Here is a 72,089-nt window from a genome sequence, read left to right on the forward strand (position 1 = left end):
AGACCACATCTTTCAAAAATACCGATTCGATGCTTAAATATGTAGCAACGTGTTGCCCTTATTTATTGTAAGTGTTTTATCAGTACAACATATAAAAGAATAAGCCGAATTGTCTTCTATTGTAAATTGGGTCTGACATCCTCATGCTTATTTCGTACAGTCCGTGATCGTCCTTTGGTCGCTATATCTTTTGACAAATCGATAAATGGGGCGTGTATAATTCAGTCTGGGTGTTTCTATAGAGCTAAAAATAGAGGGAATCACACTCGGTAGATGTAAATATATTACACCATTGAATTCATTCCGTGTTATCATAGTCACTATACTATATCTCTGAGTATGACTATTCATGTTGGGTTTTTTTTACATGCTAACAACATTTTTTTAATTATATATATATATTGTACATGTATTCCATTTTGAGCATACGAAATTAAAAAAAATATTCGTTCATTATAAGGAGGATTTTTTCTTACGACTTATGACTAAAGATAGCACTTATTCTTTTCAATGCATATGGTTCATCCAGTGACCTCTTGTGTTTTTTCAAACCGTAAATAAATAGGTAAAATAACTCCAAAAAATCATACCCCTCTCAAAATTTTGTTTTGAAATATATTACAACCTTCTATTTAGGATTCAAGATATTTCAGACAAAATGTTCGTGAGTTTTTTTTAATGCGTGTGTTGATGAGGCTTATACTTATAAAATGCACGTCCTGTTAATGTTTTCAAATTTAAAGCAACACCGTGTCTATGTGGGTTTCTTTATTAAAAAAAACTCTTAAAGAGGGCGAATTACACGTTGCTCAAAAGTGTACTAGAATATCGATCAATGGTTATTTTAACTACACAATAAATAAAACACTTTGTTTTATATTCAGTGGGTCATAAAGAAACATTTATCAAAGACGAAAATGACTTACATAGATATCAAGAGACAAAAAAAATACACACGAAAAATACTATATGTGAGTTTTATGAAGTTATTGGCGATAATGGTTACAGCTGCTTGATATTAAAATGAAAACAGAATACAAGGTTAACCCAGGGACCAGCTGCTTTCGTAAACAATTATAACATATTAATCAATTCTTAAACATTTTATATAAACCCATAATAATTTCATGTGGTTTTTTTTTATTCATTTTAGAAGGAATAAATAAGAAACACATGTGTTTGTTAGTTATGTGTTTGGATTTTGTACATGTTTTGAGATTTAAGAGGCTCTCGAAATAGACCCTTGAAAATGTTCAAGGGTCTGCAATTATTTATCTTGTTAAACTTGGTATGGTTTTTATCTGGTTGTAAGTGTGCTTCATAAAATTAATCTAATTTGTTTTAAAAAAGTACTTGACTTAAACAATGTATCATATTTTGCTATATTTTGGGGGAAATGCCAATTAATTTCAAACTTTGACTCATTAAACAATTGTTTTAAGGAAATGAGCATTTATTTTTAATATGTAGGTTTAAGTTTGTAAATAAACTCCTCTAAATGTTTTTTGAAGTGTCCTCGAACTTTGAGTCTTAATTAAGGTTTGGTGCAATTTGTTTAAAAGACGCACATAAAAAAATTGGCACTAATAAATAACGAAGTAAACCTAGTGATTACATGTATATCGTATTAAAGGTATGAAATGGGTATATTCAAGAGTACCATCATCCACAAACCACATTAAATATCGAACAACCTTGGAACTGCAAAAAAGCATGTCCGATAACTTCATTTCATTTTATTTAAAAAAAGAAAGAAAGAAAAAAAAGAAGAAAAAAAAACTTGTAAAATACGTTACTCTATAATTAGCATCTAGTTATAAAAGTAATCTTTACATATTAAAGTTGTTCATCGACTGTTTGTTATCCTGTCAAATCCAGTCATAAACACATTGTCACAATTTTGTTTCCATCGTTTCTTTTAAAATCAAAGTTTTTTTTAGCTTCTAATAAAAAAAAATGTCAACTCATCGTAAGAGCCTCGACCTTATCATTTTCTTATTAACGAGGCCGAGTACAGAACGAGTACGCACGCTTTCGCGCAGGGTTTCATTTGTATTGTGACGTCATCTTTTTTGCTTTGTTGACGCCATGGCGTGATAGTTTGAACTGCAGATATTCAGCGAAATTTGTTGAAAATAGCTCGTTTGATGCGTAAAATTGATATTATATTGTGGAATACACATAAATGTCTCGAAGTATAAGCTATATTTAGGCTCGGGTCGAAAATGTGAAGAGGGTTCAGCAAGCCTAGCCCTCTGTCACGTTTTCTCAACCCGCCTATATATCGCTTAATTCATTTATTTAAGACATTAGCCATGTATTTTATATTCAATGACCCTAAATTTGTGAAGTTATATATTTATTTATTACTTAAATATGTCTTAATGTTTTAATAATACAATAAAGATCACAATGTCCGTCTTTGTCGAATAAAAAATAGTCATTATCTGACAAACTGGGAAATTGAGCATACAAAAAATAACTTTGATAAGACCCCTGGAACAAACCAGGGGGTAAAAGGTTTTTTTTTATTTGACCATTTGATGCCTCTCAGCAATAACTTTAATATGTAGAACAGAAAAAGAAATCCCTAGGGCAGAAGTTTAAAAAATGTGCAAAATTGGTACATTTCAAGCAATTTCCCATATGGTCCTATGTTAAAAATTAACAAACTTTGAGATGGCCCCTTAAACAAACGGTGTGGTAAATGTCTTATTTTTTTTATCTTAAAATAATAATTATATCAGTAGAAATTCTTGTCAAAAATTTCATTTAAAAATCTAGGGTAGAAAAAATTAGACCCGGCCTCGTTAATTAATCTTTATCCGAAATGTGTTTCCCAGTGTTGTACATCTAACAAGACTGAAGTTGTTTCTTATCAAAGTTTTAACTTGTTGAGCCTGTAGATCTCTTTCACAATAATAAGCCAGCTGATAATATACTCAACATTGCCTGACTGTATTTAAATTAACATATTTTGGATGAGGTTTATAATCCATTCATTTAGTAAGAGTTTTTTTTAAACATGAATAAAACTTACCAAAAATGAATTGCATTAAATAAACTCATTGATTAGCAATAACGAGATACGATGCAGTAAAATGTAACATGAATAGAATAAACCTATGTCATGGTGTTGTCGTTTAACTTTTACACCTTATATAAACAAATCGACATATATGTATATATGTACATTCATTATCAAAAAATAAAACAACAATCACAGAGACAATGAAAATACAATGTAATATTATGACATATCACACTAATGTATATCATAAACAATATTAATTTTATATCCACAATTTAATTATTAATATGTACAATATCCACCTATTTTATTTTTTTAAGGAAGGAGCATGTTTCTGCAAGTCCACTAGACTGATTGTGAATTTCGATTTATTGACATCTACAAGTATTTAAGCAAATCATCTTAAGGTTTTGAAAATAAAAACAACATTCTTAAATTTGTTTTTTTTTAAATACATGCAAACGCTTTCATAATTGTTTCCCTGTTAGATCCACTGTCTAAATATCTTTATATTTCACATATTTTTTAATTCAATCAAAAAAATGTTTTTTTTTCTATAAAGATAAAGATGTAGAATAGATAATGTGTGGATTTAAAAAAAAATGTGGAACACCATCCATCAATTGTTCCTAGGAGTAAGCATTCGTAAAACCATGCAGCTGCTTGATCAAGCCTTGTTGAATTTCAGAAGAGATCACAGATCATTTTTAATACATGCATAGTGTGTTAATTGCGTGGACCCTGAGGTCCACGCAAAAAATATATAAGCGATGTTAAACCGGATGCTATGGAGAAAATTTAGCCTGCGCATGAGTTAGCCTGGTTCCTGTGCGTAATGGGTAGCTCAGGGAACCAGGTTAGCACACGTTTATCTGAATCGGGATCGGGATTCCGTGCCATATGCATACATAAGTTCAAAGGCACTGTGATTGTAAAGTTGTCAGTAAACAGTACAGAAACAAAGTATTCCTTTAAAAAAATGATTGGCATGTGATATGAATTATCAGTATTATGAAATAAGTTAATGTTATGCCGAAACTACAACATGCATCAAATAGCATAATTTGCAATGTTTTGTTGTTTTCTGAATACACATGTAGCTTAACTTTACTTTAATAGTAGGCGGGGACTATAGAGAACTTCCCGATTAATGTTTCTTAAGCATTTAAGATTGAATAATTATGTCACTGTATAAAAGTTTAAATCTCAAGAAAAATGCAACAAAATATGAAAGTTTTAATTTACAAAAAGCTGTCACTGCATAGAGTTAACAAAGTAGTGAGAATCGTAATGTGTGCGTAAATAGTAGAATTCACCGAATGCCTGATACTATACATGCAAATTTCATTCATAGATAGATTATAATTATTTGAGAAGTATGAAGCCTTTAAATTCTGAGATAAAAAGTCAGGGTTATACATACATGTATACATAATACAACGCTCAAATTTAGTGGTTTAAAGCAGAGGGCTAGAGTCGGTGGAATCTCTGATAATCTTAAGGCTTTCACGTTTTCGTTGGAAATACATGCAAATGGTCCATGTATTGTAGTCCTTTTTTAAAGGACAGCAACTTGTTGTTTCCTTAAATGTCCCTAGATCAACGCAGTATTTGGATATATCGTCAGTATGATTCTTTCTGCTTGGAGGATTTTTAATCCAGTCTTCCTCGGGTTTCGTTGAGGAATTGTGACTCTGGTCTTTCTATCTGCTTTGGACCTTTGTAAAAAAAATATCATTAGAATAGTACTAATCGTACACTAATTAAACAAGAGAACAAAATACCCACATATACATTTAAAAACTACACAATTTACATGTATATCAATTTCAACACAAAAGTTCCATATCATTTGCTATTTGCATTGCTTTTTTTCTATGTATATTAGGTATAATTTTCAGTTTTTAAGGAACTTACTATGAAATTCCTCTCGTTTTCTTTAAATTGTAAGTTCTTCTGAGCATTCCTTTAAGCAACGTTTACATATTCTAATATTTATAAGACACATGGTCTCCCTGTAAGCAAATTGCAAATTGTAAGTGAGGTAAGGAATACGAAATGATTGCTGTTCATATAACTATGTTAGATTAAATCGTGATAATTGTTTTTAATTCATGTTCATAATATATTACTATTAATAATAAAATCAGATGATTTCATTTTTTAACATAGGCAATTACCATCCGAATACAAGACTTTTTAGACCTATCCAATTGTTCAATTTGTTTTAATATCGATGCAGATATTTTCTTCATGTTCAGCTCACCAAGCGTATTTGAGAACATACATACTTTTTTTTCAATTTTCAAGAGAGGAAACAAAACCTGGCAAAAGAAATTGATTAATATAAATGTAGAAAGCTATTTTTTATAAGTGCCACATTAAATCATTCAAATGCCTACCATTGTCAGCAACGTCATCAGAAAAAAATAGATAACACTAATTTTAAGAATATATCGTTTTCGTTAAAATAATAATACAGTTGTATTCAAACATTATATTACAAACATCAATACTTTACTTTGATGAATACACATGCAAATATTTATAAAAACTTAAATTTGTTACTATGAACTTCTGCATCTAAAATTGATTTAATTTTTCTTTAAAAGTTAATTTCGACAAACCTTCCGGGCGTTGCGTTTATCTGAAACAAGATATATCATTTAAGTCATTGTAAATAATACTGGTAAATTGAAGTAAAAACAAAATGATATCAACGTCAAGGAAAGATATTCTTAAACATCAACAAGTCACACTTGATATCATATTATATATATAATCTAACTCTCCATTATATACAAAACATATCAACTTTGGTTTCGTTTTCTTACTTTTGACAACATACGTTTCAGTCGTAGACAGTACAGTGCTCAAAATGGTATTAGTTTACGTGTACCATTCATAATCCTCTTTAATCATCAATATATTATATCTTTGCTTCCCAAGTATCACTTTTTATCTGATCATACTGAGGAAAACATCACTTACCATACCTTTCCACTAACTGCCATCATTCAAATGGTATCAGCTTATCTGTTGTGAATTGTTACATTGCGCATTACATGCACCATTCGCGGTCTTCTTCTCTTTTTTATATTTGAATTGTACACGAAATACATGTATACAGTACGGTTAGCAAAAAGAATAAAATCTTAAAATATTAAATACCGTAAGTTAAATTGATTGGTATATCAGCGATATATAGTAACATCGGATTAAAGATTGTGAACATGCATGTATATTATATACGCACTTACCTGCTTTGAGGACGATAGCAAGTTTATATTTCCCGAAAACAGAAACTATTTCACCTGGCGACGTCGTGAAAAATAACTGCTATCGATGGGAACATAAACTTTCTATTGTCCGGATAGTCAAAAAATATATAGTTTTTTTTATTAGGATGAAAACTTTATTGTCATCGATTAATGTTTTTATATTTTACAAATACGATTATCGAACACTGAATTTAATTTAGCAATTTGAATTACACCATGCGTTTTCCTATATTGAAATCGAAAGAAATCAATTCTATAGGCGTAAAGTTTCGATTATTAAACACCATGGATATGGAAACTTTTTCATGAATATATCAAGTAGCAGTTTTTTCCCTCGTAATTTTACATAAAGAACATTCACAAAAAATGAATTTAATATTAATAAGTCAAATTACTAAACCCTGTAATACAAGTAGTATTGATAAATTGTTGAAATTTAACATAACAAACACACAGTATAAGTCGTTATAATAAAAATACGATAAAACAAATTGTGTGCAACTTACGTTGTTTGAATTTATTTTGTTTTAGTGACCTTAATAATGGTATATTATTCAAAACAAACACTGTAAATATCTGGTAAATTTCCGTTTTATTGGACTTACCTTAAGTTCTTTTTACTTTCTCTTCATTTTTTATTGACAATTTCAAATTTACATCAGTATTAACAATGTAGTGTAAAACATATGAATAATCTATTTATATATCCATCTAGTATGCATAATTTCAGAGATGGTCTATGTACTCACGTACGTTACACATTTCTCCTTGATACATATAACATTTTATAACATTCAGTTAAGCATGCTCCATTGATATGGAAATACTGACTTATTACGTTACTTCAATGTATGTTTGCCACAAATAACACGTAAATATGTTTATGTTATTACTACTTCATTTGTAATCGCATCGTGTAATTAAAAAAAATGTTTTTACAATATGTTTTTTCAGTATCACTTTTTAAGATATTCTTTTTATAATAATAAGTTGCTAGTTTCATCTGTACTTGGTGTTTGTCTACTCACGTGATTTACATAAGTCCCCTTCATAACCAGCATCACACCCAGTCAAGCAAGAGCCATTGACATTGGAGCAATGATTTACATCACGACAGTGTCCGCATGTTTCATTACATTCAATACCATACGATCCTCTGTCACATTCTGGAATGATTAGAAGAAATAGGTTGTATTTTCATATATGCATAATGATGCACGTGTAAAAACATATGAATTATCTATCATATATCTATCTATACATAAATTTAGAGATGTTCTGTGTTCCAACGTATGTTACACAATTTTCCTTGATAACCTTTATATCACATTCAGTTTGGTATGTTCAATTAATACGAAAGTACTGACTTACGCTACTAATATGTACAATGTATGTTTGCCACGAGTAAAACATAAATATGTTCATGTTACTACTAATACATCTGTAATCGCATTGCGTAATTAAAAAAAAGGTTTTACCATATTTTTTTCAGTATGATTTTTTTAAAAATATGTGTATAATAATAAGTAGCTATTTTCGTCTGTACCTTGGTGTTTGTATACTCACGTGATTTACACAAGTCCCCTTCATATCCATCATCACACCCAGTTAAGCAAGAGCCATTGACATTGGAGCATTGTTTTACATCACGACAGTGTCCGCATGTTTCATTACATTCAATACCATACCATCCTGTGTCACATTCTTAAACAGTAAAAAGGAATATAAAGATATTACTGTAATATTGTTTGTACACTGCATGATGACGCACAAACAGTATATTGGATTTAATGTTATATAATGCATGCAATGGTTATGATGTGCTATGTGATGTGTTTGCTAAGAAATTATAATAATGAAAATATATGATGAAAAAAAATTAAGGTCAACGGACCCTATTCATTTCTACAATAGTGATTAAAAAAAAAATTGTGTAAGAGATACAAAAAATATATGAAAATAAATAAAAAAAAAAATTACAATTCTCTTTTTCATTTGAACATAATGTTTTGTTTTTATTGAAATCAACTTCCAGACCAAGAACTCAGGTTGACTAAAAAACATAATGGCGGAGAGCATAGGGCGAGTTCATCCTGCCTCGGGGAAATACTTTGGCTGGTACAAATTTGGTTCAAAAATATTCAAAAATACGCATACCCTTGCGTTCTTATTTTTTTTGCATACAACTGACAACTTGTAGTTTTATATATTAATTTGTGAACCATCATCAGATTTGTTGTCAACTATACTGTGAAAATAAAACCAATTTGGATATGTAACGTAAGCATAAAACGGTGACCTTGCTTCCAAAAGAGGGATGGGGGCTTTTATCTAATCTTAACATATAGACACCATACTTTGGACAGTGGTTAATATTATTGAGAAATTTAACTTAAGAATCAATTTTAGATAAACAGTTACAATGGAATGCATCTACTTCCCCGTTTTGAAATAAGATTTGTTGGGCATGTATATGGGATTGAGTGTTGACATATATAACAAAGAAATAATGCAGAACAAATATATAGTTCAAATTGTAACCATTAACTGTATATTGAAAAAAAAGAGTCAAAAGCCCAACAAGTTTATTTTTTCCAGTCAGCTGTATTACCTACGTTTTAGGCCTCATATAATCAATTTCTTTTAAGCATTTCATTCTGTCCACTCCTTTAAATATCCAGACTGTTGCATTATAATTTCAAATTTCAAAAATAGGTTTAATAACAATTATGAAAGAAATCGAACAGATTATACTGAAAAAGACAAACAAAAACAAAGAAGAAAAAAACTGGAAAACTCATTACCGTGAAAAATCTTACTTTCCAAGCGCATGCGCTTTTTATCAGTTCGTTTTTTTTAATACCAACAACTATTTTGTGGGATTTGGTTAACTATTGAATCATTTATTATCATAAAATTTAAAAATAGACATTCAAAACTAAGCTTGAATTTTATTGGATGTTTTGCTTTGCTATGGTATGCTTTCCTACATGTATAACGAATAAAAATAAAATATGTTAGGAAGTTACGATGCTATCTAATCAGATTCTGTTGTTTATAAATATATGCTACAAGATCTAAATGTCAAGTCCAGCCAGTTAATGGTGCATATATACATGTACTTGAATTGAATTTATAAACAAACAAATACAAAAAAACAAAAATGTTCATAGTATTGAATACGTTTTTATGATTTACAGAATATAATGATTTCAATAAGCATCATTGTCAACATTATAACGATCTGTCTAAAATAAATATTATACAGTGGGTATAGAGCGAGAGTGGATAGAGTAGGATATGTTGCAGGATATAGAATCTAGAAAAGGATAGGGTTTTTTTCAATTGTTGATATATGAGCATTGTATTAGTTGTGGATTTCTTTTCGATTCCCATTGTGATTTGTGATTGCAGTTAGCCCCTGTTTTAGTAATTTGCCCAATGGCATGCATTATTCTGATCAATACCTTTATTGCAGAAATATCCTATCCAGCCAGGTATACAACCATAGTCACACAGTCCATTCACATCATTACATCCATTGCATGTGTCGATGCATTTCTCAGAGCAGTCTCGTCCAAAATAGCCAGGTTGGCAACCTGGAGAACACGAATAAAAACCTATTTGTTTGACAGTAATTACATACTAATTACATTTGATCTTTTTATGTATCCTGTTTTTTTACTTGTTGATTTACACATTAATATATATGATTGATTTATGGTTACATTTGTACTCACGTGTTTGACACATATCCCCCATATAACCAGACACACATCCAGTTAAGCATGTACCATTAGTGTGGTCACATTGTTTTAAATCATGACAGTTTCCACATGTCTTTTTGCATGAGACGCCATAAAATCCTGCATGGCACTCTGAAATGAGTAATACGTTTTAAAATGTACATGAGTTGTTTATGTGAAGGTTTTTTTTTTCAAATTGTTTATAAATTCGTTAAACGATCGAAAAAAAAACCATCACTCGTATTCTAAATAAGACACATGTAAATCTACCAACAGCAAATCGTAAAAAACACATATGTAATAAAAAAAAAAGGTTTACTTTATGATTTTCAAAACTTTAGTGAACAGAAACAAATGGTGCTTAAAAAAAATTGTTATGTATAAGAAGGGAATAAACACAGTTTTGTATACGTCATTGTGACTTGTGTGCTACAGTGTAAAAAATGTTTCAACTATAATTGAATAAAAAAAAAAAAAAAAAAAAAAAAACTTTTATATTTAGTAGCATTTATTTTAAAAGTTTGTACATTAAGAAATAAATAACGATTGCTGAAATTAATTTAAGCAACTGACAATATGCAGCTATCGGAAATATTTTACATGCATAGTTGTATTTAGCTTAAGCGAAACAAATATTGAAGACAGCGAAAAATAAAATCAACAGTTAGAAAATGCAAAAAATGTACCTTTATCGCAAAAGTTTCCTATCCAGCCCGGAAGACACCCAGCAGCACATAAACCATTGACATTAATACACCCTAGACACGTTTCCGTGCATTTCTTAACGCAGTCTTTTCCAAAGAACCCAAGTGGGCAAGCTGGTGTTAGAAAAAAAAAACAAATCAGTAATTGATCATACCTATAATTGTTCATTGAAATGTTCACCAACTTTTTTATGTCAACGTTACTAGTTATCATCTATAAACGTTGTTTGGTTTCATATTGATTTATGCATACATGTACTTATACTTACGTGTTTTACACAAGTCCCCCTGGTAACCATCAGCACATCCAGTTAAGCATGTTCCGTTTCTATGAAAGCATTGGTCAATATCACGACAGTTTCCACAAATTTCTTTGCAGTCAACGCCGTATAAACCGCTGGCACATCCTTTTTTAATAACATTAATGAATTGTTTTATAAAAATTGATGATAACGTATAAAACTTTTACATGTATATTATATATCATAAGAAACACGCAAATGCATTTATCATTTACCAGATCGTGTAATTCAAACTAAGAAGTGTTCTTCAGCTACTTCAGTGTTTACTTTGACATTGGATGCTTACTTGTTCTACATACGTTTCCTTCAAAACCAGCATCACATCCGGTCAAACAAGTTCCATTGAAATTTGAACACTCGTTTACATCGCGGCAGTTTCCACATGTTTCATTACAGCGAGTGCCATACGATCCTTTTACACATTCTGAAACGGTTGAAAAGCATGTGATGCAAATTCGTTGACATCTCATAATTTGCGTTTAGTTGAACTGGCACAGTTTTTTTTACCAATAGCTTGCCTGAGATACGATTTTTATACAGTATATATTCCTATTTGATAGAAACATGAAATATCGCTAAAATGAATGTTGTAATAGTAGAGAAAAAGGTTGATAAAAACATAAAATTTCCAGGGACAAACAATAGCAAAAAAAGATCCGGACTCTTTTTTTGACTATTATGTTTGTTTTTCAATAATTGGTGTCAAGTTTTATTCAGGAAACCCGATATAACTATTCATGTATGATAAAGTCAAAATTCACCCAAGTTAAAATTTCATAGAACATAAAAATGCAGAGAAAATGCTTTGTTTTACAAACATTGCTTAAATCATACTTTTAATCCTGATTTTAATTAAACAGTCTTTATTGATGCCTTAAAGTTGATTTGTTTGGAGCATATTTGGCATTGAAAGTTTTATGATTAATCAAAATACGCCTCCAATTTAAAAGACTTGTACAGGCATTACCAAAATGCTAACAGGCAAAAAAATAAAAATTTGAGATTATTAGAGCAAAAGCATGGACACATTCATATGTTGAAATAGTTGTTAATCATGTAATTAAAATACTTATAGCTAACTTGTTCTACATTTCAGTTTCTGTATACGCATTTTTTTTCTTCATCACTGCGAAGCATCCCCTCCATTGATGTATGTAAGCCCCGCACATTAGATTCAGAATAGCATGTGCATGAAATTCACAAAAGCACGTGCAATTATTTACGTAAACCCATTAAACTGGTCCCCTTATCATTTTAGAAGATGTATATTTCTGCTCATAGGCAACAGTTTTTCGATGCATCGGAAAAGAAAGTATAACAAAAAAAAAAGCGCTGAGCTATCCTTAGCGCTTTAAATAGCATGTGCATGAAATTCACAAAAGCACGTGCAATTATTTGCGTAAACCCATTAAACTGTTCCCCTTATCATTTTAGAAGATGTATATTTCTGCTCAGATGGGGCAGTTATTCAATGCATCCGAAGAGAAAGTTTAACGACAAAAAACGCTAGCTATCCTTAGCGCTTTAAAAAGCATGTGCAAAAAATGAAACCAGTTGGTTCTTTAGACAAAATGATATACTAAGACGTTCACACAATGTAAATTATCTCATATCTCCATAGTTCTATCTTTCTCTTTAATGTATCTTTATTTTTGTTAATACAGCACCGATCTTTTATTCTTTATACCCATTTTTAAATGAAAAAAAAACCCTGATAAAATTTGGAGATTAAATAGCCTACATTTAATATTGAAAAGAAAAATGAAAAAAAAACTTAAACTAAGAAAAAGCATCACAAAAACTTAGTTGCATTCTTTAAACACATGTTTTGAAGAAATTGAAACCCGTAAGTAAGCTGCTATGAGAACTATCAGCTGAAATGAATGTACTCGAAAATCAGTATGCTCAAAACAAAATCTAATATTTTGATAGAATTGGCTTTTAAAAAGAAATATGTATATGCAAACTTTAACAATGAAATTTATGAGAAATCATGATAATAATAAAGAACTCATATATCAGTATCAATATTTCTGTATGCCTTGAATTTTGTTCTTTTACTAATTACATGTTGGTATCAATAAAATGATCATGCTTCATGGCAGGCTGATATATAACCAAAACAAAAGGAGCAATAGTTAAGGTTGAGATGGAAGAAGACGTAACCTTTTTGAACAATTTCCACTGCTTAAATCGCCCATACCTTTATTACAGAGGTCACCCATCCAACCAGGGATACATCCAGAGTCACACAAACCATTGAAATTATTACATCCTGAACAGGTGTCTTTGCATATCTCCGAACAGTTTTGCCCAAAGAATCCAGAAGGACAAGCTGGATTTTGAAAAGAAACAAAGTTACTGTGTTTATCTTAATGTTCTTTTATTATATACTTTTAAAAAATCATCAATTGTGTCGTTATCAATATCTTTAATCCTATACCAATGTAAACGTGCATATACATGTGTATGTTATAACTATCTGGTGACATATCTACGTACGTGTTTTACATAAATCCCCCATATAACCAGCACTACATCCAGTTAAACATGCTCCAGTAACATGGTCACACTGGTTTACGTCACGACAGTTTCCACACGTAAAATTGCATGCAGCGCCATAGGATCCTGATGGACACACTGAAATACATATAAAAATAAGGAATACCACAGGATGAATCTTTGCCATTTGTCAACTAAATGATAACTGAATGGTCTGTAAAGTTGACTGAATGGCGCACATATGCCATTCAGTCACATTTTAGTAACGTTTCAGTCACCATTCAAATGACCTGATGGCAGAGATTCATCCTGTGTATATGGATGTTTTTTAAGAGAAGCATGTAACCTGATATGCCAGTTTCAACAGCATGGTTTAATGAGTGTCTTGAAACGGCCATGAAACAATGCATGCTGTAGATCATAAAGACGGTCACACAATGTAAAATACTGATGAAAATTGTAGATTAGAAAGTGAAAATTTTCAGATATTTTGAAAGAAAAAAAGACCGACATCCCCCCCCCCCCCAAAAAAAAAAGAGAGAGAAAAGACTCAACAGATGCAAAACATACTCAGTGTTATACTTCATACACATTTTTTTTTTAAAGAAATGGAAACCAGTATGCAATGTGCCATAAGTTATGTCAGCAGGAATGGATGTACTCAACAATGAGTATGCTGAATACAACATCTAATATTGTGTTAACATTGGCTTCTAGTTGCAAAGGAAAATATATTAGAAAATCCATTTTATAATTTATAAAAAAAATAATATGCAAAAATTGATAATGAAATTAACTAAAAAATATCGAAAAAAATAAGAACGCATAAATCAATATTATTATGTCTGTGTAGCTTAAATTTTGTATTTAGTTTACTTCCCAATGTTGATATTGATAAGTGATCATCCTTCATTACATGCGGATATATCACAAACAAAACAAAAAACTATAGTTACATTTATTGTTGAGGTTGAATAATACATAACATTATTTAACAATTTCCACTGCTAAATATCACAAATACCTTTATTGCAGAGGTCACCCGTCCAACCAGGGATACATCCAAAGTCACACAAACCATTGACATTATTACATCCTGTACAGGTGTCCGTGCATATATCCGAACAGTTTTGCCCAAAGAACCCAGAAGGACAAGCTGGATTTTAAAAAAGAAACAAATTTTCTCTACTTTTCTTGAAAATCTTTAATTTTATTCTTTTCAAGAAATCACCCAAGGTGTTAGTATAAATTTCTTTAACCGTATGCCTATGTATACGTTCATGTGCATGTTTATGATGTAAATTATATGGTTACATATTTACGTACGTGTTTTACATAAATCCCCCATATAACCAACACTGCATCCAGTTAAACATGCCCCAGTAACATGGTCACACTGGTTTACGTCACGACAGTTTCCACATGTCGCATTGCATGCAGCACCATAGGATCCTGAGGAACACACTGAAACAAATATAATTATAAAGAATATATGGCTGATATTTAAGAAAGACATGGTACTTGATTTGCCAATTTCCACTGCATGGTTCAATGACTGTAGTGCAACGGTCCTTAACCAATGCATGATGTAGATGTATATTTATGAGATACACCAACCCCCCGTTCACAATACCCACTCCCCCCCCCCAAAAAAAAAAACAAACATACAAACAAACAAACAAACAAACAAAAAATAAAAATAAAAAACAAACAAACAATAGAAAAATAACAAAACAAAAACGAAATCAATTTCAATGTGCACTCACAAGAAGTTTCTATTACATTATAAAATTATTATTGATATTATAGTGATTTTTATATGGCAGTAATCTTACATTGTTTGGATCTAAATAGTGTAAATGTTTTCAGATTCGCAACATAAACATATTTTTGGCAGCTGTATTAGATTTGATATGCCAAAAGTCATCAAGACCTCTAAGTTGTAATCAAATGTCGGTCGGTCATACGTACACATGAAACATATACAAATCCTTCCCGACCCAACAAACTATATTGATTCAACATTCACGCTTCAACGGCAACAACAGTCACAGTATCACGATTGATTGATATAGGTTTTATAGATGTTCCGTGCGATTTGATATTTCGGACTAAAATGTTTGCGGCGACCAACTGGGGTTTTGGTAAATGAAAACAATGGTAATAGTACAGATAATGTATTGATCATTTAAACACAATCTTGGTTAATAAATTTCACTACTCGTTTATACGTATTCTATAAATGATGCATCGAGGTATAGCAACTTGGCAATTGTTAATTACAAGAAATTCTGAGTATATCTTGATTCGTACGTATTCTGTATCAAATTTTACAATCACTAGATTAATCCTGAAGATCTGTTAACACTATTGCAGGTTTATCATGATCATCATTTATCCTTTCGTGTCGTGTAATGTGATATCGAAACATGCATGGATACTGTTCTTTCGTGTGTTAATCCTATTCTATCATATTCTCCTTTTTGTATTTTTTTTGTTAATGCATCTCCCAAATCTACTATTCCATATAAACTTTTTTTTTATATCCAAAAATGATGTTCGAAAATCCAATACCATAACATTGTAGACATTTTATTTCAAAAAATGTGCACAAACAATATTATTCTGTGCAAACATTAAAAAATGTAATGTCAGCAGAAATGTATGAACGCTTAATTGAAGTCTAAGAGTTTTATATCATTAACTTCTAGTCGTCAAAAGAAAAGATAAAATCGAAAAAATAATGTCCTTTTAATAAAAAAAAATAATGTTTATGCAAACTTTAAAAAGAAATGATTTTATGACAAATTATCGAAGTAATAAAAAACAAATATATCAATATTAATAATCCTGTAAAGCCTGATTTTTTCTTAGTGTATATATCAATTACATTTTGATATTGATGTAATTAAAAGGTTCCATTGCTTGTAGATCTTTACAAATACCAAAAAATGAGCAATAGTTAAAATTGAAGTTGAAGTACAGGTTGTCTGTTTATCAATGTTTATATCCATATTGTTAGATTTCATTCAATTCTAGATGTTAATATCTATTTCTGATATCATTTATACATGCATTGAACGATTACAAATGCAACAGTTATTTTCAAATTAAATCAGAATTTTGGAATCCCGAGCCTGTTATAAAATTCCGAGCCCAATCAATTAAACTGGTTTACTGGTATTTAAAAAAATGTATCGCGCTACGATATTTTTTATCCAAGCACTGCAAAAAAAAAAGAATATCGGTATTCTGTTTTGCAGTCTCAACGTTTTTACTTCGTTAATTTTTTTTCTTCAAAATCTGAATGTATTTTTTTTTTCATGTTATGTATGCACTTCATTTTATAAACATTAGAACAGTTGACAAGTCGTTTAATTACGTGCACTTTAATGGAATTTTAAATGTGTAATAATTGTTTCAGAAATTATTTTTGGGAGTTGATTTTAATCAACTCTTCTATGCACTTACTCGGGCAAACCAAAAGTGAAACAGTGTTTGGACCTAAGCACAAATCAATACCGCTGACAACACTTAGTTCCTAAAAATAATCGATAAATTCGATGCAATGTATTCTGAAGCATTGTTTTTCAAGAAAACCTATATATTAATACCATGAAAATAGTAAGATTTTAAATGGTACAAACAGTTTAAATATTTTTGAAGTCGTATGCATGTATTCATACGCTATACTTCAATGTACTAATTTCGTTCAACCAGACGCCCGGCTGTCTCCGTTAATATTCGACAAAACAGTGAATCTCTCTTGCTAGTCGGAGATAAACGGAGACAATCGAGCGTTTGGTTGAACAAAACTAGAGTTTAATCTTGCCTGGATCCATAATATTTCTCAGAAATATTTCGATTACTGATACTACTTGCCATGCAAAATCACATATCGCTGATTTTTAAATAAATGATAATCGATAAAATCAACTCCCGTCAGTACTTCAGCACTTTGATTAAAAAATGAGTTAAGATATTACCAGCGAGGTTGTACATTTATTTCTTTACAGCCGTATATGCGTAATACTGTGTTCATTAAAAACGACAATTTGTTTATAGTTTTATATAGGAACTTTACTGGGACATTTATAGAATTATTTATAGCCGTAAATTTGCTTAAGCCTGTCCGGGATATTTGCCTTTTGCTGTAGCAAACAAATTCACTAACTACACACCTTAAGTACTTGTTTTAACAGTGGTAAAACGTTAAAAAGTCAATACCGAAACTAATCAGCAAACAAATTATTTAATTTAAAAAAAAAATGAATATTTTGGGGTTTATTTTTATCATAAAGATATAGATGTATGCCTAGTATATGTTTTTATCATATATAATTTCATTTTACAAAGTGATACAGGTTGATACATGCACATTGCATATTTCGCATTACTACTTTAGGATACTAATACATATCCTACTGTTTGAAAAGTTCTATTAATGCTTTGTAATTGTAGTCAATACATAACGAAGCAAGACACACGCATGCAAACTTATAGTTAATAATGTTGGTCTATTGAAATGATTGCTTACCTAATTCACATCGCTGACCTTGGTACCCAGGTTTACAACACTGGCTATAGCCCGTCTCTATGTGACAGTACTGACAGTTGACATCCGGACAGGGAGTGGAACAGTTCGATCCGTAAAACCCTGTTGCTGGACATCCTGTACATTATAAGTTATTTATTACACAATTCTTGTTTTAATTATTTTGAATCTATTCTTAAAGAAATATGATGCAAGAGGCGTTAATTTACGCGACTGTGTTTATTGGTATGCAGGCAAGTCCATCAAGAAAATTTCTAATTAAACCAGGAACATATTGCAATATTGCAACATTTAGAACAAAACAGTCTGACATGTATACTCATGTTGCTGGTCATCCTTTTTGCTAATGTTTACTATTATAAAATGTATCCATCGCAATGATCTCAAATATTAAGTGAGCACCATGTCTTACATTTACATGACAAGGGAGTATAGGACCAAACCAATTCAATAGCAACACATTTGGCAACAGGTAAATTGTAACACAACGAATTGTTCCATGCATGTAAAAAATGCACATACAGTTCGTCGTAGAATCTACGCTATTTCTATATAAAGGCAGTGAACTTTTCTATAACATTAAGACATTCAGTATAATAAAATAAATAATGCCTGTTTAGAAGGCTAATAATGGTTTTCTCGGGGTGTCAATTTCAACTGTTACCATCGCAAACAGGCACTATTTTATAATGGTATATGCCGTCTTTTCAGTTATACTATCTGGCCATTTTATCTCTGCCATAATATAAATGTAACATCAATGACCCTTACAAAAAGAGAATTCAGTTATTTTGATGCTAAATAAAATGTTTGGAATGCCTTATTTCTGTCCTTTGTCATCTTTATATTAATTAAATAACAAACGTTTCTTTGTGCCTAGTTTTATTAATTCACATCGATAAAAAAATGTTTAGACATAACTTCTTACAATGTACCATTTTTTGTTTTATTTTTGTTAAGGGGGGGGGGGGCAATTCTGAGAAACAATAGACACTTTAAATGATTGAAAAAGATTTGATAGTTTTACTGAAATTGACAGCACGTTGTCACATTACTGATTAAATCCACAGGGTCTACACACTAGTTTATTGTATTATGATTTGACAATAAAAGGTAAATATGTGACCAATTATAAAATATATTTAAACATTTTCAAAGACTGTTAAAATTATAAAGAACACTAACCATACACCTCTACTTCACAGAGGTCAATCTTTACTAAACTACCATAACCGTCAGGGTAGACAACTCCTAGTAGTCTCTCGTTGTAGTAGATGACATATTGTCCATGGACAGCACAGTTTGTTGTGAAGACAGGAGGCATTGTGTTTGTTGTGAAGTTGTCGTCCTTGAAACACAACGTTCCCTGTGATATATCCGTGGTATTGGAGATATACACAGAGAATCCAAGTAAATTGTTTGTTCTGTACGTCCGATACACGTAATCTGTATAAGATGTTATCGATCATGTTTATATAATATTTATTTTACATTGATAACTATACAATACCTAAATATCAATTACATCCTAGGCAATTTACGTTACGCATTTTTCATGCACCCATCAGTTAAAATATATAAATGGTTTCACACTCGTTGAAACGGAAATAATATACAAGTTTCATATATTTATCTTTTAAAGTAATGCCAACTTATCATAACATCTAATATAACCGTGGGGGCTTAACCCTGAGAATTTTCTGAGAAAAAAAAGTTGCGTATTATCAAACCATTTCAATATATAAACAAAATAATGATATGTATATCAATTATTTTAATAAATTTTATTAACACCACTGGTTGTACTCTCTTGTGAATTAAAAATAAAATATAAAGAGTAATATAAAGAGTAATATAAATTGTTCAGCAGATATCATATGTGGTTGTCGTTAGGAAGAAATGTTGGTGAACACATATATTTAAATAATTAGTCAGTGTCATGTTATGAATGAGAGAGTGTGTGGCGCTCAGGGCTGTCTGAACCTTCTTTTAAAAACTAAGCACGCTTAATCCAAACAGTAACGAACCTGAGAAGGGCACCTTCTTGTTTAACAAAATATCACTTGAACCTTAAGGTACACCAGTATATACATGTATAATATTATTGATAACCATGGTGGGTAGATAACATAAAACATTTCTCAAGTTCATCAACAATTCCTATTCCCATTTATATCTGACCCTTAAAAAATTTCATATGATTTAGAGGAGCTATACATACGAAGGTTTCTTTATCGTGCTAGCGCCTTCTTTACCACAATATCTTATATTGGAAATCATTGGTCTGTTTAAAAAAAAAAAAAAACCAGGATATTTGAGATAGAGACCATTTTTAGGAATAACAAATCTGACGAAGTGTCACTCTAAAACACACCAAGAAGTATATCGTGATTGTAAGAATCATCTCTTTACACACAGTAATTGTATCTGGTCACCATGTTAGTCATGAATAGATGTTGGAAACTGTTTGTTTTAATCTGCATGTAGGGGTTTAAAGTATACTAAAGTACACTCTGGAAAAAAAAATAATAACAACAAGCTTATCGTTTGATTTCTATGTTGTTTACCTGAAATGATTCGATAAATTGCGGTTTTGGATGAAAGACAAGTCTGCTTTGCTATAACTGTTGTTGTATAATTTTGATAGCATTGGACATGTTTGTTATTATACAATCTTTATTGATGAGAATGCCATGCCGTTCCTACCATTACTTTTCACTTTAGGTCATGCGTTGATGTATTTTCAATAATGGAGGTTTGACAACATCGTCAATTGAGATTCAGAAGCTTAAGGTCAGGTTTTCGGCTAGCAGTTTTAAGGTACTTTACTAAAGCTACATATTGTTCTGTTCAGTATACTTAGGTCTGTTATAAACTTTAAATGAATTTGTCAGACGGGTTTTATAACTACAGAAGGACAAAGTGTATGATGACCAAACTGTCGTTTTAAGGAAATATAAAAAAAGTTCGTGAAAAATATGTATATTTTGTATGTGGCTATTTTAAGTATTATTTATACCTTAAATATTGGAGAATAATGTCATTATTTTTGTCATGATTTGTTACTTAATAAATTAAATATTTAGAAATAAAATGCAACAATAGGGAACAAAATAGACTATTATAATGGAACGAAAACACTTTTATCAAAACCTTTCAAAATCCTCAGACTTCAGAAAAAAATTTTTACATAGTATATGTGCAATTTGGTGTTTCTATTTTATTTTCAAATCACGTCAAAATCACGTGGGTATTCTCCATGTAACCGCAAAACTTAACTTAAAAGACCCCTGGCATATCATTTCATTTTAAAACATGGACTAACATATCTATAGAGTGAGTTAACCAAACTCTTGAATTCAATGTCTAATTTTCTATTTAATTTGTAATTGTAATTTAAAAATTGTAAATATGTTTGATCATTTGTTTCAGTTACTGTTCATGTTCATTGCAGCCCTTTAATTTTCTCCAGTTTCTATTTCACTAAAACCAACAACATTTTTTTTTCGGTATTGCATTTTTCAAACTAAAAGGGAACATCATTTGAAGATTAAGTCATCTGATAAAACCCAAATGTTAACATGTAAATAAAAAAACGTTTAAGCGTGATGACAGTTTACACTACAGAGGCTATCATTTCCAAGATACATAATGACTGTGACTATACCAGAGTTCTCCGTCCTGAATGAGATAGTGATGTGATGGATACTGTGGATGCTGCTTAGGTTCACCCACCAGGTGGCGGTTCGTCCTTGATATGATACAGCACATTGACCACCCGACATTCTCAGGTTAGATTTACGTCCGTCCACAGCGTTACTGGCGTCATACGTGTCTTTACTTTGTCTGAGTGGGTACTGTTGGTATGCTGGTTTGTTGACGGCAACGTTAACTGTCAACAAACACACAACCCCATATAAACAACATTTAAACATTTAAACATTTACTTATGAACAATCTTTATAAAGAAAAACAATAAAGGTGGAATTTTGTTTGATTTGTCCGAACAGTTGTTGTCATTTCATGTTTTAAAAAATCTAGTTTTACATTTTTTTTAAAAATAAAAACCTGAATCATAAATTTACCAAACCATATTTAATGATGTTATTTTTTATCATAATATGTTTATCTAAAATAGTTTTTTAAAGCAATATATTTCGGTAATAAAATGTAAATATGGTTTGTGAAAATACCAAACAAATAGTATTTAGGTAATAAGTGAACTAATAATGCCACTTATATAACATACAGGTAGATAACCGCCTCAATTAGAATATTGTTTATGTTAAAGGATATATTATATTATATACTAGGTCTTTAATTCAATTTCAAATGACAATTGCATTTTATGCATGTAAACTCACCATAAGCCTGTGAAATTGCAAACACTATTATATCAATGAGAACATGAACAGCATATCTATAGGTAAATACATCTAGTGAAGTTTAATTATACTCTACAACGTATATGATTATGCCGGAATATATTTCACAGTTACTCTTTTATGCGGAAATTAATGAAAACACATGTTTGAAGAGATTAGCCAACACCACTTATCTCCGGTGATTTAAACTCAAACGTTATACACATGAACCCTTGAATATGAAAACAGTACTTGCGACGCTTGTTAGCCAAACAGGTTCATATAATCTCTCAAAAGCGTAATTCGACGTGATTTTTTATTCACGTTCTTAATGCACCCCTTTTACGTTAATATGCCTATAGGAACATAATAACGCAACCTACTCCTTAGTGCTCATTACACACCTTTGATTTGTTTGCGTTTAATATACGACATTACGATAAAACTGGCAGTAAATCAAAATTATCTAAATGGCTTAATATATGTTTTACCAATTTCTTTCGCAATTTCATAATATTTACAATCAAAATATCTGATTCAACAATGTATGTTTGGACACCTGAAAAATTCCGAGAGGGGACGATACGATACAATTTCTTATACAATAATACGTCCAGCTACAGTCGGTTCAAGCTATCTTTTACAGCATACACCATAGCATAGCATAGCATTGAAATTTCATAGCATAGCATTGAAATTTCATACCATAGCATTGAAATCTCATACCATAGCATACAATCTCATAGAGTGGCATTCGTCATATCATACCATAGCATACCATGGCATAGCATACGACATCATTTTAACTCGGTTTTAAATGCTTCTATTTGAAAAAAAAATTGTTCACGTAATAGATTTGTAATAAACTTTGGCTTCTTGTTATTTAGCTTCGAAATTTGTGGAACCGTTTTGTTGTATGTAGGCGTTTTTGTTCAAATCTCATAGCACATTATAGCATAGCAAACCATACCATATCATTAAGCACTTCAATTCAATTTATCATAGCATAGCATACAAATCACAAAGCATTGCATACAAATCTCATAGCATATGATTAAAATCGCATTCCATAGCATAGCATAAAATTGTAAAAGATATGCATGAAATGACTGTAACACCCTTTACTCTCTTTCTTCACTTAGGATAAACATAATATGTTTATCTAAAATAGTTTTTTAAAGCAATATATTTCGGTAATAGAATGTAAATATGGTTTGTGAAAATACCAAACAAATAGTATTTAGGAAATAAGTGAACTAATAATGCCACTTATATAACATACAGGTAGATAACCGCCTCAATTAGAATATTGTTTATGTTAAAGGATATATTATATTATATACTAGGTTTTTAATTCAATTTCAAATGACAATTGCATTTTATGCATGTAAACTCACCATAAGCCTGTGAAATTGCAAACACTATTATATCAATGAGAACATGAACAGCATATCTATAGGTAAATACATCTAGTGAAGTTTAATTATACTCTATAACGTATATGATTATGCCGGAATATATTTCACAGTTACTCTTTTATGCGGAAATTAATGAAAACACATGTTTGAAGAGATTAGCCAACACCACTTATCTCCGGTGATTTAAACTCAAACGTTATACACATGAACCCTTGAATATGAAAACAGTACTTGCGACGCTTGTTAGCCAAACAGGTTCATATAATCTCCCAAAAGCGTAATTCGACGTGATTTTTTATTCACGTTCTAAATGCACCCCTTTTACGTTAATATGCCTATAGGAACATAATAACGCAACCTACTCCTTATTGCTCATTACACACCTTTGATTTGTTTGCGTTTAATATACGACATTACGATAAAACTGGCAGTAAATCAAAATTATCTAAATGGCTTAATTTATGTTTTACCAATTTTTTTCGCAATTTCATAATATTTACAATCAAAATATCTGATTCAACAATGTATGTTTGGACACCTGAAAAATTCCGAGAGGGGACGATACGATACAATTTCTTATACAATAATACGTCCAGCTACAGTCGGTTCAAGCTATCTTTTACAGCATACACCATAGAATATCATAGCATTGAAATCTCATAGCATAGCATTGAAATTTCATACCATAGCATTGAAATCTCATACCATAGCATACAATCTCATTGAGTGGCATTCGTCATATCATACCATAGCATACCATGGCATAGCATACGACATTATTTTAACTCGGTTTTAAATGATTCTTGAAAAAAAAATGTTCACATAATAGATTTGTAATCAACTTTGGCTTCTTATTATTTTACTTCGAAATGTGTGGAACTCTTTTGTGTATGGAGGCGTTTTTGTGGAAATCTCATAGCATATTATAGCAAAGCATTGCATACCATATCATTAAGCACTTCAATTCAATTTATCATTGCATAGCATACAAATCTCATAGCATTGCGTACAAATCTCATAGCATATGATTAAAATCGCATACCATAGCATAGCATAAAATTGTAAAAGATATGCATGAAATAACTGTAACACCGTTTCTTCTCTTTCTTCACTTAGGATAAACAATCAGAGTATCACAAATATTTTCTACTTGTGAAGTGTTTGCAGAATGGAGCAACAATTTAACATGTCACCTGTGATATTTGTAATCGGGGCTACACAACCATCACTTCAATTTTCAATTGATGTGATGGCTACGAAACACCTATTTGTGATACAGAGAAAGAAAAAAAAAACAGTTTGTAGGGTTTTGTTTGATGAAGCTCAGCGCATGCCATTTATATACAGGTAATAACTGGGCCCATCACAATTAGCAGCTACAAAATAGTGTTGTACAGAAAGCTGCACTAATCCCATCGGCTGAAATGTTTGTTAAACACAATAACTTTGGAAAGAAGGATGCCTTTTGCAGACGTATTTACAACCAACATTTCAGCATTAGAACCAAAAAACCTTCAAATGGAACTGGTATGGCCTACATAATCCTTTATAAAAGAAGCAAAATACTGTTTTGGAAGTTGTTTTTTTTAACTGGGTTCACTAAGTGTAATTGATATAAAAATCAGTATGTATGAATCTTATTTGCTGATTAGCAAAACTCGATTTCTACTAAAGCCGTGATTTATTATATATTAATAGCAAGTTGACAGTACTTTAAACTGTCGTAAGTTTTATATTCGATTTAATCATCAGTTGCAATTTCAAATATAACTATTTTTGGGACTTGATATTATGGAAAGGGATTTTGTGATATGAATATATTTCGATATTGTAAAATGCATTACGGTATGTTTTGCAATATTTTTTTAAATCAAAATTTGATTTCATTTTTGTTTAATGTTACATATAATGGACTGACTATGACTTGATTATTTTTTTATAGGATTCATTTGCACTAAAAGTCTTTAGAAAATAAATAAATAAAACATTATTGTTGTAAAATTATGAAATGTTCCAATAAAAACAAATCTTGAAAAAATAAATGAGTTATCATCTATCAAAACTAGACCAAGATACTGAATTAGGTACATTTGGTGCAATACATTTTAGGCAGTCCACTGATCTGATGGAAAAAAAGAAAGCGTGCAGCAATCAATGAAGATACATTTACCATATAAAATTAATTTGTTGACTGATAGAGTAATCCGGCAGGGAGGTATAATTACAACTACGACAATGCCTTCTTCAAATTCGTTATTAAGAATATCAGCATGTCAACATGTTTTGGCTTTAGGAAAGCTCTTTGACCAGACACAATATCAACATCTCTGCCTTTCTTTTCGTGTTTGGAACTATTACAATTGCAACAGTCATTTTCAAATTCAATCAGAATTTTGGAATCCCGAGCCTGTAATAAAATTCCAAGCCCGATCAATTAAACTGGTTAACCGGTATTCAAAAAATGTATCGCACTACAATATGTTTTTGTCCAAGCACTGCAAAACACAGAATACCTGTTTTGTTTACAGTCCTAATTTTGTTTTACTTCGTTGCATTTTTCTCAGAATCTGAATGATATATTTTATATGTTATGTATGCACTCCATTTTATAAACATTAGAGGAGTTGACAAGTCGTTAAATTTCGTGCACTTTTAATGACATTTTTCAATGTGCAAAATTCGTTAAAAAAGTAATTTTAAAAAAATACGTTAAGATATCATCAGCGAGGTCGTACGTTTATTTCGTTACAGCCGTACATTAGTAATACTGTGTTCGATTAAAACGACAATTTTCTTTATTTTTATATAAGGACTTTACTTGGACATTTATAGAATTCACTACAGCCGTAAATTTGCAAAAGCCTGTTTCGGATAATTGCCTTTTGCTGTAGAAAAAAACATTACTTACTACATACTTGTAATATTTGTTATAACAGTTGTAATACGTTAAAAAGTCAATACAGAAACTAATCAGCACATACATGATTTAATTTGAATCGAATTGAATCTTTTGGAGTTTATTTTAGCCATAAAGATAAAGATTTATACTTAGTATATATTTTCTATCATACATAATTTCTTTTTTTTTCAAAGTAATACACATTGATACATGCACATTGCATATTTTGCATTACTACTTTTTGATCCTTATAAGTATCATAATCTTAGAGAAGTTCTATTTATGCGTTATAATTGTAGTCAATACGTAACGAAGCAAGATACACACATGCAAACGTATAGTTAGTAATGTTGGTCTATTGAAATAATTCCTTACCTAATTCACATCGCTGACCTTGGTAACCAGGTTTACAACACTTGCTATAGCCCGTCTCTATGTGACAGTACTGACAGTTGACATCTGGACAGGGAATGGAGCAGTTAGATCCGTAAAACCTTGTTTCTGGACATCCTGTACATTTAAAGTTATTTATTACACAATTCTTGTTTTAATTATTTTTAATCTATTCTTTAAAAAATAAGATGCAAGAGGCGTTAATTTATGCGACTGTGTTTATTGGTATGCAGTCATCTTTATATTGATTAAATAGCAAACGTTTCTTTGTGCCTAGTTTTAATAATTCACATCGATAAACAAAAATTGTTTAACATAACATCTTACAATGTACTATTTTTTTTCTTTTTTAGTGTGGGGGGGGGGGGGGGAATCCGAGAAAAAAATACACACTTTTAATGATTGAACAAGATTTGATAGTTTTACTGAAATTGACAACACGCTGTCACATTACTGATTAAATCCACAGGGTATTCACACTAGTTTATTGTATTATGTTTTAATCAACAGGTAAATATGTGACCAATTCTGAAATATATTAAAACATTTTCAAAGGTCATTGAAATTATAAAGAACACTAACCATATACCTCTACTTCACAAAGCTCAATAGCTACAGAACTATTATAACCGTCAGGGTAGGCGACTCCTCTTAGTCTCTCGTTGTAGTAGATGACATATTGCCCATGAACAAAACAATTTGTTGTGAAGACAGGAGGCAATGTGCTTTTTGTAAAGTTGTTGTCCTTGAAACACAACGTCCCCTGTAATCTATCCGTCGTATTGGAGACATACATGGAGAATCCAAGAATATAGCCTGATGACATCCTCAGAAACCAAGAATCTGTAAGTGATGTTATCGATCCAATAAAAAACAAGATTATACGATTTTTCTACACTGATAACTACCAAATCGGTAAATACCAACTACATTTTATGCGATACAAATTACACATTCCTCATGCACCTATCGATTAAGATATATAAGTGGTTTAACACTCACTTACATGGGAAATATATGCAAGTTTCATATATTTGTCGTTTAATATAATGCCAGCTTATCATAACATCGAATATACCCGTGAAGATTAACCCCTGAGAAATCTTTGAGAAAAAATTACGTATTATTAAACCACTTCAATATATGAAAAAAGTTATGATATGTATATTAACCATTTTAACAGGTTTTTATATCAACACTGGTTGCGCTCTGTTGAAAATTAAAAATTTTATATAAAGAGAAATATAAATTGTTCAGCAGGTATCATGTATCATATATGGTTGTTGTTAGAGAAATTTTTCAGCAGGTATAATATGTGATTGTCGTTAGGAAGAAATGTTGGTGAAAAAAATATATTTAAACAATTGCATGAGAGAGTGTATGGCGATCAGGGCTGTCTGAGCCTGCTTTTAAAAACTAAGCACGCTTAATCCAAACAGGAAATAACATAAAAAGGCACATAACACCTTCTTTTTAACAACATATCACTTGAACCTTAAGGTACACAAGTAAAGATAATATTATTAATAACCGTAGTTGGTAGATAACATTGAACATTTCTCAAGTTAATCTAAAATCCCTAATCCCTTTAATATCTGACCCTGAAAAAACTTTATATGATTTAGAGGAGCTCACATACGAAGGTTTCTTTATCGAGCTAGCGCCTTCTTTAACATAATATATAATATTGAAAATCAATTGGTTTGTTTTAATAAACACCAAAATGTTTGTGCTATAAAGATTATTTTCAAGAATAACATATACCTAATTGTTGCTCATAATTCGAAAAAATGTTATTAACAGAAGGTAAAACTCAATATATAATATTGGAAATCAGTTGGCTTGTTTTAATAAACACCAAAAATTTTGTGCTATAAAGATTATTTTCAAGAATAACATATACCTAATTGTCGCTCATAATTCGAAAAAATATTATTAACAGAAGGTAAAACTCAAATCTGGCCATTCAAGTGTCACTCTAAAACACACCAAGAAGTATATAGCGATTGTAAGAATAATCTCTTTACATACAGTAATTTTATCTGGTCGCCATGTTAGTCATGCATATATGTTAGAGATTGTTTGTGTTAATCTGCATCTAAGGGTTTAAAGTATGCTTGAGTACAATCTGAAAAAAAGGTTAACAACAACGTTATCGTTTGATTTTTATGTTGTCTACTTGCTATGATTTGATAAATTGCGGTTTTAGATGAGACACAAGTCTGCTTTGTTAAAACTTTGCGCGAACTGTTGTTGTATAATTTTGATAGCACTGGACATTTTCGTTATTAGACAATCTGTATTAATGAAAACTCCATGTCGTTCATACCGTTACCTTTTTACTTTAGGTCATGCATTGATGCATTTTCATTAATAGAGGATTGACAAAAATCGTCAATTAAGACTCAGAACCTTAAGGTCAGGTTTTCGGCTTGCAGTTTTAAGGTATTTTACTAAAGCTAAATATTATTCTGTTCAATATACTTAAGTCTGTTATAAACTTGAAATGAATTTGTCAGACGGGTTTTATAACTACAGAAGGAAAAAGTGTATGATGATCAAACTTTCTTTTTAAGGAAATATGAAAAAGTTCGTGAAAAATATGTATATTTTCTGTGTGGTTATTTTAAGTGTTATTTATACCTAACATTTTCGAAAGTAAAGTCATAACCTTTCTCATGATTTGTTACTATTAATTGCTAATAAACTATTTTAAATAAATTGCAATAATAGGGAAAAATGGACTATTATAATGCAACAAAACACTTTTATCAAAACCTTTAAAATCCACAGGAAAAAATTAACCAATTAGATGTGTAATCTGGTGTTTCTACATTATTATTTTAATCCATTTCACGATGCAAATATGTAAGTAATCTCCGTGTAACCGCAAATCTTACCTCAAATGACTCCTGACATATTATCTCATTTTAAAACATGAATAAATATATCTATAAAGTGAATAAAGCAAACTTTTGAACTCAATGTCTTATTTTCTTTTTAATTTGTAATTTTAATTTAAAAATTTTAAATATGTTTGATCATTTGTTTCAGTTACTGTTCATATTCGTTGCAGCCTTTAAAACAGATTAATTTTCTCCAGTTTCTATTACACTAAAACCAACAACATGTTTTTCGCTATAACATCTGTTAAACTAACAGGGAAATCATACGCAGATTTAGTAATATGATAAAACCCAAATGTTATCATGTAAATAAAAAACGTATATGCATGATGACACCACAGAGTATACCAGAGTTTTCCGTCCTGAATGAGATAGTGATGTGATGAATCCTGTGGATGCTGCCCAGGTTCACCCACCAGGTGGCGGTTGTTGATAAGAATGATATCGCACATTGCCCAGCGTGCTTTCTCATGTCAGATTTACGTCCGTCCACAGCGTTACTGGCGTCATACGTGTCGTCACGTGGTAGGAATGGATCGAGCTGGTATGATGGTTTATTGAGGGCAACGTTAACTGGCAACAAACACGGAAGTCCATATAAACAACATTATTTACATTTACAACATTGAGTAGGTTCATTTAAACTAACATTTACTTATGAACATTCCTTATAAACAAAAACAATTAAAGTGGGATTTTGTTTGATTTGCCCGAGCAGTTGTTGTCATTTCATGTTATAAAAAGTCAAATCTTCTTAATGATTTTTTTTTTATAAAAACCTGAATGTATCAAATGCATTATTCTATATGAATAACTACTGAACGTTTATTAATTATGTTATTTTTTATCCTATTGTTTTTTTTTTATCTAAAATAGTGTTTTAAAGCAATATATTTCGGTAGTAAAATGTAAATATGGTTTGTGAAAATACCAAACAATCAGCATTTACGAAATAAGTGAACTAATAATGCAACTTACATAACATTATAATGATGAAAAATACAGGTAGATAACTGCCTCAATAATAATTTTGTTTATGTAAAAGGAAAAATTACATTACATACTAGCTGTTTAATTAAATTTCTAATGACAATTCGTTATATGCATGTAAACTCTACATAAGCCTGTGAAATCGCAAACACTTCTATCAATAAAAACATGGGTAACATCTCTATAGGTAAATTCATCTAGTGAAGTTTAATTATACTCTACAACGTATATGAATACGGCGGAATATTTTTCACAGTTACTCTGTTATGCATAAATTAATGAAAACAAATACCGGATACAAAAACTTCAGATAGTATACAATTAGCATTATAAAAGGATTGGCGAGGGAACATGAATGTTTGCAGAGATTGGCCAAGTCACCACTGGCCTCCGATGACTTAAACTCAAACATTATGTAAAAGCACCCTTTAATATGAAAACAGTATTTGCGACGCTTGTTAGCGACACACGTTCATAGAATCTCTCAAAATGATTATTTCGATGTGATTTTTTTTTAAGTTTTGATTTACGTTCTGTAAAAATAATAAAGGTTCATCATTCCTAGCACATGATCTATGGCCATCATTGACCATTGTCCAAGCCCAGGTCAGATTTACGTCCGTCAACAGCGTTGCCGTCATATATGTCGTCACCTGGTGACAGAGGACACTGCTGGTATGCTGGTTTGTTAACGGCAACGTTAACTGTCAACAAACACACATCCAGCACATATTTTACACATATAATACCATCAGATGTGGTATAAAAACAGGTAAATTTTGATATTATTTCTCAAGCAGAGGAATTATGGGTTTTTTTCATTTATGTATTGGTCCTTTTTTAGATTATATAAAATGCAATTCAGTAAAAGAGATTTACAGAAAATTATAAAGCCGTATTACAGATAACAATCACGATTATATAAATAACATGTGACAATTAAATTGTTTACACGGTATACATTTATCCATATTGAGTGTTACACATGTAAATCATGCACATGTATTACGGTTGTAAAATATATTAATATACTTTAATGTTAAATACAGAAATCTGATCGGTTTAGATGCAGTTGATAATCCGTTCTATTACCTCTCTGATAGCGACACACTTGGCAACGGATAATAAAAGGAATTGTTACATGCCTGTAAATGATGAACGTACGGTTTGTATTAGAAGTCAAGTCATTTCTATAGAAAACGGTAAATTTTTCTTTAAAATTATGACATTTTAGTATACATGTAATAAAATGAGTAGTGCCTGTTGGGGAGGATACGCGTCGGTTGACAATGGTTTTCTCATGGTGTTGATTTTATCTGTCACCCTCCAAAACAGGCACTATTTTTATATTATTGATAAGCAGTATATGTACATATTCGTCTTGATTAGAATGCTCTACACCGTACGTTAATAAAAATATTGAAATTAATGAAAACTATTATTCAATACTATAGCAAAGTAAGATGCCATCATGAAAATGTAATCTTACCATAAGCCTTTGAAATCGCCAAAAGTCCCATGTAAAAAATCACAAAAAACATAGTTAAAAGCGAATGCATAGCGTGAAATTAAAATTCAACTACATCATGTAGTAACTGACCGGGAGTTATATTCCATAAACACGATGATACAGGAAATAATAGCAGGAAACAACAGTTTAGTACGAAATATATGGAGCCGAAACATACTATCAGGATTAAATTAACTTAAAGATGTCTTTCAAATTTATTAACCTTAAACAGAAATTAACATTTTTTTTTTATAGAAATCCAATATATTTATTTTTAACTTAAAGTAGCTAAAAATTGGAAAATGTCTTCGTAAGAAATGCACATCTACATAGTGCAAAATAAAAAAATAATCTGTCGTCGTAGAATTCTAGAAGAAAAGTAATATTGAACATGTTTAACGTTAATGAAAAATTATTGAACAATTCGAGATAGATAGAGAGAGAGAGAGAGAGAGAGAGAGAGAGAGAGAGAGAGAGAGAGAGAGAGAGAGAGAGAGAGATCTGTGAATATTGATAATTACTATTGATAATTACTTTATAAGTAATATGGACTTAAACATATAGGTATTATTTGCAGTAGCTAGTTAATCGTTCTGAATGAAAAAAAGCTGGATTGCTTTAATTTTACAATTTTACAATTTCGAGGGGACGTTATTTCGTGTATTTCGTGTATTTTCGTATACATGCAAAAGAATTATGACTTGATAGCACTAGTTTATTACTTCGTGGGGGTGTATATTTGTAAATGAGAGGTAGCCACGAATTCCACGAAAATTGTGCCACCGCAAAATCTAATGATTCCACAGTACTTTACTTTTACAACCTGCAATATGATTTTCTTAAATTAGAAATATGTATAATGAATAATTCGATATCAATATTGTTTATCTCATTCTTTTTTTGACAGGCATTTACATTCATATTTAATAGCATTTGATTTGATAAGCAGATCGTGAAAAGAAAATGCATATCAGTAAATGGGATAAACAATGAAATACAAATTGGATTAAAATACGGATGTCGCATTGCTTCAAACCATCTAACTTAAGGCAGGAGTCTTTTCTGGTTTTCGACTTGTCAAACGTAAATTTGAATAATCATTCATGAAATGAACATGAAAGGAAATACAAATAGTATATTTTTTTCTTTTTTTACAATCATACAACTTGGCGTAGAAAAAGTAATCAATGTTTGAATCTAACACTACTGGCTCTAAAAACCCCTGTCCGTATGAAAATCCCCTGTCTTCCCCTGTCATCCCCTGTGTTTTCACTACCATCCCCTGTACATTCCCTGTGTGCCACTGTACAGAGCCCCTGTATACCCTGTCATCCCCTGTGTGCCACTGTACACAACCCCAGTGTGCCACTGTAAGCCCCTGTAATATCATGTTCGCCCATGTCATCCCCTGTAAGCCACTGTATACAGTGCTGCTATCCTGAAAGTTGACAAGGATAGGATAGGATGCAGGATGCACGATACAGGATAGAAATATAAAAATTAAGTTCTATCATATCCTATCCTATCCTATCCTGCATCCTGTAGCCAATCAGATTCGAGTATAAATTTCAGAGTTATTTTGCGAAACGAAAATTGGCTAAACAATGTATTTTCAACGTCAATTTAAAACGTTTAACAAGTTAAACCATTTAAGAATAATTATTATATCAAGAACGCGGTGCTTAACATTAATGCGCGCTAAAATGTCGGCGCTACATCTTTGTCAATTCGTACGCAAGTACGGAGTTACTGCGAAAATTCGTTGCAACATTTGACAACGTCAGAAATATATTTCTGTATTTACTTCATTTAAAGTCTGCAAATTAATAAAAGCTTGAATTTATAAACGACTAATTTTGCATTTTAAAAGATAAACATGTATACAAGAATCAGACATTGATTCACGTTTAATATAATTTCTTCGAAGCCCAGTAACAGGGACGCATATTTTTGTCCGATATTAACCTGAACATATCGAATTAATAAATGTTAGCTAGCTATAAATGCTTAAGAATTTATACTTTAAAAATACCTCCGAGTGGTTTAAACTATAAACGATATAAACTTCCCAAAGGAATTACTTATTTTCAGATCGTGTTTACATTTATCGCCGAACGAATCGCTCGAATAATGAGAATGACGCTCAGTTGTATGTGATAAGAAAATAATTTGAAAAAAATATGTGACTAAACAGTTCCTCAATAAGTGCACCGAAGTTATTTATCTGTTTTTTATGCATAAATATAATTAAATCAAAAATCTAATCGCTTACCTGTTTGTTTACGTTATTGTGTCCATCCCGCGTACGATTTAATTTTACCGTAGCACAGGTAAGTAAGTTATTCCGCTCGATGAATATTCGGTTTTAAGATTTAATTATTCATTTTGAGTACTACATTAATTAATAAAATCATTTTATCTTTAAATTTCGTTTCATTTAACTTGCATTCCTATATTTTGAAAGTATGGGATAGGATAGGATAGGATAGAGCTTTTTTGCAGGATAGGATGCAGGATACAGGATATAGGATAGGATAGGATAGTTTTGTCAACTTTCACGATAGCAGCACTGTACCCATGTGCATGCCCCTGACATCCCCTGTTCGGTCTTTAACTGCTCGCTAAGTAAATAAATAGCTTTTAATTAATTCGGATATTTAAAAATTTATATCATTTATTTATTGATATACATTTATATGCTTGCATTTCAAAGAGGGCAATATTATTACATGTACAAACATAAATAATTTTGACTCAACATTGACACAAATCAAGATATACTTGTACATACCGATCGTGCATAAACTGCTTATTTTATTACATGAATTTTTTTAAAAAAATGACCGTGTTCTGTACTTTGTAAAAAAAAAAAAGAAAGAAAGAAAAATAAGTGGAGGAGTGCGTGAAATATGTAATGTTCTGTGCCATGAAACCTGACTGAGATAAAGCGCATAATAACACAACATGTTCAGCACGTGCAGATAACCACATACCGATCGAAATGATGAAATGATCACTTATATTTTGACTGTTTTGACCAGTGTAATGATGCATATAATTTAACAGCCTTTATGAAGTTCATGTATATCGGTGATAATTGCTGTCCGTATTTTTTTTTATAAATCATGAGAGATAGAGAGAGAGAGAGACATGTTTAAAAAACACTAGTTCTACATTTACATGTCTGTTGTGTATGTTCTGACCAGGGCTGCGGAATGATAAAGAATAGTTAATAAAAATTAGGATTGCATGTTTACTTATTAGGAAATTAATTCCCGAGTAAACTATATAATTAATAAATTAAATTCAAAATCCATGCAAAATATAATAGTTTCTCTGTCAATTTATATCTTTATATCAAGTCTTCATAATACATAAAAATCTGAAATATTCTTTTATCAGATTTTTATTTTAACTACAAAGCGTTACACTTAATCTTATCATCCCTTACGTTGAGGAATAAGGTAGTGGCCTTGACTTGACCTTTATGCAAAAACAAAAAGGTCAAATCGGATTAAACTGATAGAATCATTTGGTAATATGATCTGCTTGACTGTGTCATCATTTTATTAATTTCTTATTATAAGAAGCATGTTTTATTACGATAAGACTCCTTTATTAATTATAACTTTTTGATACCAACGTATCTTTAATAACTATATTGTCGCACAAGCGTATTATTTTAAAATGTCAAACATCACAAAAATTCCAAATCATTCCTTGATTATGAAAATGATTGATGATAAAAATGGTATACTACATATAGCTCTATAGTTGTACTGTTGACATTCTGGACAGGCTTTTAGTATCACCGTCTTACTAAAATGACATCTTAGGGCTCTTTCTTATTTAAGTCAAGCCATCAATGCATAGGTTTTCCATTAAAAAGGAGAATAATCGAATCGCTCACACCAAATAGAACAACCCGGCTACTTATGCTGAAACTGTTTTTTTTCTTATTTTCATGTAAACGTAACTTACAGTTTCCTAAACATATTCCAAATTTTAAAGAGAATAAACATCATTTGAGCTCCACTCGTATTCGTACATGTTCAAGTTTTTCTTTGCTAATTTTGCAAGTAACAATCAATAATATGTTTACTGATCTTTCATATGGATAATTTTGCAAGTAAAGCAGCTATATTTCATGAAGTTTGTGATATGAACATAAATAAGCTAATGTTGCATCTCTCTTGGGAATGTTGATTTAACACTCATAAATAAATAAATAAATAAATAAATAAATATATATATATATATATATATATATATATATATATATATATATATATATATATATATATATATATATATATATATATATATATATATATATATATATATATAAAACAGAGATACCTGATGATTTGTATTGTTAAATATGTGTACAGTAATATTTACAAATGAATACGTAGATGATGTGAATATTGCAGTCGATCTACAATATAATAATTATGTAGAGTGAACAAGATACTAGACAGTGCTCTTTAACTATTCTTGATTATACTAATTACCGCCTATTTTATTCATTCTCTTTACTTGTTCAAACCATATTATAATTTGTTTACTTCACCGTTTTATGCTTACATAGTTTATTGAATTAGACGTATAGTTGACAACAAAATGTGCCTACAGTTTTCACTTGTTCAGTTCTGAAGTATGTGTAACAAAAGGTCGTGGAAAAAAATGTAACTTTTGACACACTAGATTGACTTTTATTTTATTTGATTTTAACTTATCAATAATTTTCTTGAAAGTAATCAAAATGAAAATTCTTTTTTCAACAACAAAAACCACCTGATATAGAAAAAGATTGTTTAAACATTTTTTTAGGCATTGTATTATGTCGATATTTTAAATGTTAATATTTGCACTGATGTTGGATATCCTGTAGTTCTCTATGTGTGTAAGATGCCAAAGTTCAATGGTCACGCGAAAGTCAGATGGTTTGTACTAAAGTCCGATCGTATTGTGTCGATACGGACGTCAAAGTCCGTTGGTGGCGGAGTTACACCATCTGTGATGTCATGTCATAACGATGGCATGGGTAAGGACGAATTAGCCATTTAAAATCAGCAATATAGGAGCGACAGGCTCTTCAGACGTTTGATTTATGATACATTGTGATAAAGTAAAGAAAAATAGAATGACAAAAATCCCTATACATATTTATTTTTCGTTAAATGTATTGAGAAGAATTTATATTTTGTATTTTATCGGAAAAAGATAAAACAAAATCTAAAGCACAACATATGGCTATCCAGCATAATGGAAGTAACATTGACAACAAAAGTGAAGCAATAAAATGATATACATTTCAGTTAATTTTGGCCCTGTTGTTCTGGTTTCTGTATTAACTATAAGGTGTTATTAGATATTTAATTATTGTAAAATAAGATAATGTTTCAAACTGTCATTTTCAATGAAATATGATGGAAATAAGAAACACATGTCTGTGTTTGTCCACTTTTAACTAATAAGATATATCAATATATGAAGTTAGCCTTCAATCAAATTTTGCAAAAAGCTTATAATGAATTTGTTTTTCACATTTTCTTCTGCTATCTGTTTTTTCTGTCGTCGTTCGTCCTTCATCGTTCGTAAACATTTGAACATTCCAGCTTCTGCTTTCTAACTGCGAAACCAATTTCAAGAATATTAAACATATATCATATGTGAGTGAAGGAAAGACAACAAAGTTGTGAAATGCATGGCCCCTGCCCCCCCCCCCCCCCCCCTCCATTTTGGGCCCGATGAGTGAGGCTATAACCATGGAAATGGACACCAAGCTGTCAACTTGCTGGCATTTTTGTAAGAAGCATTGAGCTTCCTACCAAATTGTGAAATTCATGTCCTCTTGGGTTTCGGCGGTATTACGGGATCTAATGATTATATAGTGATAATATCATGAAATATTTTCCTTTGGTCTTTGGTACTAGTATTTAGCTCATGACCTAAGTACAAAATATTGATGAGAAAGATTGTCTCATCCAAAATTGTGATTTTTTCAGGTCAGAGGCTCTTGTGTCAGGGTTGAACTCTAATTAATTTAAAGTGAAAATACACTATTGTATTTGGAAATCATCTCCTCTGCTCCTGAGTATTGACCAAATGATCTATGAGTTCATGGTTTTGATAAGAAAGAGAGCCTCTTCCAAAACTGTAAATTCTATAGCTCCCTAGTGAGGGGTTCTAGTGTTTGAGTGGGGCTCTAAATGAACGCAGTAATTCTTTGAAAATCTTCTCTGATCCAGTGTTTAATTCCAATAAATCAAGTACAAAGCTATGACGAGAAAGGTTTACTATTCCCAAATAATGGATGTCACGGCCCCTGGGCCAGAGGTAATGGTGCTTAAAGACAAGACTCTAATGATTAAAGCAATAAGAGCTTTTCAGAATTTTATTTTGCTGCCAAAAACCTGCTGGTATGATAGGTCTGCACATAACTTAAACTTTTATGATAGATAAGATTTGACAAAATCATAAATTTTTGTCAAAGGAACTATTTCTCGTCTATGAAAAATATAGCAAATCAATTTTTGTACAGGATGACAATAATTCAATTTTTGCTTCTTAACGGCCTTTTCCACAAACATACGGCAAACAGAAATTTAAAAACCATGACACTTTTGTCATTTTAGTAGAAATGAACATTTTGGTAAAAAAAAAATCAACATGAAAAATGCAGTTCATATTGCTTTAAATACGGTATGAAGGTGTAATTGCGTCACATGATTTTACTTTGTACATAAAATTTATTTAATCTATATGCTATGATACAATTTTTAAATATCTTTTTTTTAATTTAGACATTTTATTGGATCAAACAATCGAGGAATAATAATGTGTCTGTAAACTTCCGTCCTTTAATTAGTGCAAGTGCACAGTAGAGCGCCCATTTTGAAGGAAAACTTCATAAAGAACCTAAAAGTATTCTTATTTATGTTGACGCGTTCTCTAGGTCAAGATTTTGCTTCAGAAACGGTTGGTACAAGTTGTAGCAACTTATACGATTGAATTTTACTTAATATGTTAACATTAAAATATATATTTTTTTTATTTTGCAAAATATTGCATAAATGATACACACTCATCTAAATAGTTCCTCCAAAGATTTCAAATTAGGAAGTTTTTATTTCTAAAATGAATTAAATATTTATCAGAGATGTGCATAGTACTTGCTCCGTTTTTCTTATTTATAACTAAAAAAGAAGGAAAATAAATGTTGATTTAAATCATTTCTGTTCAAAATATAAAATATAGGGTAGATCTTTTGTCTGGATACTAATCACTCCTCGCACAATTTGTATAAGATCAGACTTTAATTGTGTTCGTCAACTGTACATCATCATATATCTTTATATAGAAGATGTATACACACACTCAATTTTTGAAACTGTTGAGTTTAATGCTTTTTGTTTACTTCTTTTGTATTATTTCTTATTGTTAATGTTCCAAATTTATGTACGTCAAGCAGTGTGTTCTTTGTTCTGTATATATGTGCATGACTGTATCATATTATATGGAGGCATTAAGGGTTTTTTTTTTAACAATTCCTTCTTCTTACCTCATACTGGTTTGGATAAGTTAAGTTTAACTACACACTGTTTTTTCCTGAAAGTAAATTTATCTCACATGCATCCAATAATATTAAACGGTTTGGATAATAATTTAAAACGCAATTGAATAAAACAAAAGAATCAGATTTTAGTGTGTTTGATTTATTTACACGTAAGAAGCGATTAAGATATGCAGTTACTATTTTAACAAACAAATTGCTTTCTTATAAAATTGTATCTTTTTATGCTCCTTTCGTATTACTAGAAAATATTTTAATATTAAGTTAGATCTGATTTGTTTTATCAATAACGCTAGTTTATCTGATTTTTTTTAAAATCATAAATATGTAGCCTTATTAAAGTACATGTAATAACCCTAATAACATAATGTAGCCAACTAATTTGAAACAAGTGATTATTTTAGTTGTTTAATGAACGAAAATATATAACGCTGTACAAGGAACAATCTAATACAGGGAAAAGTATTAGAAAAAATCAATTAAAGAAAATATTGACATGTACCATTTTGTTACAGTACCGTTTTACCATTACAATATTTATGTTGAACATCGATATAAATAAGATTTTAATATGATTTGTACAAGGAGTCAACACACACAGGGAAGTAAAAAAGATTAAATAAAGGACAATATTTGTTTTGCATAACAATGCAAACATACATCTAGAACTAACGGAAATGCGTTGTTTAATTATATTTTTTAATATCTGAAAGGATGATCAATTTATTTACATTGTCCTTTTATTTCTTTAAAGTATTTGCATTTTTCATTCATTTTATCATATACATCCTATCACTAAATATATTGACACAAGTTTTTCATACCGTGGAGAGAAAGGAAAGAGAGAGAGAGAGAGAGAGAGAGAGAGAGAGAGAGAGAGATTCATATTTCTTCGTGCCTTTTATGTATTTTAAATACCTTGTCATTAAGAGGTACAACTTGTTTATCAGTACACGTTTTCTTGTTTCCTATTATATGTACATGTTAACGGTAACTTTATTGCCTATTAACTTGTGTCTTTGTAATAGTTTGTTCTTTTGTTGTAAAAAAAAAACACAATGTATTTAGGTCTGCGTTACATATAATGTAACCCTTTTGTGTTTATTTGTCATTGCATTCCGTGGTTAATTGGGAAAGATATGCACTGTTAAACACAAATTAGATAAAAATATATTAGCAGAAATATAAGCATTTATTAAGAACTTGACATATTACGAGGCATTTGGCAAACGTGTCTTGAAAGTCAAATCAGATTTGTAGTATGTATCAATAATCAATCATGCAATTAGCCTAGTGTAACCATGTTAATATCGCATGTAATGACAAAAAACATAAACATTTTAGAATTCGACTAAAGATAACTTCCTTCATCGATAAGATACTTGAACGATAGTGATTGTTATATTTTATTAATTGATTACAACATACTAATTGAAAACGTTACATTTTTTATCTAGAAAGCTTCGCACCTCAGTTAATAATTCATAAATATACTTGAATTTAATGATACCTTCCTAACTTTTATTTCTTTTTATACCTGATCTTCAACTTTATTTATTTTACAACGATTGATAAACAAGTTTTTCTACTTATCTTAATATCTTTTGTTGGCACTAATATTAGCGTGATGGGTCATTTCATCAAAACAGGTCTTCTCAGATAAGTGATATTTTAATGTGGATAGTACCTGCTTCGTTTTTGTTATTTATAAGTAAAATACAAGAAAACGAAATGTTGATTTGAATCATTTCTATGCAAAATATAATATATATGAAAAATCTTTGTTTGGATACTAATCACTCCTCGCACAATTTTTATAAGATCAGATTTTTATTTTGTTCATCAACTGTACAGCATCATATATCTTTATGTAGAAGATGTATACACACTCAAGTTTTGACACTGTTTAGTTTAATGATTTGTGTTTACTCCTATTGTAATATTTTTCATTGTTAAATGTTCCAAATTTATGTACGTCAAGCAGTGTGTTCTTTGTTCTGTATATATGTGCATGACTGTATCATATTATATGGAGGCATTAAGGGTTTTTTTTTAAACAATTCCTTCTTCTTACCTCATACTGGTTTGAATAAGTTAAGTTTAACTACACACTGCTTTCTCCTGAAAGTAAATTTATCGTACATGCATTTGCGTACTTGTGTGCTAACTATGTCATTGAAATCAAATAATAGTAAACGGTTTTGATAATAATTTAAAACGTAATTGAATAGAACAAAAGAATCAGATTTTAGTGTGTTTGATTTATTTACACGTAAGAAGCGATTAAGATATGCAGTTACTATTTTAACAAATAAATTGCCTTCTTATAAAATTGTATCTTTTTATGCTCCTTTCGTATTCTTAGAAAATATTTTAACATTCAGTTAGAACTGATTTGTTGTATCAATAACGCTAGTTAATCTGATTATATTTAAAAAAAATAAATAAATAAAAAATATCTGGCCTTATTAAAGTACATGTAATAACCTTAATAACACAATGCAGACAACTAATTTGAAACAAGTAATTATTTTAGTGTTAATTTTTAAAAAAAAATATGAAGCTGTACAAGGAACAATCTAATACAGGGAAATTTATTAGAAAAATATAAACAAACATTTAAGAAAATATTGATATGTACCATTTTGTTACAGTACCGTTTCACCATTAAAAATATTTATGTTTAACATCGATATAAATCGAGGAGTCAACAGACACAGGGAAGTAAAGAAAGAAAGAAAGAAAGGAAAATATTTATTTTCATAACAATGTAAACATACATCTAGAACAAACGGAAATGAGTTGATTTAATTATATTTTTTAAATATCTGAAAGGATGATCAATTTATATACATTTTCCTTTTATTTCTTGTAGAGAATTTGCATTTTACTTTCATTTTATCATATAAATCCTATCACTAAATATATAGACACAAGTTTTTCATAACGTGGAGAGAAAGAAAGAAAGAAAGAGAGAGAGATTCATATTTCTTCGTTCTTTTATGTAATTTAAATACATTGTCATTAAGAGCTACAACCTGTTTATCAATTCAATGTTTTCTTGTTTCTTATTATATGTACATATTAACGGTAACTTTTTCGCCTTTTAACTTGTGTCTTTGTTAAACTATGTTCTTTTGTGGCAAAAAAAAACCACACAATGTATTAAGGTCTGCGTTACATATAATGTACCCCTTTTCTGTTTATTTATCATTGCATTCCGTGGTTAATTAAGAAAGATTTGCACAGTTAAACACAAATTATATAAGAATATATTAGCATAAATATAAGCATTTATCAAGAACTTGACATATTATGAGGCATTTGGGAAACGTGTTTCGACAGTCAAATCAGATTTGTAGTATGCATCAATAATCACACTTACAATTATCTTAGTATAACCATGTTAATAGCGTATGCAATGACACAAACATAAACATTTTAGAATTCAAGAAATCTAAAGCTAATTACCTTCATAGATAACATACTTGAACGTTAGTGGTTGTTGTAGATTATTAATTGATTACAACATACTAATTGAGAACTTCGCATTTTTTTCTAAAAAGCTTCGCTCCTCAGTTAATAATACATAAATAAATTTGACTTTGATATGATATTTCCCTAACTTTTTTTTCTTTTTATACCTGAACCCGAACTTTATTTATTTTACAACGTTTGATAAACAAGTTTTACAACTTGTTTCAATATCTTCCGTTGACACTAATGTTAGCGCGAGGGAGGGGTCGTTTCATCAAAACAGGTCTTCTCAGATAAGTGCTATTTTATAGCTTTTTGTAATGAACTTTCTCCATTTAAAGGCAACAGAGGTACAACCTCCGATTCAATATGTATTGTGGGTTGTCCGAGTGAACAATTAAACAATTTTACCAATCGAGAAATTGTTGATTGACCTTTCCTTAATTGATCACCACATTATCAACATTTTTTGGGGTCATATCTTAAATAAGAAATTCGACTGCGGTATTTTTTTTCACTTTAGAACACCTTATCAATGTATCATTATCTTGGTAATGTTTTTTTTAGCAATCTCTGTTCCAAACAGTGTTAATTGTGGTTTGTAGCTTCAAAACATTGAACACCAATATATTCAATTGTTTACGTGATTGGTGTGTTACATGAATAAACATGTACATCGCCATAGCAGGTCGGTCGGCGTATTAATCTTCAGAGGAATTTGCAAAGCGCACACGATAATAAACTGTATACTTGTATGCACATGACTCTACTAAATACAACATTACAAGGTTTTTTTTTCATGTTATGCTCAACGCATAGTACGATTGCCCTTGATATTTTCCGCTATAATTTGTCACATGTCATATATTATGACTCCAATACATATTTAAGAACGTTGAATGGATACTGTCAGAGGTTTGATTTAAGATATATATGTCGACAGTCGTATTATCTAATTACTTCTTCAGTTTAATTTACAATTTTAATTAAATTAGCATACAATATTTGCAAAATACAACAGACACTTTTTTGAAAGTGTTTATTATACATTTATGGTAATTCTTTAAGGTATAAAACGCCATTAAAATAAAAGCTAAACACAACAAAGTAGAAAAAATCACAAACAAAAACAAAAGAAATCGAAACAAAAGCATCTAAAACGTTCATCAAATTTTATCGAATCAACCTAGTAATACATATTTTGAAGAAGGTTGTTATTTTTTTAAAATTCAAAATCTATTTGTAAAACTTAAAAAATAGTTTAACTAATTTCAAAATCCACAGTGCTATCATTCTCTTTAAGTAAGTTTTAAAGATATTCCACTGTGGTAACCACTTCTTACAATTACTAGTATCGTAATATTTTGCGCAATTTGATCTTCCTCATATATAAATAAAACAGTTGGTTAACAACTCTTAATTTACTGACACTATATAATGGATATAGTTCATTGTTTAAATTTATTCATTTAGTAAGGGATTAACAAATTAAAAAAGAAACACTACAGATAAGTGCATTAAAATACACTGATAATCAATATCTAAATACCATTTTGTATAGATATGCCTAGAATAACTGAGGTAATGAAAAAAAACATGTATACAGACGTCATTGGTTTGTTATTAAACATGTGTAACCTGTGTCAAACAAGAGGCCCATGGGCCACATCGTTCCAGACACGAATGGGCTCATTTATTTATTCAGCAGTCGTAAAATCTTTATATTTTCTATGTCATATTATTAATTGCTTTAAATTCCCGGCATACATATTCTTTCTTACGTTATAACTCAATATCATTTTAATGCAAGAATATATTCTCAAAAAGACTTATATCCGCCAAAGCGCGTTTACCATCTTACTCCTATTTTTGCTTTAAAAAAGAATAACAATAAACAGGGAGAAATCGTATACATTTATTTAATGCCTGAGCAGTCAGTAGACCAGAATACTTTTCCCGAGGTGCAGGGAACAGCTCAGTGTGTTCTATTGCCAAAGGTCAACGGTCGTGGGCAATATTAGACGCTGAGCCGTTCCAAGCACCAGGGGAAAGATTGTCTGGTATATTGACTGCTCATGCATTAAATTATTGTTTTATTACCTATTATCATTTTCAGTATTTTGTGTTTATAATTCTGTACCTAATTTCTGTTGTAGTATTTCGTGTTTACAATTCTAAAATTATAGAAGGCGTTCATACCTTATGCATTCAGGTCATTGTCATTCAATACCTAGATGATCTAAATCAAAATGTTAAAGAACGTTGGTAAAACAAACATAATTCAGTGATTTTTTTAATTTTGTAGCAATTAAAACATTTTCAAAACACGTTGCCAGACCAATATGTTGCAGTATATTGACCGGCGATCTAATAGATCCAAGTCTATTGACTAGCGGTCTAATAGATTGCAGTCTATTGACCGGCACTTCAATAGATCGGTTTCAATAGTTCAGAAAAACTGAATACACATACAAAGTAGACGAAAATATTTAATCTGTAATAAAACAACAAATTCCGTTTGATTAGGTAGTAATTAAGGAATGAATTCAATATTTATTCGTTTTAAACGATATAAAATGGTTTGGGGCAGTTTACGCTTTATAAACTGTTTCAAACCATTTTATATCGTATAAAACTAACCAATATTCAATTCATTGCGTATACTTTAATTTTTCACTATTTATTGTACAAATGTAGATAAAAACGGTTGTTTGACCTTTAAAATGACGTAAAATTGTACAAAATTTAAACGTAACGAGAGTCGTATTGATACGTTTGTGACGTTAGTCTTACTATGACGTATTTTTTCTTGTCTCATAGTTTTTGTTTGTAGATATCGGACATAACAAAGGCATATTAATAGACAAAACAGGAATATTGCATATACAATGGATTCGTTAACAATTTATTCACTCTGGATTGGATATAATACATTTTTATTGCTGACTCAGTGTAGATTTATGTAAAACTGAGAGCACTGTGTAAATTTGTTTCAGGTTTCTATTAATTTCTTTAATCATTACATCAAAAGTGCAGGACTTGTTGGCACGTATAGTATGCTTTGGTGATTATAGAGCACATGGACAAATATCTGCCCTAAAGTCAAACACTTGTTTAGAATTCAAAACAATGTGCTGCTTCAGAACTGTAAATGATAAATACTATTTTAATAACTGTTTGTTTGTTAAAACCAAAAGTATGTCAATTGATAACTGCTTTTGTAGTCACTTTTACACCATTTTTGTTTTATTCTTGAAGAATGAAATCAATTAAAAAAAATTTCTCTGAACTGAAAGCTGCAGAAAAGGAATGAATTTCTTATAAATTTTGTGATTGATTGCCATTTATTCCTGGATCCCCGCCTTTTAGGTAAAGGTCTAGTAAAGATTTAGGTGCCTACAAGATTATAAAGTTTAAGATACATTTCTTTCTATGATGCTTCATAACAAAAGCTTTGTTTGATAATGTGAATCGGGGGTTAAATTGTTGGTAAAAACAGTGAAAAATCACGTTTTGACCGGTCATTTTTCTATGAAACATGAAGTAAATTAATAGAAAATCTTGAATGGTTGTACATTTTTGACTAACGAAATACATCAAGAATGCCTACAGTCTCTTCAAATACGGTATTATACAAGCTTTTGACATCCCATTAAATTTTGAAATGATGTCAAAATTACTTTGTGTCTATATAGGTATCCGAATTACTACATAATTTCTTTAAAGCCGCAAAATACTGGGAAAATAGTCATCAAATCAATTATGACATCATAATCGTTCTAACATCAAAAAGACACTCTGGAATCATTTACTAGACCCTTACCTTAAACTCAACCGTCATTATAAATGTATTAATACATTAATCAGTCATAAGAAACGTTCATTATACCAAATTTTAATACGTTAAAAAACAATATGTACATCTATTTCATTTGTCCTTTACATCTTTTAAAATTGTGTAAAATTATAATATTAATAACAGACATACAGACAAAAAACAAAACCAACAATAACCAAAAATAAGTCAAAGAGAAAACGAATACAATATTACATCGAAATACAAAATATAACATCACAATGATAGGGGGCATATACATACTTAAATTAATAAAAGTAATACAAGTATATAGACTTGAACATATAATTTTCCTTTCATAAAAGTTTCAATTGATTGATTGTTAAGATACCTAATTTCAGTAAACGTTGGATACAAATGTTGTGCTAAGTAACACCACCCACACAAACGTCATCTGTCGAGAACACATACAAAGAAAAAAAAACAACCTTCACATTTTGCTTCTTGGATTCAGAAAGATTTAGGTAATGGTTGAGACTGAATGACAAACATATCTGCTCATAAGCGACAGCTTAAATTTTCTTTTTTTCTTTTTTTAGTTATGTTAGGTGGATTACAAAAAAATGTAATTGACAAGTCTTCCTAATGTGCAGCCTGGGTATTTTATAACCTAGTTCCTTTGAAGCAGCATGTTCATTAAGTATTATTTTGTGTTTGCGAATACCTGCACAACATAAAACAAATATGAAATAAATTACTAACAAGTACTAAAATATATACCAAAAAGCATACACTATTATATTTAGGGATTTAATATGTATCTAGTGTGATACGGGGTACTCTTTAAAGGGTTTAGGCTTTTTCCCCTCATCTTAAGATACTTTTATGTTTGAATCCCCTACTCAGTTAAGTTTGATTATGATGTTTTATCCTAAAAGCATTGATCACTTTCATCATATTTGTTTAACATCTGAAATCCATGTAAGCATTTAAAAATGTAATGACTGTTAGAAAATAAATATGTTCAAATTCTATTGAAAAAAGTAAAAAAAAAAAAAAAAAAGGTAAGATTGATTGCTATTGATTGTTTTTTTTTATTTACGTAGAACAAAATTAAAATTGGATAAAAATGTTTAGTTTTGGTTTATGCCTTTTCAATAAAATTCACCAAGAGCATTACCTCTGATACAGACATCAATTTAATCTGATATTAAGTCCGATTTTTTTTTTGCACTCTTATCCCTGATTACATGTATTATTATTCAAAAATTGTATCACCGCAATACAAACCATGACAGGGATGCCTGAAATAAGAAAAACATATTTACTACGGTTGAAGATAATTTTACTGTAACTCATCTTTTGAATAATGTATGAAAAATAATAGTTATATGGTTGTTAAGATTTTTTCAGCAATCGTTTTTTCATGCACCTGATATTTTTTTTTATGATCATAAAACATTTTTTTTCTGTTTTTTGCTTCAATGAAAAATATAAATCATGACTTGAATATTTACTTACCATGTATCCAATTTTCAATTTGTTCTATATCGTTATCATACTGGTAACGAGGATTTCGTAAGTATTTTTTTTGTAAGTTGTGTTATCATTTCCAATCAGATAACGCGAATAAAACATTCTGGATGTGCTGTAAACATTTTTATTATGTAAATTAGATGACTGTCTGTTCTAAAAGATTTCCCATTGGCATGTTAGGAATTACAAATGTCATACGCTAGCACTTGTTATATGCCTGACGTTTGCAAAACTCTTAATAGTCATTACAGTATCTCATTAGTAAAGTAAAATATTTTATTTTCAATTGAATTGATTTTAAAGTTATAGAGTTGACTGTTTTTGTAGTTGTTGGTGTTATTGTTGTTGTTGAAAACTTTCATCTATTTTCATCCCCATACAAACATTTTTTTTTCGAGCATGCACATTATATCTCCATTATATTGTCTTATTATAACTAATACGCACAACTGGACTAAAACAGCCGTTAACAACAAAAAAAGCATTTTTTTTACTGAATAAAGGAAGCAACTTACGATTCATTTACACATGTAACTCTTTAGCAGTAATGGTTTAAATGTGTATAGTTCAAACATGTAAAAAATTTTATTGCACTGATTCTGTTCTGACTTGAAATAGTCTTTTTTTTTATTTTGCATGCCATTGACTAAATATTCAACATTTCACATCTGCCTGGTTTTACATAATTGTTAATATAATTCCTTCTCGTCTTACTTAGTTATTTTGTTTTCATAGATCTGAAGATTTTCAAAGATTGTGTCAGTTTCTTCCAGTTTTATTAGAAATGAATGGGACTAATGTTCATGCAATTTCCGTCCTTCAAATCATAACTGGACCCCCATCTAGAGTAGAAATTACCAAGGCAATTAAAACACTGAAAAACGGAAAAGCAGCTGGTCCAGATGGCATTTCCCCAAAGGCTCTTTAAGCTACCCCAACACAGTCTGCAGAGATGTTACAACCTCTACTACAAAAGATATGGGAAGAAGAAAAAGTTCCAGATGCTTGGAAAACAGGATACCTAGTAAAACTACCAAAGAAAGGTGACCTGTCGCAATGTGGAAATTGGCGAGATATCATGCTTTTATCCATTGCCAGCAAAGTTCTAACAAGAGTAATCTTGGAAAGAATGAAAGAAGCATTGGACAAGGAACTAAGACCAGAGCAAGCAGGGTTTCGCCAGAACAGATCATGCACAGACCAAATTGCCACCCTTCGAATCACCATAGAGCAGTCTATTGAGTGGCAGTCTCCAGTATATTCAACATTTGTGGACTTTGAAAAAGCTTTTGACAGTGTGGATAGGTCAACCATCTGGACGCTAATGGAACATTATGGAATACCACCGAAGTTCATTAGCATCATAAGAAACCTGTACGACGACGCCATATGTCACATAATCCACAATGGAAAACTAACACATCCATTTAAAGTAGAAACAGGAGTAAGGCAGGGCTGCATTCTTTCACCGATAATATTTTTAATTGTTATTGATTGGATCATGAAGGAAACAACGCAAGGCAACAAGACTGGAATCCAATGGACCTTCACCAAACACCTCGAGGACCTGGATTTTGCAGATGACATTGACCTGCTATCCCACAAACAACAACATGCGCAGGAGAAATTGTCACGGCAGAAGCAGAAAAGACTGGCCTAAAAATAGACATTAAAAAGACAGAGGCTATGAGAATAAACAACAAACAGAATACACCAATCCAGTTAAATGGAGAGAACATCAGGGAGACCGACAAATTCACCTATCTTGGGAGCATTGTCAGCAAGGATGGGGGCGCTGACAACGACGTTAAAAGTCGTACCAACAAGGCAAGACATGCATTCAACACCCTACGTTAAATTTGGAATTCAAAAGCACTCTCCATCAACACCAAAACAAGAATCTTTAATACAAACGTAAAATCAGTCCTGTTGTATGGCTCGGAGACCTGGAAGGTAACAAAAACGATAAATAACAAACTCCAGTCTTTTGTCAACAAATGTCTCCGCCATATTCTTAACATCAGATGGCCAGACACCATATCAAACACAAGCCTATGGGAAAAGACCAAATAAGATCCCATCCACATTGAAATAAAGAGGAGGAAATGGGGATGGATAGGCCACACTCTACTTAAATCCCCAGAAAACATCACAAGGCAGGCACTGGATTGGAACCCACAGGGAAAGAAGAAGGTGAGGAGACCTAGGCAAACCTGGAGAAGATCAGTAGAGTCAGAGGCAAAAGAGGCAGGCTTCACCTGGGCCCAGTTAAAAGAAGTCGCCCAAAACAGAGTCCGCTGGCGAGGAGTGGTTGCGGCCCTATGCTCCCCAGGGGGCGAACAGGAATAAGTGAAGTAAGTGAATTTCCGTCCTTGTGAACAACACAAACTTAGTCTCTAGTATATGTGAAAAGCTTTACGTGTTAATTCCGCGTCACATGATGTTCGTTATGAATGAAAAAAAAAAACACCAAGTAAAAAATAATAATTATAGATGAATGATGCTATGCTGATAATACTGATGACCATAATGATGATGACGATGATGATGATAATGATGATGATATTGATACTTATTATTTTTATCAAAATTTATAATATCAATAATATATTTCAAACAATGCAACTTTGTAGAAGTCCTCCAAATTGTATTCTGGTTATTTCTTTCAATGTATATCTAAAGATCGTTAAGATCGAAAAGTTGAAAAAAACTGATTTTCGCTTTTATCCAAACAAAAAAAAATCGAAAATAAGTATCAAGATTATAAGTTTGATACAGTCAATACTTTTTTACGCATTATTTGCTATTCAAAGTTTTCCTTTTTCGTTGTCAACACTTATGTCACATTTCTTCTTTAACAATTTAACCGATATCGTTAACAGAGAGTTCTATTGATCTATAGTTTTGACAGAACACATAGACAGACGACCAATTGTCAGGAAACTTAGAGACATATTTAAAGGTTGCTAAATTTAAATTGAAAGCTCACCATATACCTCTACTTCACAGAGGTCAATCCAAACATAACTTTTATAACCGTCAGGGTAGACGACTCCTGGTAGTCTCTCGTTGTAGTAGATGACATATTGTCCATGAACAAAACAGTTTGTTGTGAAAACAGGAGGTATTGTTTTGATTGTAAAGGTGTTGTCCTTGAAACACAACGTTCCCTGTGATCTATCCGTGGTATTGGAGACATACACGGAGAATCCAAGAAAGTAGCCACCATTCAATGATTGCCAAAACGCAGAATCTTTAAAATATTAAAAAAAACATATGAATTTGTAAAGAACATTAAAAATAACACTTTCGCAAAATAGTATGTATATTCAAGTCGATACGCACCATTTATATATTTCACGCACTGTTGCAATGCAAATTAAAAACATGCACTTCAATATATGTACAACGAAATAGACACCATAAATCAGAATCGAAATTGAAATTAAAATTAGCTAAAAAAACAACAAAAACAAACAACATAGGGACATTTATAGTTTGCCTTTATGTGCGAAAAATACACTGTATTTGAACGACAAAAAAACAAACAGATAAAATAAAAAAAAAAAAAAAAAAAACCCAAACAAACAAACACAATTAATTTAAATGTTAATAATAACATTATAGTTAGATGTGCATTCCTAAATATATATATTCCGTATTCAATAAAAAGAAAGGTTTTTGTTTTTACATCAAGCTACGTAAATTATAAACTATGTGCTATGCTATGAGATTTGTTTGTTATGCTATGAGAAATTGAAATGAAGGGCTTACTGATATGGTATGCTATAATATATTATGAGATTGGAACAAAATCGGCCCAATGCCCAGAAGAGTTCCAGACAATTGAAGTAAAATAATAAGAAAACAAAAGTTAACCACAAATTTATTATGTGATATTGTTTCATCTAAAAACATTTAAAACCGAGTTAAATCAAAGTACTGAAGAACTGACGGGAGTTGATTATATCGATTATTATTTATTTTAGAATCAACGAACATTTAAAAAAAGATGAATTATTCTCCGACAAGAATTTCGCAAAAACTCCAAATGAATCATGTTGTGTAATATTCAAAGAATTAATTCCATCAAACTACGTATCAGTAATCGATATTTCAAAGAAACAGTATAGATCCAAGCAATATTGAACTCTAGTCTCGTTCAACAAGACGCTCGGCTGTCTCCGTTTATCTACGATATGCAAGAGAAACTTTCTGCTTGTCGCAGATTTACGGATAAATTTAACTCTTGCGTAGGTATACATACAATGTACGACTACAAAAAATATCTAAACTGTTCGCACCATTTAAAAGTTGCTTTATACATTGTAACTTATAAAATTTCAATGGCAACTTAGTAACTTTGTAACTTTGTTAGCATTTAAGAGAGATACTAAAATAGGAATCAACCCTATCCCGTAATATGGTATGATGACCTTTTATGACACATTCTGTTTGGAACTTTACAAAAAAGTAATGCATCAATTAACATGAACAGATCAGTATCAGAATTTATATGATTATTTTAACAGCTTATGATTTTGTACATTTATATTTCAAAAATTAAAAATGTTAAATGTCCACCAGGTCATGTTGTGACAATGGCTACTTTTGAGCCGTTAAGTAGGGGAAAGGGTATGTTAAATAATGTATGACATCATAGAATCATACAATTATGTCAATTAACGAGGCCGAGTACAGAACGAGTACGCACGCTTTCGCGCAGCGTTTCAATTGTATTGTGACGTCATATTTTTGCTTGGTTGACGCCATGGCGTGATAGTTTCAACTGCAGATATTCAGCAAAAATTGTTGAAAATATCTCGTTTGATGCGTAAAAATAATGTTATATTGTGGAATAAACATAAATGTCTCGAAGTATAAGTTATATTTGGGCTCGGGTCGAAAACGTGAAGAGGGTTCAGCAAGCCTAGCCCTCTGTCACGTTCTCTTAACCCTCCTAAACATAGCTTAATTCATATATTTCAAGACAGTAACAATGTATTTTATATTAATGACCCTTAATATGTGATGTTATATATTTTTTTATTACTTAAATATGTCTAAATGTTTTAATAATATTATATAGATCACCTTTTCCGCCTTTGTCAAATAAAAAATAGCCATTATCTGACGAATCTGGGAAATTGGGCATACAAAAATGAACTTTGATAAGACCCCTGGAACAAACCAGGAGGTAAAAGGTTTTTTTTATTTGACCATTTGATGCCTTTTAGCAATAACTTTAATATGTAGAACAGAAAAAGAAATCCCTAGGGCAGAAGTTTTGAAAAAATGTAAAAAATATGCAAAATTGAAACATTTCAAGCAAAATCCAATAGGGTCCTATGTTAAAGATTGACAAACTTTGAGATGACCCCCTAAACAAACGGTGTGGCAAATGTCTTATTTTTTAATCTTAAAATAATAATTATATCAGTAGAAATTCATGTAAAAAGTTTCATCCAAAAATCTAGGGCAGAACAAATTAGACCCGGCCTCGTTAAGAGTTAATAATAGACGCGGGTATGATAAGGCAACTCTCAGCGATCATATTCCTCTGATCGACATGACGTCACAATAAGCAGCATGATGTCATATTTTACTCAGAAACTTGTCGATGTTAACTTTATTTCTGGTTTAAATTATAAAAGCTACATGTATAAAATAACACTAGAAACTCTTCTAACTGAATATATCTTCGATTTCTCTCTATTACGTATAATTATCATTGATGACGTCACAAGCATGTTTAAAAGAGAAGACCATGTCGGGAGACAAATCATCGGAATGCAGTGTAAACAATGCCGAAATAAGACTTATTCAATACAGATACCTAAGATTTAGATGAGTGTCAGTAAGATGGATATTTTGTTTAATCGGCGAGTTTTAAAAGGTAAGCAGATCGACATTTATATGGCTTGACCAGCCTTTCCTCTGTCAGTGTGTACAAAAAAGGCAAAATTGTAACACTACCCGGATATTATGAAGGATGACTGTGGTAAATATCAACGGTATATAACCTAAACTACTTGAAAAGTGCTGCTAGAATCCTGTGCTTTGTTGAGCACATTCACTTGGAATTAATATTCCGCACTGTTTTCATAAAAATAAACCGTTTTTAAATTGATCATAATTTTGAGGGTCATTAAACTCGGAGTTGCCTTAACCTACCCGCGGAGTTAGCACATCAAAACATCTGTTTTCTCTTAATGTTCATGTTTATCTAATTCATTGAAAACTGTTTGATTATTTCACTTTAGTACATTAAAACCAATATTATGTGGATGGTATTTTTTTTCCATAAAAAAGAAATAAGAATGTACATAATTAAGATTCGGTAAACTAATAAAACAAAATACCAAAACATAACTAAAAAGGTATTCAGTAATACGTGATTAGATTTTAATACTACAGATATTGACCTCTATTGGCAATATCAAACTAGCTGTAGATTTACCTTTGTTGTTCGTCAAGAAGTAGATGGTAATTTGGTGGATGCTGTAGATACTGGTTAGGTTCACCCACCAGGTGGCAGTTTTTCTGCCCAACACTGACATGGCACATTGACCTCCATCAACACTTAGGTCAGATTTACGTCCGTCCACAGCGTTACTGGCGTCAAATCTGTCGTCACCTGGTGACAGAGGGTACTGCTGGTATGCTGATTTGTTGATGGCAACGTTAACTGTCATTACACAGCAGTCATGTATATAACATCAATATTAAAATATTTATTCATGTAACATTTTCCCTATGAATGTTATTTAACAAACAAAATAATCTGTATTTGTACGAAGCATTTTAAATGAAGATTGTTTCATACCTCGTGGCAAGGCAGCCCAAGCCGACATCTTATGCTTTGAAGGTATTAAATACTATACTTTTTTCTATCTTAGATTAAACAGTTAAATGGAAAGAATATTTATAAATGAAAAGAAATTTGAAAAAAATAGTAGTATTATGTACTATAACACAGTGTTTAATTTTACTAAATGTATATAATCAATGCTATATGTACACTTCTCAGGATTTAGATTATATTTCTGTGTATGGTATAACACATTGCCTTTATTTTGTTCAGACAAATACAGTAGTACAGTAAAAACTATACTAAATAAGTGATGTTTCTTATATGATGAACAGGACCCCATTGGAAAGAAGCGTTCGACCTTGCATGGGTTATCCAGGTATCATATCGTATTTGTTTGTCGAACACCTTGTGTTTGAAATAAAATATCATTTAAATGGGAAGGGAAGTCTAACTCATGTTTTATTTTTATTAGTAAATGATTTTAAATTATGACATGTAGTCATGTTGTTTTGAAAATAAACTACATAATTAAGCTTCAATAATGATAATGTTTAGGTACACACGTTAATCTAAAGAATAAATGCATATATGCATAACTATATGCGTTTTTATGAAACAAATGACAGATGTTAAGCACCTATCATTCAAAGTTGAAAATAGCCTCAAGCAAATTTTTATTCCAAGTCAAGATCTTTGCTAAGAAACCAGGTATGCTATAATTGTAATCGGGATATTTAAATGCTTCTCTAAAGTCGGAATTACCATACTAAAATAACGACGGCAGACATTTTCTACGATACTTGGCATCTACGCTAAGAGTCGTCCATCTCCGACACTAACCTCGCTTTAAAATTTCAACGAAAATGTTCCGTTTGACGTTGGTTTGTAATTGAGTGGAAAGACAAAGGTAAAAGAACGGTCTCAAGCCGAAATTGTTTCAAAATTTCCAGAACTTGTCATTTAGAGCGACCACCATGCCCCATTGGTTTAGTAAGAGATCGACTTTCTCGATTTATTTATTGTTTTAAGGGTTCTTAATGTTAATAAATACATTGAACAATTATAGTAGATGATAATTAATTGATTTATTGTACAACATAATTTTATTTCCCTTCCCCTTTAATATTGAAACCTTGTATGTGCAATACGTATGTTTATATGTCTATCTATAAAACAAATAGTGTTCACATTAATAGTGCAAATAATTTATGAAATTAAGGAACAATATCAAGTTTAAAAACTGCAATATAATTGACCAACTTAAAAGTAATGTGAATAAGTCATCAAACATACAAACGTCTGTATATTTACTCTCGCTGACACATTTATCTAGTTTTCACCTTGAACACCTTGAACTTTTCCTTGTTTCGGTCAAAGTTAATCAATATCAAACAAGAAGATTAAGGGCAGCATTTCTTACCCAAGCTATAAAAACCATTTATTTAATTTTATATGATTTATTAAAAAAACAAACAAACACATATTGAAATCATTTTTAAAATCCAATATAGAACTTAACAGTACGGGTATATTCTTTAATCTTTTTGTTCGTTTTCCATGTAATGGCTAATTTCCACTTGACCAACATGTTTTGAATAATAGACCACATGAGTTTCGATGCGTTTGGTCAGCTTTTACATTCTCCTTTTTAATTGGCAATTATTTGGTATCGACAGTCTCAAATCACAATTATCTAAATTTAAGAGCAGATTTTTTTGAAGTATTGGTACAAGAATTAGTTGACATAACAACTGGGTTTTTCGGCCATAGCTTTGGTGATAGGTAAACAGATGGTGATGCACCAGAGATTTTGTGATTTTGGATTCACTTACACATGTTGAATAACTCTTTATTGACGTTTCGGACCTGTGTCCATTGACATACATGATGTGTCGAGCTTTTATCCCACCCTAATCTAAAAAAGTGTTGCACATAGCACGTTTGCAGTGGTTCGTATACAGAATCGAGAGTTCTTGAGTTATCACGGCATATATAGAGATGACGGCTTTATTCTATTGAATAGAATCCCGGATGAGATTAAAGATTTTTTTGAGAAAGGGAATTCTTGTCATAAATATCTGAGAATTACTTATGACTTATCTCACACCAGTGTCAATTTCTTAGACACGACCACATACAAAGGAACATAATTCTCAATTAGCCAGCGATCAGACATTCGCTCATATACTAAACCTACTAACAGCTTCCAATACCTGCACAGACAAAGTGCTCATAACTAGATGGACAACAGTACTATTGCTAATGTGATTGATTTACATTTTTTGCTTGTTGACAAATGATTGATTAATTTATTGTACAGCCATATACCTGCTCACCAATTGGGTGTCAGGTCGGTTGTTAAAATGCATGTTCAATTTTAAATAAGCAATGACTACACCCGCCAGTTGGTGTTCAGCTGTTGTCTTTTATAATTGTACACGAATGTCGACAGTTCCATCTTTTTTTAAATTTATAAATGCAGGGAAATATAAATGTTTATGTCTTCGGTTTGTAGTCATTTTCATTATCAGTTAACGCCAGACACTACATAGTAAAAATAAATGAAATCAATCATAGCATAAATTAATTCAGATCGGATGATGAAATGACATCCAACCTTTTTAAGCATAGTTTGGATTGCTGGGTTATGACCCATGATTTAGGGACACTTGTGCGTTTCAATTGGGTATTTTTTTAAGAAACTGTCTAAATACTACCCCCCAAAAAATTGTTCATTTGCCATACTATTCTCAGAACTGAATGCATATTGACTCTTAATTTGTTTTAAGAGGTTTTTTTTTTTTTAAATACGTTTGCACTTATTTTTTCCAAAACTCTTGTCACCTACCCTATTATTTCCAATTCTGGAAACATTCTTTTTTTCATTCAAAAAAACGTGAAGACAAAATGACCTCATGTAAATAGTGTTTGAAAGCCAAACAGTGCCTTATCTTCCATAGATATTTGATTTCGACTAAATTATAAATGTGAACGTTTCATAAGATTCTAAAATGTTAAAAAAAAGCAGGAAATATATTTTAAAACTCACAATATGCACTTGCGATTGCAAAAAATCCGGTATTAAAGCACAGCAAAATCATCCTGGAAAGCATCTATATTAAGTCAAACGGTATGGAACACCAAACGAAACAGGCAGAATATATATTCGGTAATATACCGGAAATAGATAATAAAAAAATACATGCATGTTCAACAAATTAAGATTTATTATAAAAAATCGGTGATCACTGCAAAAGTGCATTAATAAAAAGAAATTTGGCTACATTATACAGATACAGTAACTTTGATCTATTGTTTTGTTTTCTGTACAGCGTATTTTACAATTAATTGAATGTGACATTGATATAATTTTACATTAACTTTTGAGTAATATGTCATTCACTTACATCCCAATTCTTGAAAGGGAATATGAGTATGAAAAATAGGTAAGCTAGATGTGGAAGTCGAAAAAATAAACGTGAGAGAGAGAGAGAGAGAGTAGAAGAAATGTCAACATATATCCACGTTCGCCTTGGGATGAATACAGCCATGGTTCAGCAATTGTTTTCATATTTTAGATCAGTATGTCTATTTGAATTGGGTGCTTGAAAAAAAAAATGGGTCATTATATGTATTATTTAGGAAGAATACATATAATGACATATTTGTTGCAGCATTGATACCTTCTTTTATTAGTTATGTTGTACTTTTGTTTATATAGCTTACATTGTAAAAATAAGTTTATGGGAATATGTTTACCTTCTGTTCAGCATAAACTGAAAGCCTCTTTTAATTTTATTTTCACTTTGACTGAATAACACATATCTGGTATATACTATAAAGGGCATACTGCATGTTAAAGTATGTGATCCCTTTAATGTGATTGTTACTAATTTGCCTCGTTTATATATACATGTACATGTATGTACATTTGGCAATGTACTTTGCGGGATACTTATGTTTTTTTAGCCTTTCGATTTGATTAACATATATGTGCATGGCAATTTATGATAAAATTAATGAGGTAATATTCATTTTTTTTTTTGGTTTTATTATCAACATATTACCACTACAAATTCGATTTGTGAAAGCTAAATCGGTTGCAATTTGAAATTTAAAAAAAACGCATCTGCATTTTCGTGTATTTTAATGTTTGCCTTGAGAACTAGATATGATTAATGATAATAGCATTACAAATGAACTCTTCAAACGGTTTGTTATCCAGTCCGAATCGCTGAAAAAAATGGGGAATGTGTCCTCAACCAGCAGATCATATTTACGCATTATTTTTTCGTTGCAGCTCAAAATCGCGAGTAATAGTCTATATGCAAATTGCATTTCACCACTTACTTTTCATATTTTCTTATGTTATATAATTTCTAAGATATTTTTTTTTATTTTTTTTAAATTGTAAATGTTTGATATTTATGTGCGACATGCACTGTGTTCTTTGATATGAGCGTGTTTGTGTGTGCGTGTTTGGGGTTGGGGGTATTGAATATTTTTTTAAAAATCTATTCCTGATCAGGATTTGGATCATTTATTCATTTAAGTGTATCGACGCAATGTTCTTTTTATGAAGGTAAATTTATCGTTATTATGCATTCGTGTGCTAGCGCCTCTAATTGAAATTAGATAACAATACCGTATATAAGGTTTTTTTCCGCGTGTATCCACTTTCCGCTTTGTTCGCGACGATTTGCGAATCGCAGAAAATAAATCAGCGTAAATTTGATACAAAGTTTTGTTTTTATAGTAGAGTGCTCTCTTTCCTGATAAAGTAAACAGGTAGGTAAAAGTACGGTGAACTATGTTCAGTTAGTTTAGTTAGAGGTACAAATTGCGGGATCGGAGAACAAGCGCCAGATAATAGATTTGTAAGCCTCGTTGTTTATTTAATAATCTATTGAAAACATAATTAAAACGCTCGCTTTCCTTGCGTAAACCGATGTCTAATTATACCTGAGCTACTGGAATATGTAACGGTACATGATCTATTTATCTATGACTGTTCGCGTCTCTGAAAATAATTATCGGTAATCATTTCACACTAAGGAAATCGTGTATTTGGTTCATTGTCCGAAAGAGCGACTATTTAGATAATGTTCCGCTCTAACCTCACAAGTTTAAACAATAGTAAATTATATTTTCAATGTGACTTTGAAATAGTGAAAATTTGATTCGCGTAAATTTTATTTACCGTTTTAGGCTCTGATTCGCGGAAAACACATAACGCTGAAAAAACCTGATATACGGTATACGGTTTACATGAAAATCGATAACTTATTTGAATCATAAAAGGAATCAGATTGTAATGCGTGTCCAATGTATTAACATGTAAAAAGCGATTGAGATATACAGTTAAAACTCCTTTAGGTACTAATCATATCAGTAAAACTAAATACAAACACTATTTTACATTAAAATAAAGTATTGTCAATTTCAAACCCATTACTTTTCTGTGTCACAATATTATAAACATAAATTCGCTTACTTGAGATATATAGGTGTTTAGTTTTAATGCAAAAACTCACAAGGACTTGTAATATTTTTATTTGGTATATTTTATTTTTAATGAGACTGCGCCTCAAGCGATCGCGAAAATTCCAGCTTGGCACTGGCATAATTATCCGGCACAGTAATATAATGTTAAACCTTTCGTCAAAATAAATTAAGAAGTAAAACCTTTTTGAAATATATACTGAAATTTTATGTTTTTTTATTCCGAGATGTAAGTTGCATTTATATGTAATTGTATCTTTACATGTTCGTAGACAAGGTTTTTTCTAGTTAAAACTCGTTTTTGTACTTATCAATGACGTTAGTTAAGCTGATCATTGTATTTTTTTTAGTTTAAATTTAGTACTAGCCTTATTAAAGTACATCTCTTTGATATCCCCAATAATAAAATGTAGACATTTAATTTGAAACATTTATTTATTTTAGTTGTTAAAACAAAAAGAAATATATAAAGCTGTATAAGGAACATGCTAATACAGGGAAGTTTATTAGAAACAAAATATAAAAACAGAAAAGAAAATATATAAATGTACCATTTTGTAACAGTGCCGTTTTCCTATGAGAGAATATCTAATTTCAACTTGGACATTACTAAGGATTTCATATGATTTGTAAATATTAAGCCGTATGTTTAAAGTGATTTATGACTATATTTCTAAATAAATACAGCACGCATAACCTTGTACGAGGAATACGGTTCCACAAGGAAGTAAAAACATGTTTAAAGAAACGATAATATTTATTTTCATCATAAAGCAAATATACAGTTGGTACAAACCGAAATAAGTTTATTAAAGTATGTTTTTTTTTTAATATCTAAAACGATGAACAGAACACTTTCTTCTCAATAACCTGTTGTTCTTCAAAGCATATACATTTTCTTTTTATCTACGTATATAAACAACTATTTTAATATAGACAAAGGTTCTGCATAACGTGGGGAGAGAGAAAAAGTGAAAAAGAAAGAGATAGAGAAAGTGAGAGAAAATAATGATGTGTTTTGTTTATTTTTCATCGTTTTATTTCCTGTATGTATTCTAAATACCTTCTCTTTAAGAAGTACAACTTTATTTTTTTTTTATGTATTTGCTATTCTCTAACTGCTGCTGATACAGCAGCAGTTAGAGAATAGCAAATACATAAAAAAAACGCCCATTATACATGTAACTTGTCTCTTTGTTAAAGTTTTTTCTTCTAATGTAATAAATACACAATGTATTTAGGTCTGCGTTGCATATAAAACACCCACTCTGTGTTTACTTATCATTCCATTCCGAGATTATTTATCTAACTAAGATGTAAAACCTGAAATACCCCTGAATATATAAGCAGAAATAAAAGCAATCTTAGAAAGTTCGACACATTGCGAGGCATTTGACAAACGTTTTTTGACAGTCAAATCAGATCCGTAGTTTATATCCATATTCACACTTGCAATTAGCCAAGTGTAACCATGTTAATAATATATTTATTGACACAGAACATAGATATTTAGAATTCAAAAAATCTAAAGTTAATTGCCTTTTTGAAAAATATATTTGAAGTTAAGTTCAGTGCTGTATTTATTAAATACAACATAATCAGTTTTAACTCCACATTTTTTTTCTTAAAAAGCTTTGCACCTTATTTACAGCCTTTATTTTTCATTATATTTAGAAATGATTACGTAAATGGTGTAAATAATGCAGTCAATCTTCAGGATAATAAATATGTCGAGTAAACAAGATACTGGACAGTGCACCTTAACTGTTCTTGATTCTACTAATTACACCCTAATTATTTTTTCATGCTCTATACTTTGTTCAAACCAGATTAGACTATTTTACTTCTCCGTTTTATGCTTACATTGTTTATTCATATAGACGAACAGTTGTGAACAAAATATGTTAATAGTTACCAATTGTTTAACTTCGAAGTATATATAACAATAGGTTGTGGGAAAAAAATGTTAGCTTTGACACACTGAGTTTTAATAAACAATAAGTTGTAAAAATCAAGAAACAGGTTAATTGCAAAGTTGTGAAGGCGGCAACCCACATTTTAATGACTTTGTGATAGTTCAGGCTCAGGAGACAATTGAAGAATGTCAGTATTGATTGTGTCCTTTGTCCATCACATACTTTTGTGGCTAGTTGAATGTACACAGGACACCAAATGTAGTTCACGCCAATAGAAGAACATATACCTTGCTTTTGATTAACACATTGCTGTCCCATAGTATTCGTTTCTAAAGAAAGTTCGGGTATATTGTTGTTACCCTGTTCCGTCCGTCCGTCCGTCTGTCTGTCCGTCTGTCCGTCCGTCTGCCACGTTTTACTTTCTCAAACTGCTCTTACATCTTATAAACCAGCAAACTGAACTCTTGGAGTTTGATTTGGGGTATCATGTTGTTTTGTAAAAAGTTTTTAGAAATTCTCTGTTAGTCCTGGGGGTCAAATGATTGGTAAAAAATGACGTTTTTTCACAAGAAACCTTTATCCTCGAATCCCTCCTACATTTTCAACAGTAGACAAATCATCTTTTGGAATATGTTTTAGGGTATCCTATAGATGCGCAATAAGGTTTCGGAATTTTCAATTTTGTCCTGGGGGTCATTTAATGGCTAAAAAATGACGTTTTTTTTTTTTTAAAACTGGTTTCAAAAACGTTATTTGTTTTGGCAGAAATGATCTTCTAGAATATGATTGGGGGTGTCATATTGAGGCGTGATCAGGTTCCAGAATTTTTTTTTTATAAAGGGGATCAGTGGGCAACAAAACATGACGTTTTTTTGGCCAAAAAAATATGGTTCCCAGAACTCCTCTTACAACTTTTGGAGTAGCTACGTCATCTCTTGGGATATAATTGGGGCTGTCCTATAGATGTGCATTAAGGTTTTAAAAATTTAAATTTCATCCAGGGAGTCAAATAGTAGCAGAAAATTGACGTTTATCACTAAAAAAACAAACATTGATCCAAGAACTCCTCTTATGATATAATGGATAGACAATCATATCTTGGGATATGATAGGGGCTGTTCTATATATGTGCAGTAAGGTTTTCAAAATTTAAATTTCATATAGGGAGTCAAAAAGTAGCAGAAAATTGACGTTTATCACTTAAAAAAAAACATGGATCCTAGAACTCCTTTTATGATTTAATGGATAGACACATCATATCTTGGGATATGATAGGAACTGTTCCATAGATGTGCATTACGGTTTTGAAAAATTAAATTTAACCCTGAGGCCCATTACCTACCGGTACATACCTTTTGGTGCCCTTTAAGGATCAAGAATATATATGGTTAAGGGGTGGGGATCTCAACCGTTTTCGAGATATTCGTGCACTTCTTGTTCAAGGGGGGTCATGACCACCCCCGGGGCCCATGACCTATATACCGTTTGATGCCCTTTGACACAAGGAACAAGAATATATATGGTTTAAGGGTGGGGATCTCAACTGTGTTGAAGATATCAAGGGACTTGCTGTTTGAGGGGGTCAGGACCACCCACAGGGCCCATGACCTACATAACATTTGATGTCCCCTGACATCAGAAACATGAATATATATGGTTTAGAGGTCATGATTATAACAGTTTCTGAGATATATGGTAATTTCAAATTCCTGGGGGGACGGGATTACCCCAGGGGTCAGATCTAAATAAACCCTATACATTGCCAGTAACAGCCAATATATGATTATGAAGACCCTATGTTATTATCTTTGTCCGTTTTCAAGTTACCATTTACAATAGAGTCTACGATTCTTCCTAGAGGGTTCAATGTTAGACCCCATACCCTTTTGACACCCCCCTCCCCTTTGAAAAGTTGTTGTCTAACCCAAAATGAGAAAAATCAAACCAGGGTGCACAACTAGATATGCAGGCCTATCATATCCTAGAGTTTTGTAAATTCTGTTCAGCCATCTCTGAGAAACAAGTTCAGAGGAGGAAAGAAGAAAAAGAAGATGAAGAATAATAATACATGTATTAAGAACCGTACAAAAACAATAAGTCTCCAAATTTCATTCGGGAGACTTAATAATAAAGATTAAATAGAGATAGGATCATCAAACATCAATAATTTAAAGATAATAGACAATTTCTGATTCTAAGGGGGTCAGGATGACCCCCTAGGGTCATGACTTACATGCCATAATGATTTAATGCGCCTGCATGACCTAAGGAGGAATAATATCTTTAGATTAAGGTTGGGATCTCAATGGTTTTTATGATATTTAATAATTTCAGGAAGAGCACTTGGGATCATGACCTACATACCATCTTAAATGCCTTGAACAAAGAAACAATAATATAATATGTACATGATATATGATTCAATTTAAGAACCCAGATATAGATCAATCATTGTTTTGTAATACTTCCTATGTATATATGTATACATGTACGTGTATTAGTTTGTGTTTTGTTCTATACTATTCATGTTCATGACTGTAGTATGGCTTAGTCTTATTTTAAATTACATTAAAAAATTGTCAAATATGACTTGGAACCCCCACTCCCAAACAAACTCAAATATCAACTGTTCTCTCCCCCCCCTCCCTTGTCGAATGATCTATTAAAATCAAAATATAATTTGGGTGTCTAAAAACTTTTATAAACTGGTAAAACATGTTATTCAAAAAAAAAAATATATTACATTTTGCATAATTGACAAATGATCCATTGAGATATGATCAGAGGTCATATTTCTACCTTGGGATCAATAAGTAGTATTCATTGTCAAATTAAAATTAATAACAATAAATGATTCAAATTATAAATGTTAATACTCCACATTCACCCCCCCCCTCCCCCCAATCTAACCTGGTTATAAAGATTCAGTCTTCTTAATACATGCTTACATGTGTACAGTAGCAAATTTTAAACATTTCTTGATTGCTTTTTCTCTCGTGATTCACAATAACATTTGGAAATTGCTTAATTCAATTTTTAAGATTTATAAACAAAATGTTATATGCATCACTTCCATGTGTATTCGCCTATTTGGGGCAATTGTAAAGTTTCCTAAACAAAGCAGTAACATCATTAGGCTAGGATTTACCCACATGGATCAAACACTTCTGTATAACATATGAATAAGATAAAATACATTATTATTTCTAGTTCTAAAATGTCACAAAGAGCAAAAATGAATTATATCGTTTAGGGATGAGGATCTCAGATCTCAGAAGTTAACAAAATATACAGTGTATCATATCATTTCCTATTTCATAAAGGCGGGGGGGGGGGGGGGGGAGTTAAAGACAAAACCTGGGGTCATTAATGTACTTTACACCATTTGATGCATCATAATGACATTAGAAGATATTTTGTATTTTCCTGTTTCGTGGGGTCAGAACAGTCCCACCAGGTCATGACTTACATTGTATTTGATGCTTTATAATACATTAAGAAAGAAATACCCCTTCCTTCCTATTATAACTCATATAAAAATGATAAGTGTCTACACCTACTTACATGTAATACACAAATTTAATAAGAAATTGTTTATACAATATGTCAATATGTGCATGCAGTCTGACAAATGACAAACAAAAATAACTTTTGCAACTAAAATGACAGAAACTTTAGAAATGCGATAGGATAGGTAACGATGATAAGCTTATTTAAATATTAAAAGATGATGATACAGTATGCTGTCAAAGGGAGATCACATTTAGAAAGTGAAAGTAGAACTTATATATGTATGCTGGCATCTCATTATATTGTGCTACTGCTACTACATGTATTATGCTTACCTAAATTGGTCAACATCATAATGATAATCCAATTAAAACACAATAATGAATTCCTTTAGCTGATCTTAACTAATCCTTTTTTGCATACGGAAAACACAGACATGTATGTATGGGTGTTGCTAAAACGCGGAACGGAAAACGGAACGGAAAGCGGAACGGAATGGAAAATATCATCACGTTTATCGATGCTTAAGAAGGGGATAGACTGGCCAGAAACGATTTACTTTGTATCTTTTATATATATCTAATGAATGATTATCAACATGTTGTTATGTTATTAATATTCATATGAATGTCTATCAATTATAGCATTGTATTCATTCGGCTTTAGTTGAGTACGGAAACAAAAAAATCAAATGTATACGAATTGTGAAACATTAACATGATTAAACGAGCTAATTAGCTATACCTTTTTACTTATTTTTCTTATATGGTATTTCTGGCATATCAACGTAACGTACGCAGTTAGGGAAAGCGTTTTATGCGTGTTTTGAGTATTTTTATATTTCAAATATGATGTACATGAATATACTTACATCAAAATTGAATTTTCGGTGTTCTAGATGATCTTTTATCATACAGACGATACATTATCATTGAGATGGAAGAAAAAAAAACCGTAGGACTGACGACATTAAAATTTAAAATACAGTAAACATTAAAATACCCGGTAATTTGTGAAACCAGTATTTTTAGCAATGCAATTTTGTTTAAGTTTGCATTACTAAGCAGTTGTTTATTCCAGCAGCTATATACATATGATCTGAATAGAGAGCTCTAGACGTCGCCTGGTTTGATTTTCCGATTATATATTGGGACTATAGTTTGTCGATCCCAAAATATTCATGCAGCACATTTGGACGATTTATAATGGAAAATGTTGACATCTTTTCTCCATTTGGAAGTCACTCAGAAGACCTTGCACAATTTTTCAACACTATCATCCGGGTCTGTTAAAATGAGAAACCCCGTAGACCTTTTTATTTTTAGCCGTGTATTTATACCAGTTGATAAACTAGAGAGGACGTTTTAAAGAAAAGAAAGAATAATGAGAATGTTTAATGCTTCTAAAAGAGAATTGCTTGAACCCTGAGATATATATAAATATACAGCAAAAAGTGAATCGAGGATATTTTGGGACAGAATATAGTGGTCAGTTAATTTTGAGAAATAAATATTCTTGAATAAATAATCTAATATTGCTAATCTTTAAAAAAATATTAAAAAGGTACATAAAGTATATCGTTTTAGCATGATTAACAAATCTATGAGGTAAATAACATTAGATAATATTTTCCGTTTTCCCTTCCGTTCCGTTTTCCGTTCTGCGTTTTAGCAACACCCATGTATATACACACGTGAACCCATCTAATCGAAGAGCTGGGTAAAACTAGTACCCGCTAATGAGACATGCAGACCTGTGTTGTGTACGTAACTTCAGACAAAGATCATTCATTTGTAACATGCATGTATTTTTATGACCTATTCTTCAAATCCACTTGCACTATTTTATTAGGTAAATAACAGCTTTAAGGTGGTGCAGGACACCTGCATATTGTGATGTACATGTATACTTTCTATTGAGATAAACAATAAAGTATATTAAATATTGATTAAAATAAGTTTACCTAACATTGAAGGGTTTACATTGATTGAGCGTTTACATGTCTGTAAGAGCATTGGGGTCCAATCGGTATTTTTGGTAATTTTACAATTGATATAAATGAATTTTCATGGGGAGGGGGTCTGGACCCCTCATTCCCACCCCATCTCTACATCTGTGCACACGATGATGTTTATGTAGGCACACAGAAGCAAATCTAAAACCGGCAACCGCCACAGGGAGGGGGCATAATTTAATTTTTAATTTTGTTTTTAATATTTATGTAGACCATTATACTTTCTATGACATCACATGTTAAGATTATTGATTAACTGAAAATTCACTGCAAACAGTTATATCCCAAATTGCACATAAAGTGCTGCTCATGTCACGATGTGTATTATCATATGGGAAGGGATCTCATCCTTCAGTTATAAAAATCATAGATTTTAATTGTATTACCGGAGCTTGCATATAGCCTTCATTTTTAATTAAACTGGTACAAAACAGTGTTATTTAGGGGCAAACACATGGTGCGGGTATTACTGTCTAATGACAGCATCTAGTTTTTATTGTGGATTCAGTGTAGATTTTTGTGAAAGTAAAAGCACTTTGATATTATGATTCAGGTTTTTTTTTTTTAAATAAATTGCGATGCTTATTGCATCAACAGTGTTATTCATGTGAAGGGTTAATATCTAATTAAAGTAGTCCGAGTATCTCACTACGTCAGAATACGGATTTTACAATATTGGTTCGACTTTTACAAAGCGTTTTTGATACCCGGTATTGATTTTGCTCCACATCGCTGTTGTAAACAATGGCAATAATAAGCAATTAGAACGGTAATATATGTTATCTATGAGATATAGAAATGATTAATGTTGAGAAACTCGATTCTGTTAAAGTAAAATGAAAAACGAAGTTTCTGATTTACCAGGATCTCAGGTATGCTTATATCTTCTTTGTTTTGATCCCCCCTCCCAATTTTTTTTTTTTTTTTTTTTTACTGAAACCGGTTTTAAATTGAGAGACAGAAGCTATTTCGAATTTAATCAATCGTCAATTAATTAATGTTTAAATTATATCTAACATTGTTGACAGATCTATGCAGAAAACTGTAGCAAAATGTGATTTTTACAGATTTTTTCGTCAGGGTTTACTTGGTTTAGAGCTTATAGCGTGAAAAGTAATCCGTCAACACATAATTTATTTTACCAAATCTTTTTTCTTAGATGTCAATCTATAGAATAAACACCATGAATTTAAGTTTGAGTCCATAAAATAGTAAAAAAATTACCAAACGCGATACTATCATTGCATTTTTTTTATTCTATTTTGATACATCAGGTCCATAAAGCGTACTTACTTACAAAAATTTGCGCAAAATTATAAATGAGATATGGCTTAAATAAATATTTATACTCTATTTTGTATGTTCAGTTGTTATTTTCCCAAAATTGGTAATTATTTTTAGGAAAAACGGACGTCTGGCAAATTTCATAATTGTCAATAATTTTCGCAAGGGGTACACCCGTCTGAGAGGTGATAACAAACAAACTAGCATGTAAACATACATATTTTCTTTTGTATATGTATTGCTAGAATGTATATCTATCATTTAAAGCTAAGCTTTAAATGATTGAGCCCATTTAGTGCCGAGTATAGGACTACCTTAATACAACATTAGATACGTTTATCATGCTTTTGTAAGTAATCTACAGAGCACATGACGACAGCCACTTCATGTGTAAACAAAACATTTGTTATCTCCGCCTCTAATGTCAATCACTTGTTTCAAATTAAACATTTCGAGCTGCTTCATAACTTTATAAGATGAATACTCTTTGAAAAAGTACCTACACAATTATGAAATTTAAGATATAATTCTATTAATGATTACTTTGTTCAATGTGGTGTATCGGGAAATACATTGTTGGCAAACACACTAAATAATCATGTTTTGCACTGTCATTTTCTATGAAACATAAACAGATAGGTAAATTGTATTGGCGGTTTGTACATTTTTGACTCATGAAATATATATCTAGAATGTCAACAGACTCTCCAAAAATGGTATTAAACAGGCTAAAAGGGTGTCATTTCAGATTGTGTAAATATAGGTATCGGAATTACGTTTCCCATGAAATAATAAAGTCATTTTTTTTCACTTTTTTCAAATGCAAAGTAATTTTACTTATGAATGGTACTTTTCACACCAAACCAATAGTGTTCTCCTAAATGTAACCAATACTCTATAACATATGAAAGCAATATCAAGTTCAATCAAAGAACAGAGAGTACTGAAAGACGGGATCTTGTAATTGTCCTGCGTTTCCTCGAATATGCTTCCAAAATTTATGAGTTTGAATTATTTATCACACTCTGTGTTAATTCGGCTTTTTTGCAATTGTCTGATACTTTGTCTAAATTTTACTCAATCCTGGCATTCATAATTGTAGAAAATTGACACAACGGTATATTATGTAAAATAAGACCCCAAGGAACAATTTTAAACTAATTATTAACCGGGAAAATCAAACAACTATATCAAAGTAGATAATTTTAATGATTAGATTTATTCAATTCTGTGATCCAAATGCAAATCCATAAGTCGGACGGTATCCGTAATAGAAGTTTTATGAAAACCCCCGAAAACTCTAAAACTGCGGAATAACAAAGTGAACATTTGTATACCGATAACAAACACAAGCACCTGACGTTAGAAATATTTTTTTTACAATAAGATTCCAAGAACTTTGACAATAAAAAGATTTGTCACGGTCGCCATTTTGATTTTTAAGACCGACTTATCTAACATGATTTTCTTCATTTGCGATTCATGCAAAATTAACAGGTAAACAAAAATTCGTCCGCCGCTTACTACTTTTCTGTGTAAACTCGTGCATCACCTACACGAATTACGATACAATCGTTCCTTTCATTAAAAATCATACTCCGAAAATCAGAGACATAAATAACAGAGATTGTCAACTCCGCCATTAGCGTGTAAATGTTACGGGACAACCTTACTTTAAGAACTACAAGTGCAACAACAATCTTGTATAAGTCATTAAATTTGAAGCTGCTAGTGAACATGAACATGAACCTGTGAATATTTAAAGCATGTTTTGTTTATGAAATATTTACAAAAACTCTTTATTTAGTTTTTAAATTGCTTTTTAAAAACATTTTGATTTTTCACAAAGTAATGGTAATGCATTACTTTACTCATGCAATGATAATGTAATGCATTACTTCAAGAAAATTAAGTTATGGTAATGGTATTTAATGCTTTAATTCATGAAATAATGGTAATGTAATGCAATATTTTACAATGTAATTCACCCCTAGCTTGATTCCAACTAAGCCGGAAAACATGAACATTAACATTTAACTTCGTTCATCAATCGATAAGAT

General features: G+C 31.0%; 2 protein-coding genes and 1 long non-coding RNA gene across 3 annotated transcripts; all 3 read right to left on the reverse strand.

Moving 5' to 3' along the window:
* Window positions 1-807: 807 nt before the first annotated feature.
* Window positions 808-27,307, reverse strand: LOC105332005 (multiple epidermal growth factor-like domains protein 11). Its single transcript, XM_066066807.1, has 16 exons — window positions 27,178-27,307; window positions 21,789-22,013; window positions 19,307-19,567; window positions 18,104-18,238; window positions 14,893-15,030; window positions 14,591-14,722; window positions 13,567-13,704; window positions 13,268-13,399; window positions 11,351-11,488; window positions 11,032-11,169; window positions 10,745-10,876; window positions 10,053-10,190; window positions 9,780-9,911; window positions 7,879-8,016; window positions 4,949-7,478; window positions 808-4,749 (listed from the first exon to the last, which is right to left on the reverse strand). Exons 2-15 carry the CDS (start codon window positions 21,904-21,906, stop codon window positions 7,333-7,335), a joined length of 2,016 nt encoding a protein of 671 aa, XP_065922879.1. The 5' UTR covers window positions 21,907-22,013; window positions 27,178-27,307; the 3' UTR covers window positions 808-4,749; window positions 4,949-7,332.
* Window positions 27,308-27,789: 482 nt separating this feature from the next.
* LOC136273759 (uncharacterized) lies at window positions 27,790-32,674 on the reverse strand. The gene is made up of 3 exons (XR_010711991.1): window positions 32,581-32,674; window positions 30,450-30,674; window positions 27,790-28,038 (listed from the first exon to the last, which is right to left on the reverse strand). It is a non-coding gene; the product is annotated as an uncharacterized lncRNA (long non-coding RNA).
* A 19,050-nt stretch (window positions 32,675-51,724) lies between these two features.
* LOC136273760 (uncharacterized) lies at window positions 51,725-58,948 on the reverse strand. The gene is made up of 3 exons (XM_066079122.1): window positions 58,853-58,948; window positions 55,450-55,677; window positions 51,725-52,242 (listed from the first exon to the last, which is right to left on the reverse strand). Exons 1-3 carry the CDS (start codon window positions 58,914-58,916, stop codon window positions 51,962-51,964), a joined length of 573 nt encoding a protein of 190 aa, XP_065935194.1. The 5' UTR covers window positions 58,917-58,948; the 3' UTR covers window positions 51,725-51,961.
* Window positions 58,949-72,089: the final 13,141 nt, after the last annotated feature.

This window comes from Magallana gigas, chromosome 1 (assembly GCF_963853765.1).
Source record: "Magallana gigas chromosome 1, xbMagGiga1.1, whole genome shotgun sequence".
Lineage (NCBI taxonomy): Eukaryota > Metazoa > Mollusca > Bivalvia > Ostreida > Ostreidae > Magallana > Magallana gigas.

What these genes read in the sequence shown, in the direction of transcription:
- LOC136273760 (XM_066079122.1), bottom strand. Translation starts at nt 58,916, where the DNA reads ATGCTTTCCAGGATGATTTTGCTGTGCTTTAATACCGGATTTTTTGCA. An exon ending in TGCAATCGCAAGTGCATATT is followed by an intron (nt 55,678 to 58,852) that starts GTGAGTTTTAAA and finishes GTGTAATGACAG; the next exon opens with TTAACGTTGCCATCAACAAA. An exon ending in CTTCTTGACGAACAACAAAG is followed by an intron (nt 52,243 to 55,449) that starts GTAAATCTACAG and finishes AATATTTTAAAG; the next exon opens with ATTCTGCGTTTTGGCAATCA.
- LOC105332005 (XM_066066807.1), bottom strand. Translation starts at nt 21,906, where the DNA reads ATGTCGGGTGGTCAATGTGCTGTATCATATCAAGGACGAACCGCCACC. An exon ending in ATTCAGGACGGAGAACTCTG is followed by an intron (nt 19,568 to 21,788) that starts GTATAGTCACAG and finishes CATCTTATACAG; the next exon opens with ATTACGTGTATCGGACGTAC. An exon ending in GGGGGACTTGTGTAAAACAC is followed by an intron (nt 10,877 to 11,031) that starts GTAAGTATAAGT and finishes TTCTAACACCAG; the next exon opens with CTTGCCCACTTGGGTTCTTT.